The 56,453-nt window shown below is 42.0% G+C and overlaps 2 protein-coding genes across 2 annotated transcripts in view; both read right to left on the reverse strand.

Annotated features, from left to right (window-relative positions):
- Window positions 1-3,114, reverse strand: part of LOC101653138 (desmocollin-3) — a 41,792-nt gene extending 38,678 nt beyond the window's left edge. The window contains exon 1 of the mRNA XM_004702925.1: window positions 3,046-3,114. Coding sequence (XP_004702982.1) covers window positions 3,046-3,114 — 69 coding nt within the window. The remainder of the gene's footprint in view (window positions 1-3,045) is intronic.
- Window positions 3,115-21,586: 18,472 nt separating this feature from the next.
- LOC101660990 (desmocollin-2) lies at window positions 21,587-46,758 on the reverse strand. Its single transcript, XM_045296312.1, has 16 exons — window positions 46,564-46,758; window positions 45,689-45,773; window positions 44,820-45,016; window positions 43,793-43,912; window positions 42,307-42,462; window positions 40,794-40,938; window positions 39,178-39,344; window positions 37,715-37,849; window positions 37,014-37,199; window positions 34,612-34,868; window positions 34,342-34,484; window positions 32,591-32,818; window positions 30,880-31,116; window positions 28,723-28,847; window positions 25,033-25,323; window positions 21,587-24,367 (listed from the first exon to the last, which is right to left on the reverse strand). The coding sequence occupies exons 1-16, from the start codon at window positions 46,756-46,758 to the stop codon at window positions 24,170-24,172; spliced, it is 2,865 nt and encodes a 954-aa protein (XP_045152247.1). The 3' UTR covers window positions 21,587-24,169.
- Between the last annotated feature and the right edge of the window lie 9,695 nt (window positions 46,759-56,453).

Genomic DNA, 56,453 nt, shown 5'->3' on the forward strand with positions numbered 1-56,453 from the left:
GGTGGGGTGTCAAAAAGAGACTGTAACTCTTGGCTGAAGAAAGCCCTGCTTCACTGCCGCTGGGCTGCGGTGGATTCCAGCTGGGGATCACAGCCCAACTGGGAGCTGCGGAACAACGGGTGGTTTCGAACTGCTGACATTGCAGTTAGCAGCCCAACGGGGAACCCACGACGTCGCCAGGACCCCTGTTGAACACTGTGAAGCCACAGAGTGAAAAGGATCTCATCATTTGTAACAGGGCAGAAAGGACTGGACTGAGGCAAAAGAACGTTCACCATCTGGAGGTGGCTGCTCCGTTCCTTGTGACCCCTCGTGCGAAGAACGAACTGTCCCACCAGGCTTTCACGTCAACCTTTCGGAAGATGGTCAACACTGCCAATCCGGAGGCTGAGCGAGAGCTGGCTTAGCTATTTGCACCACCCGAGGGCTCCTGGGAACAGGGGAGGAATCATGTTCCAGCGGGAAAAGGGTGGAGTCCCTGGGCTCTGGGTGGAGCAAATTGTGAGGCCATTGCTGCTGCAAGTCCACCCAGAGGCTAGACGGCCCAGAGGCGCCTCTGTAAAAACGGCTTGGCTGCCTACACCCGAGAAATCAGCCATGGAAAGCTCTGGAACCCAGCGGCGCTGTGACACCTATGCGGTTTCCTTGAATGGGCCCTTGGCGACTGGGTCAGGAGAGGCAGAAAAGTACAAACTGGCAAGATTTCTCAACCTTTCAGGAGAGTGCCGTCAAAAGGCTGAGCTGTTTCAAACCTTCAATTTGTGTTGAAGCCTTGCTTTGAAGAACTCTCTTCTAAGAACAAGCCAGTGCTTTAGAGAGCTCCATTAAAGCCTCCATAAAATGAAGGTGTGGCTCTAAAAAGCTCTATCATTAATATTGTACTTAAAAAACGACAGTCACATGAATCAAAAGAAAATGCATGCATGGAAAAGTTTCAAAAAACAACAACAACAACAAAAAAACCACTGCCATTGAGTTGATTCCAGCTCCTCTGAGCGTCCCAGGAGCCAGAGAACTGTCCCCCTTTTAAAGGGTTTCAAATACTTTAAATCTGTGAGTAGAGAGCCTCATTTTAACCCACAGAGGACCTGGTTGTTCAAACCATTGACATTGGGGTTAGGAGCTCAGTAAGTGCAGTCGGATATACCACCAGAGCCCCTGGAAGGGTCAATTGAGTTATTAAATTTAGCCATCTGCTCAGAAAGTAAAAATATCTGTATACCGGGGATTGAAGGTGAAATTAAGATGTACATTTAAAAATACACTCCTGGGTATTCAGGGCTCCCTATATAATATACCATTTAATCTAAACTTTGGTAACTACTTTAAAAAAATAATCCTCAACTTGTATGGCATAAAATAGAGTTGAAGCTCTCTCTGTTGAGGTTTACATGCCCCTTTTTGCCAGGTCACACCTCAAGAGTGCACACACACACCCCTTTAAACTAGGGCACTCCCTGTCTTCCCAGCCCTGACCTGGAGCGAATACGGAAACTCTTGGGAATGAAGCACCTCCCGAATTGCTTCTTCTCATTCTCCCCAGGCCACATAGCAAACACAACAGAGCAAATCCATGCTATCAAACAGAAAAATGGCAGTCTTTAGTAAAAGATGAAGTTTTTCTAGAAGTTCCCATTTGTTAAGAGTTATTTCAGCAGGGTAGGTGAAAGGTGGGGTGAAGAGGGGGAGGTTGGGGGAACCAATGGAAATGATCGACACATAACCACACCCCACCATACCCCAGGGGGATGAACAGCAGAACCCATGGGGGAAGGGAGACAGCGGTTGTTGGTGTACGACATGAAAATATTAATTATTTATTATTTATTAAGGGGTCACGAGGGTGGAAGGGGGAGGGAGGGAAAAGAGAGGAGCTGATACTAAGCACTCAAATAGAAAGTAAATATTTTTAAAATAATGATGGTAACATATGTACAAATATGCTTGAAACAATTGATGTATGGATTGTTATAAAAGCTGTAAGAGCCCCCAATAAAATGATCTTTTCATTAAAAGGGGGGGCGGTAAGTCATCCGCTCAGATACTTTGTGCGAGAAGCGGCCTGGCAGGTCCATGTATTTATTTGTACAATTCCTTGTCAGTCCACAGTCCTTAGTTCTTAACTACAAATCCAACATTCAACCAGAATCCTCAGAGCCAGAGTCGACCCTCTTTAAGGCAGGCGTCCTCCGCTGTCCTCTAGGACATGGGGTCTGTGGATGTGCAGGGAAGGGAGGGTCCCTAGCTCCTTCCCACATAATCCTATCAGGTGTGAAACTCTGGTCCTTTCTGGGTTCCCAGTTTTCTGCTTCACCCATCTCCTGGATTCGGTTAAGGAAAACTGTCCCTAGCCTTCTCCTTGGAGGGTCCTTGCCTTCTGACCAAAGCTGGACTCTGGGTTCACACAGATCTCCCCTTCTCACCCCATACCCCACCACCCCACACTCTGACCCCAAACAAGACCTCAGCCCTCCAGCCTCCACCACCAACCCCAGCCCCTGCAGGCTGGCAGCATGAGTGGTTGGGACATCGGATAGTTAACTTTAAGGGGTGTCATAGCCAGTAAGTCTGTTGTCCCACATTGGGACCCAGTGTCCCCTCTGGGCCCCTTCAGCTCACTCAAGTTGCGGAGACTGAAATGGCACCCAGTACTACCCCTCTTTGGGTTCCTGAACCAAGCAAATACCATTTCTCCCTCTGCACTGAAACGCCCCACACCCCGCCCAGGCTGGGAGGACCTGGAGAAGCATGACCCCCAACACCAGCGACGGTGCCCGTGGACACCCAACCCAACAGGGGAGCGTTCAGTAACTCACACGACGGAACCCAGTGTTCCGAACGAAAAGCCTTAACCCAGTCAAGCCTCAACGGTTCATTTTCTCCCCTCACTCCTCCAGAAATAAAGCTGGGGTGCCAGCCCCGCAGGGTTGAGCTAAGCCATGGATGTCACCTCTCAGGGGCCCTTGCCTCCCCAAGTCCCCTGGTCCCCGCGCAGAGACAAGGGCTGGTCCGGCCTCCATCTCCACGTGGGCTCCCACTCACCGCGAAGATCAGCAGCAGCAGGGGCCACCCGAGGGCTCCACGCAGGGAGCCCGGCGGCCCGCAGGCGGCCATCGGAGCGCGGGCAGGGAGCAGACTGCGGGCTGCAGGGGCGCGGGGGTGGGTGCTCGCCTCTCTGCTGAGATCCTTTTAGTCGCCTTGGCCTCTTTGGGGCTTACCTGCCCCAACCGCGTTCGCTGCCTCGACGGGATTGGACCCAGAGGACGCCTAGCGGCCCCTCCTAGTTTAATCCTCAAGTTTTATCACCGCCAGAGTCGCAGGGGAGCTGCCTGAGCTTGCCCCCTGGGCCTCTGGGGAAAAGCAGGCCGGCTCACCCTCTGCCCACTCGCCCACGCCCCTCGTCCGCTCCGCCTCCCCCACCCCCCCAGATCCTCGGAGCGACCCCCCTGCCGACGCTGCACAGCGCGTTCCTGCTGCGGAACCCCAAAGCCGCCTCTGGGGAGCCCTGCCCCAACACCACCTTTCTGGGATGCCAGGAACACCCAGCGGCTCCGCCCGTCAGCCTGGCCAAATTCTGGGTCCTGTCTCCAGGTTAACAAAAAAAGATATATTTATTCTCCCCAAACTTCACGAACGAAGACACGCACCACCATGAGTGAGAACCGACTGGGCGGCATCGGGCGTTAACAAGTTAGCATTTCCTGTACTAGAAAATATGTAAAACCAAGCCAACAAAATTCTGACCGCTGACCATTTCAGGAACCAACAACCAGAGCTTGGTTGCTGTATTATCTATCTATCTTTCTATCTATCTATCTATCTATCTATCTATCTATCTATCTATCTATCTATCTATCTATCGTCTGTCTACCTACCTACCTACCTATCTACCTATCCATCCATCCATTCATTTATTTATTTTTGCCAGTTACCTTAGGAGCTCTGGTGGTGTTGTGGGGAAGGCCTGGGTCTGCTAGCTCAAGGTCAGCCATTGGAGACCACCAATTGCTCGGTGGAAGAAAGGTGGGGCAGGAACCGACAAGGGCAGTTCTATTCTGTCCTATAAAGTCAACTCGATGGCAGCGAGTTTTGTGGTTGTTCTTGTTTATTTGTTCGTTTATATGAGGCACTATGCAAGCATTTGTTGTCCTTATATTCTTGACTTTGTGTGTTGGTCTGGCAGGCGACCTACAAGTTCCCAGGCCTGGACCGTCAGGCAGTCTAGGACCCTAGGGCAGTTCAGATTAATCACAGAGGGACGTGGTGGCCATTCCCATTCCCACCCTCATCACCCTTCATAGACTTTTTGTCTAAGTGTATGTGTTCCCTTGAATTTGGGTCGCTTTAAATTTTCAAGACACTTTAAATTCAGTTCCCCCAACTTTGTCTCTCAGCCACCGGACATTAGGTTTCACCTCTGGGAGGTGGGGGGGGGCCGGTGTCTCTGCATGAAATAACCCTCTGAACCTTAGAGAAATCTCTACAAATGCCTCCCCACTCAGTCTCTTTTTGTAGCTCAACCCTAAACCCCCTTCCTCTCACCCTCATTCACAACTCCAAGGTTCCTCCAGTGCTAGCTAGCCTTGAAGAACATGTGAGTCACGATTTTCTGAAGATGGATGAGAAACGAAGCTGCATAACTCAGTCCTCACCCCTTCCACCTCACTCTCAGGGGAGTAGCAAGGGGTGAAGCATTAAGAAATTCAAGAATTCACCCCGCCAAAGACACTTTTCCAAAGGAAAGATTCATGGGTTAAGAAACAAGAGGTACAGCAACAGAAAAGTGGGTAAAGGGAGACATCGGACAGGGCAAAATATGAAAAAATAACAATTTATAAATTATCAAGGGCTCATGAGGGAGGGGGGAGGGGGGATAAAAATGAGAACCTGATGCCGGGGGCTTAAGTGGAGAGCAAATGTTTTGAGAATGACGAGGGCAATGAATGTACAAATGTGCTTTACACAATTGATGTATGTATGGATTGTGATAAGAGTCCTATGAGCCCCTAATAAAACGATTTTTAAAAAAACCAAGAGGGAAACAAGGAGGGTGGGAAAGGGTTCAGGGGGAAACAAGGAACTGGGGGGGGGCAGAGCTCATGCAAAGATTGTGGAGAGGCTTGTGAGAGCTTCCCAAGGAAACTGAAGAGCACTCCTTCATCACAGTACCTATTGAAGGAATCCAGGGGCTGGGAATTGGGTTTGAAAAACAGGCTGAAGAGTTGAGTTTTATACTGAAAGAGGTGGAGAATCTTCAACTCAGCCTATAAACAGAATTCATCTTGGGTGAATTCCTACCTTGTTAATGAGAGTCACGATTTTCTGAACGATGGATGAGAAACGAAGCTGCATAACTTTGGCTTTGGGCTTAATTTTCTTTTAAGAGTGAACAGTCTTTAAATTTTTTTCTTAAAGTATTTAGTGTTCCCCGATGTCCTACAATTACATAGATAGCTTCAAATCCTCAAGAGAAGTGGTTCTCAACCTTCCTAATGCTGCAACCCTTTAATACAGTTCTTCATGCTGTAGTGACCCCCCCAACCATAAGATTATTTTCGTTGTTACTTCATAACGGTCATTTTGCTACTGTGATGAATCAGGTGACCCCTATGAAAGGGTTGTTTGACCCCCCAAGGGGGCCACTACCCACAGGTTGAGAACCACTGTTCTAGAGTCCGATCTGATCTTGGCTATCGTCCAAATGACTAAAATTACCTCTGGTAGGATCAACAATGATGTGTGCTGGGGATGGGGAGTGGGGGACTTAATGTCTGAGTTGCTGAGTTTCCATTTTTACCTTCCACAGACTCCAAGTGTACAATCAGTAATAGACATATCGTAAAAAAGCACACTGGAGTTATTTTCAATAGCATCGCAAAATGCTAGGTGCAATATGAATTCTGAATACGAACTGAATGTGGTATTAGTAACTGTTTTGGAATTTCCTGCTTTGTTATAACATGTACTTGTCCATCATGTGTAGTATAATTCCTATTACAAAACAATACATTTTATTTATTAGGAAAAAAATTTACCTGTAGTGATGACTACTGTATAAAAATCACAGAGATAAGTTCAAGTTGCGTATATCCTTCCTAAATGAATTCTAATTTACAGTGAGTTTGCTGGAAATCTACTTCAAATATGAACTTCAGTTTGAATCTAACTAGCATTTGGTGTCTTCTGTTATAAAAGTGTAAATTATCATTAAAATGTTATAAAGCATAAAGAACTCCACTGGAGTACTTTTAATACGCTGTCCCCTTAAAAATATACATATATCTTTTCTGCAAAGTCAGTGGAAGTCATTTCTAGTAGGATAATGTGCCCCAATGCGAAAGGAACTTATTATTTTCAAAGTTTAAAGGGAAGAGCAGTTGGAATAAAAGCTCACAAAGAGAAAGGGGTTTTAGACTAAAGTGCAGGACTGCTGTAATCCAGTCATGTACAGTTTTAAGCAGAAAACAAACTTAAGATTCATAAGAGCTCCCCATTTGCAGATAGAAGGAGGCCTTGCTGTAGAGAGAGGAACTAACCTCAAAAGGTGAGCTGACTCTTGGCCCAATGGGACCGGCTACTTCCCCAGCTCAGCGCCCACAGGTGCTGGGCAGGACCACACCTGTGCAGTATGATGAGGCAAGAGCATCATACTGTCCTCGCACTGTCTGTCTCATGTTTGAAATACATGTGCTCATGAGAAAAGCTGAATTTCAGAGAGAGGTCTTCTCTCTTTCAAAAGAAGGAAGCGAATACATTACTGGGATTTTATTTCTAAAAATAAAATAAATTTATTTCTAAAAATGAAATCGATGAAAGCTTCTGACATGTGAGTATAGATTTGTATAGTATTTTTCATAGTTGCCGGAGCGAGTAATTTGTTCTGTCACTAGTTGTCATCCTTACGATAAATCCTAAATAATATTCCTAATGCATTTCTGAGAAAACATGACAGCATTCAGTTGGGTCACTATGGGTGGGAATCAACTTGATCGCAATGCATTTGTTCATGTTTACTTTTCTTCTCTCTTGGTGAAGAGTCCTGGGGGTGTAGTGGGTGAGCACTGGGCAGGTTGAAACCAACAGCCGCTCCTCGGGAGAGAGATGAAGATTTCTACTCCTTTAAAGGGTTACAGTCTTGGAAAACCCCAGGAGTAGTTCAACCCTCTGCTATAAGGTCACTACCATATAAGCTGAACTCGATCCGATGGCAGTCGAGTCTGGTTTCAGTGTCTCTCTTTGGGTTGGAAAAGGTTCATCCGTTTCTCTGCCCTCGACTGCCATCTTCCTCTCTGACAATTCCTCTGCTAGTCCCACTCTGGCCTCCGGAAAAGGATGCTGCTCATTTTTGTACCACCTTTCCCAAATAGTGACAGGAGGCCCGTCCCTAATTTCTCAGAACACCACTGAGAACAGCCTCACATGCTGGATCATTTTTGAAAGACCCCCCAAATTAGGGGGGAAATGGATGGAAAGTTCAAGTGAAGAGCCTGTCGAGATGGCCTGGTTCCCAGGAACCAACCAGAACACTTGTTGGCTTCATTCCTCTCTCTTTTTCCCCTGACCACGCTGTGGCAGGTCTCTATCTGTCTCTTTTCATAAATCAGTGATTCAGGAATGGTCACAATGCATTCAGCTCTACAGGGCATGCAGCCCTTCAGGCTCTCTTAAAGAAATAGTCCTTTAAAGGAGGGCGGAGTCGCCATCTAATCATTTGTCATCAGGCTGCAAAGAATGGTACCGTCTACACAGGAAACGAAACCTCACCGTGTGAGTGATATATTCTTTTAGTATTTATCACAAACGGTTTAACAATGCCTTGTTATGGTGTGAATGTTTAGTCTTCTTCATTTTTGAAATCAACCCACAATTCGGCACTTGGGTTTTCCTCAGACAAAAATATCATCTGTGGGCAAGACTACCTCTTCCCCTGGACAGTCTCATTCTCCCGGAGCTCACAGGTGCGTCTATCTGCTCAGAGGGCATTGCTCAAGCACCACAGCCTACAGGTGTCAGTGGGCTGGATTCCAGATCTCATGTGTCATTTATTCCATCATCATCCTCTGATTCACTGCCCCATCAGCCTTCTCTTTTCCCAGAAGTTTAGGAGCACCTTCCCCTTTCTCCACATCAGCTTAGGGGAGTTGTAAACTCCCCCCAAACTCAAATGTCAGTCACCTAGACCAGGAATAGAGAAAAAACTTTCAACTTCCTCCGTCCCCTGGGGACAGTAAATTATTTGATTCCACCTTCAGTAATGCATTAGTAATCACTTATTATTTTATACTTATGTATTAATTAATTTTGTTTTCCTTTGCAGCCTTTCCTGTTTCCCCACGCTTTCTGTCCCTACGTGATTAGCTTTCCTTTCCACCAAGTAACAATTTAGTGTTCACCTGACAGGCAAAATGCCACACTAATCCATTCTTTTCTTGCAGTGCTTTCAGATATCCCACTTGTGTTTTCTTTTCAGTGTTGCAATAGGCCACACCATTCACTAACAGAATCTTCCCATCCTCTCAATATACACACACCTCTATCGGGTTAGAGCCCATGGGCTGGGAGTGAAAGCAGTTCACACGATCAGCTGATAATTGAAAGGCAGGAGCTTCAAGCCCACTCAAGGTTGCCTCAGAAGAAGGGTCTGGTGATCTACTTCTGAATAAAAAAAAGAAAATCTGCTATTGAAAGCTCTTTGGAGTTGCCACGAGTCAGCCAGCTGAGTAGCAACTGCTTGGTTATGCAGGGTTCCAACAGATCCCTATTTCTCTAGACAACTCTATTACAGAGGTCAGGTGCAAAGATTAGATAAATCGAGGAGAGGTTAGTGGTATTTTCTGTCGGCATGTACACATGTACCACAGATAGCATGTCCTTGGCCCTTCTCCTAAGACTGCAGTGTGTTCAGTATGGCTAATAAAATTGGCTGTCTCTCTCCAAAATTTCAAGTCATGCTAGGATGGTGATCAGTAAAATTCTAGACTGTAATTCTTCACTTTAAACAAGAATTTCTAATGAATAGCTCTCAGCCAGGGCCCCAAAGTAATAAATAGGTTTTTCTTAAGGCTCAAAACAAACACTTCCAAGCTCAAAGACAGCCAGACACTTCATTTCCTCCTCACCTCACAAGATCGTAAGACCAGCTAGTAACAAAACCAGTTTCTTGACTTTCTGCTGCATTCTCTCCCTGCAGCTGCCTCGCTATTCCAAATGGCAAAGCGCTTTGGAGACAACGAGCTCCTGCGAGCTCCTCCCAGCCTGGGAAGGGGGGACAAAAAGAATCTGCAAATGGCTAAGCCATGAACATCCTCTGGATGCGTCTTTTTGTCCTTTGTGGTCATCTGCCTTTTGGTAACATTGCCAAAATAATGGACACTGGTTTTAACGGAGACTCAACTTGCCCTTTCTCACTGCCAGTCAAGTTCCTTCTGCTATCCAGAGATCTTAAAGATTAGTAAACATGCCAACGGTCTCATAACCATTTCCAAGGTCTAACATGCCAGAGTAAGTCACAAAGCATTGCTACAAACGTTCCAGTTCATACATGCACCGATTTATTCCAAACACATGTTTAAACCCGTGTCGGCAATCCGTGGGCGGCTCCCAATGAGTTTCTCCGCAGCATGTTACTCTTCGTCTCATTAGAGTGTCTTAAAAAGGAAAAAAGACAATCAAAACAGTGGCTTTGTGAGGAGAGCCGCTGGGCCAACGACATTCAAGGCACAGAGTCAACTCAGAAAGTGAGGACGCCGCATCTTTGGGTCTTCCCAAGGATGGATCCTGATCGGCTTTTCTCAAAGGGCACGGGACAATTAGAGACCAGATGATGAAGAAGTTTTACGAAAATTGAAAACTGCATTTGTGAGGAAGAGGCCAGGAAGTGGAGCGGAGCAATGTTTTCCCTTAATGATCATGTGCCAGATGGTTCTTCTGGGGTGGCCAGGCTGGCCTCCAGGAATTCCCTTGGGAAACGACTCTCTCCACCCTGCAGGCCTCGTCTTGCCCCTTCAGACTTCGTTTACTTCTTCAAACTCAAGAACATTTACACAGAACACAGTGTTTGTCCCTCGAGCAAGCCACAGTTGCTATGTTGACATGGTGTCCATCGAAGAGTGCAGGATTCTTTGGGGATGGGTTAGAGAGAGGGAATGTTTACAAACAATAGCTGCATGATTTTCATATTTTTATTTGATAAAGGTGTCTATTTTGTAGCAATGCCTTTTGCCTCCCCCTCATAGATTTGAGCACTACTGTCTGGGAGTAAAATTGATGGAGTCTCCCTCGACCCCGCTTTCCCACTGACCGCTTCCAAAGTCTGATCCGCAGACGAACAGAACACCGCACTGTCACAAATGGGCAGGAGCCTCTCTGGCTGCTTTGCCCGCTGTGATCCAAGGGCCTCCGGGCGAATCTTCCCCATTCTCCCATTTCTTTTAATTTTGAACAAATAGGGGCAATGATCTTTAATGCAAAAAACCCCAAATGTTTGCATTGGCCTATGAAAAAAAGAGAGGGGTTGTTTTGGCAGCAACGTGCTGTCAGTCACATGAGAAGACGGCTCCAGAAAGAACAAGGATCTTTGTCTGGGAGACCTGCACCCTCTGACTTGATCTTCTTCGATAGGAAGAATTAAAACTCTGGGTTTTTGGTGAGGAGGTCCATGTTAGTTACACATTCGTGAACTAAATTAGCCCTGAAGTAAAATCTACTCAAAACCTATCTTAAGAAAACTTAGGAATAAGCAAAAGAAAAAGAAGAAGCCTCAAAAGACCCAGGTTGGGGAAATGTGTGAGTACATTATCTTTTCAATCCATTTTCCATGAAATTTTTGAAGTCCTTCATATGTCTTCCAAGATAAAAGTGTCTCTAGACAGATACATACATCTATGAGTATATGTGTGAAGGAATGTATAGCCATCTACACAATAAACCACATAGGGGACACAGGTATGGATATTTGTTGTTGTTGTTGTTGTTAGGTGATGTCTTGTTGGATATAACTCCTAGAGACACAACAGAAACACTTCCCAGACCCTCACCATCCTCACAGCCATTGTGATACCTGAGCTTATTGTTACCGCCAATCAGTCAATTCATTTCATTGAGAGGCTTCCTAGGCAAACCCCTCAGGAGGTTGATTTTTGGAGTTTGAAGACTTAGGACCATACTCCCAAAGGTAAACTCAGTTAATTGGCATACTATAGTTTCTAATGTGTTCGTTCAATATTCCATCTTGGTGAAGTAGTATCCAGGGTCTTAAATACTTGCAAGCAGCCACTAAGATACAATGTTGATCTCCATTCATTGGGAGCAAAAGAGAACGAAGGAAACTAATGCTTCAGGGTAGAGAGCAGGACTAATCGCCCAAATCAACATGGCTTCGTCTAACTTGAAGCCAGAAGAACTAAATGGTGCCTGGCTAACCTCATCACTGGTCTGACCAAGGACCAACTCACTAGCTGGATCCTGATGGAGTGGGAGAGAGTAGGGGACTCACATTCGTAAAACTCAAATTCTGAAAAAGTGCAGACTTATTGGAAAGGTTGAGAGTAGTGGCTTTCCCAAGACCATCATCAAACCTTACTGAAATTATCCCTGGAGATACCTTTTAGTTTGGTAAAGATTGTAGATAAAATAAAGAGTGCCACCTGTAGGTGATGAGCTTCTTTTAAAAAATGAAATAAACCATAGGAGACCAAATCATGAAAATTTACTCTAAAGTGAAGATGAGGAAGTAAGTAGGCCAGGGACACTAGAGTATTAAAAGTGATACAACCAGAACAGAATAAAGGAGAATAATGACACCTGTTTAAAATGTAGCCGGTAAATCTTCCCATCCTATCACATGTAGTAAAGGTGTTTATTCTAAAAATAAATAAATATTGTTTAAAACTTGTTAGATAGAAACAATTTGCTGTGTAAAAGTCTGACCTTAAACACAATCATTTTTTCCCCAAAAGGATCCAACTAGACCATTGATTTACTTAGACTGCTCACTAGAAAAACACTCAACAATAAACAAAGCCAGCACTCAGTTATATTTTAAAACTCTGTTAATGTTCAATACACTGATGTTCAAAATCTTAACAGAAATCTCTTCGTATAGTTGCCTCTCCTGAATGAACGGGCCGATTTACAGTCCACCTGCCCTCCTCTTTCGAGAGGGATACACAAAGAACTTTGCCGTGGCCTACACTCTGAAAGTATCCGTACTTCTTTGGTTAAAGATGACGCCTCCTCTCTCACACTCACGTACACACGGTGTTTTTTAAACACTCCATTGCAAATGTCTTGTAGTGTTTACAAATAGTATGTCTTCGTGAAGGTTTTTGCTGTGGTTAGGTGCCATCAAGTCAGTTCTGACCCATTTGGACCCTACACCCAACAGACGGACACAGTGCCTGGTCCCAAGCCATTCTCACAATTGTTCCTGTGCTGGAGCCGCTGTTGCAGTCCCTCTGCCAATCCGTCCCCTTGAGGGCTTTCGCCTGGCACTGCCCCTCCTCCTTACCAAGCCTGAGGCCTTTGGCAATGGTTCCCCTCATGGCTAACCCAATGGGAAGCCGTTTTATTGACATACCATTCAATAACCATACAGTTCAATGGTTTAACTGTGTTCAAAAGAGTTGTGCAACCATCATCACAATTATTTGCATGAATTCATTTAATCCTCACATTTAATATTCCATCGAGTACATATTATCTCATTCTACAAATGATGGAACAGGAGACCCGAGAGGTACGGGTACACGTATGTTTTGTGGTAGAGTCTAGAGGTGACTCTTCCCGTGGGCTCCAGACGGTTCCCCCATTTCATTGCACTGAGCTCAGCGTCCTTGCTCGTATGTGGAACCTTGGCACCATTCCCTTCCCCTTTGGGATACATTCCTTTACCTGGTGGAACAGGCCATTTTCAGCAAAGCTCTGCTATTGACCCCTTCGTCCTTCGGGTTTAGGCTCTCTGGGATTCTCTATCGATGGGTTTGCCTCCTGTCCTTGGTTTCTGAAAACGTTTTAATTTGGTCTCGTTCCTGAGAGATCTCCTCAAGCCAACTCTTGTCTCTTCTCCCATCTTCATTCCTGTTTGAAAGGCTCCTCAGAGAGCATGACTTGACCGCTGATAGGACACAGCATCCCAGGACAGCCTTGTGGAGCCCAACAGCAGCCATCTTCTGGTTAGAGTCACTCATTGCAACTGGTCCTACTTTCTCCAGAAGCATTGAGAATCCTGATTCGTTATTTGAAACAAATGCAGCATAAATTACACGTATCTTGCTGGGTAGCAATGTTTATGTGTCAAAATTAATTTTCAAGTTATTTCCGTGTACTGGGCTCTGTGAAAAATGAATATATATATATCTATAAAACCTAACTTTATCCATTTTTGTTTTATTTTCTTTTTATTTCTGGGTTCCTTGAATTTCTTTTCAACTCCTCCCCACCAAAAAATATCATCATAAAAAGGTTTAGGCCACATCACCCTGAGACACAGAATTGTTTTGATTCATGCCTTAGCTTCTAAGAGACAAGAGTTACTCTTTTGTTAAAATCTTATCTGACTTATGCACGTAATCAGGTTTGAAGATATTCTTATTTCCATTTTACATGCAAGTATATATTGCAGTATATCTACTTCACTCGAAGAAGAGAAGTAACCTGAGCATCATTCTGTCATAACTGACAGAACTTCTGTGCTGACAGTAAAACCACAGATTCCTTACAGGCTGGGATTATGAGAAGCAGAATGCTTCCAGTTTATATTTTGCAAAAGTATTTGAATAATAACTATTATGAAGTTCTTGAAAGCTTACTTTCACTGTGCAGCGTTAATGTGTGTGTGTGGCACTGTGGTTCTCAGCTGCTGCTGGGCAGTGTGATTCCAAACCATCCCACGGACTGTGCCGTGTGCACCATCCGCACCATCATGCCCAGATTTGAGCCGGTGGTGCAGCCACTATGTCCCTCAGAGAGCCTTCCTCTTCTACTTAATCCTTTGCTCTCTACTTTGCTATGCATGACATCCTTCTCCAGAAAGAGCCCCCTCCGCCCAATGAGAAGTGGACCTGCTTGAAGAGATCCCTGACAATACGGGTCTGAGAGCAAAGTGTGGCAAGGACATTGATGGTGCTCAGCTATCCAAAGGACAGCATCCTCAAACAAGCAGTCATCTAAGTGAGGTGTCCACCAAGTCCACACGGAAGAAGCACACTACTTTGTGATCCAAGGATTGTAAATAATACAATCCAATTATAGAAAAGGGACTGGTAACAGAGCTTACGTTATGAAGACCTGGTTTGCAGAAGGCTATAGATGACAGCGGAAGCCCAAATTCCATTTGCAGGATCCAAACATAGATTATGTCTCTGGTGAATCCCCTCTGACAGTAGTTGAGGGATGTGAATAGACTTGTCATCACACAGAGAGCATTGTGAAGTTGATTACTGTGGATATAGTTAGGTTAAGAGGTACTACCTTATTATTTGATCTCTCTTCTGATCCATTTAAAAGTTGTTTCAGTTAAAAAAAAAAAAAACAGGGAAGGGGAAACACATGTGGATTAGGTCTCCGGTGAATCCCCCTGACCAGAGACCAGTGGTGTGAATAGGCTTGCTAGCATGCAGAGTCCATTGGAAAGTGGATCATTGCAGATGTAGTTTGACTAAAATGTAACCTCATCATTTGATCACTTTTGACCCATTTTAAGTTTGTCTTCCTTTTCAATATTTTTTACCTTCTTTTTGATTAAGGCTTTCTTCTGCTTTATTTGCTACTGTTAAACTTTTTTCCTTGGAATGTTTTCATGATAAGTAAATTTACTGAGACAGAAACTGGATTAATGGATTCTTGGAGGTAGGGGAGGGAAGGTTGGGAGGAAATGAGGACCTATAAATCATGAAGACAAGAAAGAAGACAATGTTCTAAAATGGATTGTGGTAATGATTATATAGCTCTTCTTGATATGACTGAATTACTGAATTGTATTATATGTGGATTATGTGCTAATAAAACTTTTTTTTAAGTACATGAGACAAAGTTTTGCAATCCTAACTTCTAATGAACGTTTTCACTATTATATTTCTTTCTTTCAAATCATTTCATTGGGGGCTCTCACAGCTTTCACTGTATTTCCTTCAACCAAGATGTGTTCATTCTTCTGCAAGTTGATGGTGTATTTGATCTACTTTGTCAACACCGTTATACAAAGGTATCCATTCTTCTCTTCTCTTTGTCCATTATCCAGCTTCCGCACGCAGAGGAGGTGATTGGAAATACCAGGGCCTGGCTCAGTCACATAACCTACCCATTACCGATGAGCTCCTTCCGACATGCACGGACCCTACAGGGCAGACTAGAGAAGCTCCCAGGGTTTCCAAGGCTGTCAATGTTGACAAGAGAACCAAGCCTCATCTTTCCCCAAAGAGTGAGTGGGGGCTCAAATTGTTGACCTTGAGGTGAGCAGTCCAATTCATGACCCACCGTGCCAGCTGGACTGCAATGATTAAGTAGATGTAGGCAACTTGTTATACAGTACTTTAAACTTCCGTTGTTAAGCCAGCCAAATGACTGAATTCAAATCAACAGTTTACTGGGCATCCCTCATAAACTTTAGGGCATTTTCATAAATCAGGCAAGAAAAGGATTTTACATGCAAATGTCTATATAGAGCAGATATCAAGGTGTTCTCAGGTCCACCACCACCACCACCACCACCACCACCACCACTACCATCATCATCATCATCATCATCATCATCATCTTCATCTTCATCAGAGCACTTCTTAAGGGTACCAGTTCTCTGGCCCTACATCCGATCTGCTGAATCAGAATCTCTGGAGTGAGCCAGGGCAATATTTTCATATGATGCGAACAAGCCTGCTGAGTGTTGTGGTTTGAGGCTCCAGTGTGAGAAACACTGGCATAAATAGCAAGGCTCTTACTGGGTCTTACAGTCTGGTGGGTAAAGCAAGTCATCACATAAAAGCCCTCCCCTGCCCTCCCCTCCTCCCACCCCGTGCCCCCGCAAAAGGCCGACTGACATTGGGCCTATTCCAATTCACAACAAGTCCATAGAGGGTTTTGAAGACCGAATCTTTCGGGAAGCAATCCGGTTCCAGCCGTACTGGATCCCGCTGAGCCACACGCTTAGTATAGCAGGTCAACAAAAAGGAGGAAGACCCTCAACCAGTTGGATTGACAGAATAGCTGCAAAAATGGGCTCAAACATAGCAAAAATTGTGTTGATGGCGCCATTTCATTCTAGTATCGATACAGTTGCCATGAGTTGAAGCCAAATCAATTTAACAGCACATTCATAGTTAACATTATGTGAATTTCAATATCTATTTTTTAATTTTTATTATGGAAAAAGTTTATTTATCCAGCACATTTTTCACCTCCTTCACCCTCATGACATAAATCAGAAGCCACATTAGAAAAAGAGAAAGGTAACTGTTCTTTGATATTGGCCTTAGCCTTGAATCCCCTGAATTTATTTGTATTTATTGTTGTGGGCCAACACGTTCATTCCAATTCATCGTGACCCAATCTAACAGAGTAGAGCTGCCCCATGGGGTTTTCATGGCTTCAATCTTTGCAAGATCAGACTGGCAGGTCCTTTCTCTCTTACAGGGGCTGATGGGTCCAGAACGTCACCTTTTGGTTTGCAGAAAAATGCTTAACCACTGTGAATGCAGGGCACTTTACACAATACTTACTGCTATTTACACTGCGATGTATTCTGCCCCCAGACCTTTGGCTTTGGCTGTAGTTGCCCATGCTCTCGTTCATTATTCTGTTTACTGCTTGGTATATTTTTTCTTTCCTTTCACCAACACTCACCTTCCCTGCAGGTTAATTTCATCAGATTGCCTTACCAGAGCGCCCTTTCAAGGTTCAAATCCTCTCCATCTTATGTGTAGGAATCCTAGAGAAACTTTACTAATCACTCCATTTCAACTTGCACGTTTCTATCATGTCACTTGTTTTACTGCATCTTATACGAAGCTACAAATGTATAATATTTAAATTTCATAACACCCTTTCCCAAAATTATCACTTAAGCTGTTACTAAATCCCTGTCAATGGTTCTCAAACTTTAGCCATGGCCATTAAGGCATTTCAAAGTCATATCAACCTTATACAGGGTTTCCAGGACAATATTTTTTTTACATCAACAGTGATATACTGTATACAGTATATCAATGTATATCAGAGCAGAGAGCCATCTCTTTCTCCTGTGGGGCAGCTGGTGATTTTGAACATCCAATGTGTTGGTTAGGTGATGTAACTAGGTCAGGGTTGTCAGCAATTTGACGGTGAAGGCCTATGATCTAACACAATGTAATCCACGCCAGCAGGGATCTAGCATAACGTAAAAACACTCCATGAGCAGCCAGCCGTTGCGGTAGAGCGTGATGCCATTGATCAGATCACAGGCTGATGCAATTGGAAGACGTATCAGGCGGGTGGCCTGTTCCTTTTAAGCAGATTCTGTGGGAAAGCTTGTCACTTCTGCTAGATCTGAAGGCTACATCTAGTTTGTCATCAGCAGACTGCTGACCTTGGAATAATTTGACTTTGCATCCATCAGCTATTGTCTTCCTGCTTCATCTTCCTGCTCCCTGGTTCCTCACCCCCATAGCTACCTGAGCCAGGAGAAATTTCCAGATTAACATGTGATCCACGGACTGGAATGGAACTGAACTCACCATCTGTTAGAACTTGGTGAGCCACTTTCTTGGTATACATTTCTTTATATATACATTCTGAGAGATAGATAAGATAGATAGAGAGAGAGAGGGATGGATAGATAGATAGATAGATAGATAGATAGATAGATAGATAGATAGATAGATAGATGAGCATCCCTGGGTTTGCTTCTCCAGGGAACCCAGCCCAGCACATTTGACCTTGTGGTTAGCAACCCAAGGCTTAGCTGACGGTGCTACTGAATTTCCTTTTGAGGGTGGAAAAACATGTGGAGGAAGCTTACTAGAAAGCGAAGACTTCTACCCCCTATCCTCCCTCCTCCACATTGCCCCATTACCTATATGATCCCCATTCAACGGTCCTGGGGTCTGTATTTTACAATGCACCACAGGTTATCCTGATGCAGGTGGTCTATGGACTACTTTTTATTTTAAAAAGTGCAAACACACATTTCAGCAAATTTAACCTAGTATTTGTCAGCTGCAAAAGAAATAATATTCTCAGTCTTCTTTCCTAAAGGAAGGGCAGGAAGGAGGGAGGGAGGGAGAAAGAGAAACACTATAATTCTAAACTTTCTATCTATGCCAAAATGTCCTGGAGGGCCATGAGGCTACAGTCTCGTGGGAGTTAGAGATGGCAGAGAACAATCCCTAATTTTCCCCTTGAGGCACTCTCAGTTAACACAGCTGTCTCACAGACATCAGCGAGATCTTCCTTTTGAGTGCCGCATCTATCTAGTGTTTTCAACATATCTGGTTCCCCTATAGTAAAGAATAACCAACTAACCAAACATATTTCTACAAAAGAAACTATTTTAATAAACTCAAAGTGCTCTGTGTTTCTTTCTACCATCTATATCAATGAAATAGTTCCTTTCCCTTTTAGTATCCTATTGTTTTATATTAACAATGTATGTGGGATGTCTTTAGTGAAAACACAGCGGAGTGATGCATTTACTTGTTTACTTATAGCACTATTAAGCTAGTGATTAAAGTGGTCTTTGGATATGGCGAGAGTAAGGGGCAGGCAGGGAGATTGGGGTTGGACAGAAGGACCCCAATTGACCTTTTGGGGATTTGGGTCTCCAGAACTACCACTAGAGACCTGGAAGAGATGCAAGAAGGAAAGAGAAAATACAAATATTCCACACGTCAAACCAGACGTGCAAAGGACTTGCTCACTATTCACTAGGCCATGCCTGCCATTAACTTGACAGATCTGTTCCTTAAAGGTCAGGCCGAGAGCAGCAGGGCAGGGCTTTCTGACATACTAACTTCCTTGTAATGTGTTCAGCCCATGGTTGCACGTTACTTTCCTGTCCTCTGGTCTTCATCTGAAGGTTTTCCCTTCTTTCAGTGACCAAGCAGCACCCTGGAGACTCACAGCTTACTGTGTGCCCACCCAGGCCACACAGAGGCAGAGCTCAGATCTGGGTCTCTTTCCTTGGCTTTTGTTTCACAAGATACTTTTCGGGCGACTTAACTTTAAACGGTTTGCAAATAACTTTGGTAAACTCATCAGCCTTATATGTGAGTCCCAAAAACTTCAGAGACCCTGAGGGGGCTAGTGAATAATCCAAAGCAAAAGTTTATGTATCACTCGTGTTAGAACATGGTGACCATGGGATGGCCGTCACAAATAATTTTCCCTTTGGAAAATGTTTCCCCTCAAGGAAAAAATTCTTCTTTAGAAAACCTAGTCTGATACTGAACACGTGTGAATTCATTCGCTCGTCTAACACACCATGACACGTCAACAGTTCTGTGGCGTGCGCAGCACGTGGTGAACTGCACAGACGAGGACGCCGGGCAGGCAGATTGCTGTGTGGCGCACCAGTCACAAGAGCCAAGTGAGGGCGGTTAGTGGTGGCAGGAGAGACCCAACGGCGACACCTGCCTCCATCAGGAGAAAAGCAGAAGGGACTCTGAAACCCGAAGGCCACACTTTCGTCAACTAAGCAGGGACCCCAAATGTTTCATGTTCTGTGAACTCATTTTCTCTAAAATGCAAAAGGAACCAATGCAAAATGCAGCATGCATTCTATATCAGTAATGAAAACTCAATGTCAAATGATAATAATATAGACCTACGCCACCCTTATGGACTATCTCAGGATCTGACATTTCATATTTACGGCCGTAACAACAAAATCTCTTAGTTTGTGCTTTAGCCACGGACACCGAGGAGTAGTGATCACTACATTGCAAGCTCACAGTAATGACAGCTATGATAGTTCTGGCTATATATCAACTAGGCCAGGCCATGACTCTCAGTAGCTTGGCAGACATGTAAGGATGCTATAGTATATAATTTGACATTTATATAATGACATAATTTGAAAGCTATGTAATGATAATGTTTGGCAATTATGTGATGATAAAATGGGGTAGTTATATAATGTGCGGGCATGTCAATTCTGTGATCTCATGTGACAACACTCCATTTCCAGATAATGCCAGTTTTGGCACAGCACCCTGGTCTTTGGAATGCTACCATGTTGAAAAATGAAGAGTGGATGTAGTGTCCAAGAAAACAAAAGACCTAATTTGGATATCTTTGTAATCTACATAATACAATTTGCTTCATCCAAAGGTATTGATGACCACAATTTCAGCAGCATACAAATGTGAACATTCTTCGTTCTCCACCGGCAAGAGAGGCACACACACCTCTAAGTGAAAACTTTGCAGTCATGTTTTCAAGATACACCATTATGTCCTGGTTAATGGGGTACTGCTTACTTATTAATGATTTTCTGGTAAATGAAGAATTAAGAAATGGAATTGTTTCTAAAATTCTTAGAAAGCTTGAGTGCCTTTGACAACAAGAGAGGCAATTGAAAGGAGAAAGAGGAACCCAGGACTCTGTCTTAAGCCTAAGTATCAATCAGGGGGACACCATTTATATAGAAAATCCAGGAAGACCTGATATGATGCGGAAATGATTACATAGAGGCCACACATATTAGCTGCCCTGAACTAACAGCAAATGCCTAGTACTTTCTTCCTGCTGAAGAAGCACTATGCATTTTTAGGAGAAATCCTTAAGAACATTTTCCTCCTTGAAGAAACAATGGTTGACTAGGAATTTTATTTGCCTGTTAAATTCACTCTAAAGATTTGTCCCACTGATTAATGGCTACGGCTTAAGTAAGACGTCGCTCTCTGAGTGCAAGAATCACAGAGCAGGTGACTACTATGGGCTATGACAATCTCAAAGACCATCACAGGAAAGGCCTCAGGTAAACATCCGGGAAGGATGAGAGGGCAGTTATTATAACATGTCAGTCGTAACGCTGAGCTGATGCTAAGGGCATGAATATTCTCAACTAAGGTGTTATCTTTCCATAAAATATTCATAACAACTAACATATATTAGGTGCTAACTCTGTCAAAACTTTTCATTAACTCTTTTAATACTGACAAACATTTTATATAGTATACTCCTTCTCGTCACCCAACCCCCAATGCAAGTCCTGTAAGTAACAAATTAGACACAAGGGTTGATTTCTCAAATTCCATAGGTTGTAAAACCAAACCAAACTCATTGCCACCGAGTGATTACTGACTCATATTGAGTCCCTGTGGGCTTCCGAGACTGTAACTGTTTAAGGGAGTAGAAAGCCCAGGCGTTCTCCAGCGGAGCTGCTGGTGGTTTCAAACTGCTGACCATGTGGCTCACAGGCCAACTCATAACCACTGTACCACCAGGACTCCGAAAGGTAGTAAGAATATAGCAAAGATTTACATGGAGTCATTCTTATTGTAGAGCCATTGCTCTTAGAGTTACCATGGTGATGTCCAAAGACCTCAATATTCCCAGACAATTGACCACTAATGTCTAAGAGAAAAGCTAGAGAGAAGGTGGCAGAGGCTTGATCTTACACATTTTTATAGACAGCTTTTTATTTGGAAATCCTATACAGATGATTCAGCGATGTTTGAAGTTTACAGTTTGAATGATTCATTATACAAGACTCAAACGTCAGCCAGGTGTTAGGAAGAGAAATATCCTCAACTGACCATCTAAAGTGATAATAAAAAACGATCGTCTTCTATATTCTTAATTGATTTTATTAACATGAAATGAATTATGAATTGTGATTTATTTGAAATCATTTAGTATCACTAGGTATATCTTTTTATGTGAACCACTCTATATGAAGCTCATGTTTAAAAGAGAATGTTTATTTAAATGTTTTACAACTACCCTAGAAAATCAGTCCTATTACTACCTCCCAAGATGAAAAAATATAGAGAAATTATGCAACTTAACCAGTATCCCATCACATTAATCTTTAGGATAATAAACTTATGCAAAGGCGGTATTAACAATGAACCAAAGGCCTCTCCAAATCAAGTTCTAAAGCCACACACGAAACACACACACACACACACACACCGCATATATCAGGAATTCTAAAGAAGGCATCCATTTTTCTAAGTAAGAAAAAATGCAATCTTTTAAACTGTATCAAAAATATAATTAACAAACTTACAATAACTTTTAAAACTATTTTATCAGAACTGGTAACATATAAGAATTTTGTATATAATTTATTAAAAATAACTTTGGCAAATCTCACTGTGCAATAAGGAAACTCTCACCAATATACACTAATTACTGAATATGTTATCCCTTACAAGTAATTCTTGTTTAGAAATTCAAGACAGACACATTATGAACCATGATATGCACTAAAAGTACACTTTAAATGTTAATATGGTCAATATACATGCAAAATACATTGGCTAAATTCTGATTTGGATTTTTTTAACTATTAGTTTTACTTGCATCTTATTTCAAAATTCAAATAGTTTGGCACACTTCTACATTTGCTAAAACCTTTCATTTTGAAATACTAAAAATGGCTTTACAAGTACGTAGCTATAACTAGCTTTCATCTGAAATGGTATAAAAGAGTCATCTCTAACTAGTTTTTAAGATGTTTAATTCTGAAGCTTATTTAAAAAACACTGTCACTGTTTTGCATTTATATTGCAATATATATCCTATACTAAATATATAAACTACAAATATGCTATTATATAGATGTATATATATTATATGTGTATATCTACCCATATACACACATCCAAATTTTAATTACACTCATCATTTTCTTAATACACCTATTCTTCACTTAATGTCAATCTTATGATCCAGTATTTTGTATTTATAACCTATTAAAAATCCACCGTCTATTTTGCACATTAATGTGCAAATATTTGGCAGCATCGAACACCAAGGTGCAAAGTAAGAGAAACGCTGGCTGTGATGACCAGGTTATGTGTCAACGTGACGGGGCCATGAATCTGAGTGGTTTGCCGTTTGGGAGTGAAGCAATTTGGTGGTTATGTAATGATGACATCACCCTCCATGTTGTCCCCTGATGTGGTCATTCTCCACATTCACATAATGCTGATCTTCCCTTAAGGACTGGAATTTCACCAGGTAGTGGATAAGTGAGGAGTAGTTGTGTATAATGTGACTTGTAACTAAAACATGAAATACAGTTTCAATGACCTAATTAAAGGTTCTTTGTTGAGAACATAAGAAGGAATCACCAAGATACCGGAACAAATAAGGTAACATGATACTGGTTTTAAGAATGCACATATGCTTACACAAAACAAAATCAAAGTAATTCATTTTGTAAATGAAGATAAGAAATATGACTTTTAAAAATATTTAGATGGTACATCTCAAGCAGCACATTTTAAAGATAAAGGCATGGAGAGACAGACAGACACCTCTTGACATTTCCAAGGCACCAAAGTAGCAAGAGTAAGGATATATTTTGAAAGCATTTTGAAGTTGGGAATAGTAACAGAAAATTTACATTCAGGGCAGGACTCTGAAGAGCACCAAACTTAGAAATTCAATTCAAGGAAAATGGAATTATAATATTTATAATAGGAAGTTTCCCTTTGCATTATGAAGGAAAGCCATGCTACAAGAATAAGACAACGTCAAGGATGGAATATTTACACTTTAGAATGTTTAGGAGAACAACATTTTTCAGCACCAAATAATTGGTTAACCGGAGATAATGTTAAAGCAAGTCCTCTCTAATCTTCCGTTAGACAATATCTTAAGCAGTCTATAATGTAGACTTGCGCTAATTAAATTGCATTGCACAATTGATCGGCTTTTGTCATCATTCCCAAATGTAAACAACAATGGAGATGCCCTTAGTTTCTTTTTATCTGTGGATTTCCTTGGGTGGAAGATAAATTAGCAAAATCTACGCAAAAATTGGAAAATATATGCACTTATTTCTAGGGTCTCTCCGTAACCAGGCACTTGGCCAATGAACTTCCACTAAAATACAGGGTAGAAGTCCCTGACATAGCATCTTCTATTTTTTGAAAGCCCTGGTTTGTATTTTTTTTAAAGAGAAAAGAAACAACAAGAAAATGGTAGCAAAGACACTTGCTTCAGTCAATTTCGTAAATCACGCTCATCTCTTTACGCATGTTTCGGCGAGTGTCCTAAACTTGGGCTCCAGATGATCCAAAAACGCAAGCCCATCTTCCTCTTGCTGTTCGCTGCAACAACCTACAGACCCAGCCACCGAGCCCTGGCCTTCGTAATTATATGTGAGGACGTAGTCTTGGGCAGGATTATCCTCAGCATTCTGAGAACACTGCTGCACCTTCTGCCACAAGGACAAACAAAACAGATTTTATTATTATTGTTATTTTAAACACCAAAACTTATTAACATGAAAATAATAGCTTGATTTACCTTTCATTGTTTAATTTTTAATCAGTGTGTCCTCTAATGGATTCCTACATATAGAAAATGCACATGATTGGTCTATATCATCAATCACACTATCAAGTCAATATATGTTATCTATAGCAGGGGTTGAGAAACCACACAAGCGGCAGCAAGCATTCGATGGTTCATGACAAGGAATCACTTTCTCTTCACAATTATTGCTGAAAGCAAAATGCATCCATTAGATGCAATCCAACTTGATGAGGGGGCTGGGGGGCACCACGGGCTCAGAATGTCAAGAAAGGCACAGTGCTTGTGCACGTCAATATTGCTGCCTGCCGTACTTGGCTTTCTAAGACATTTCTTGACAGGTTGAAAAGTTTAAGCACAAAATCATAAGAAAAGTAACTTAAATACCATTGCTCAGTAAGAGAATGAAAAAGAAAAAACCCTGTAAATATCTACTTACATCTGAACCTAACCACGTAAAACAAGGGAAGATAACTTTCCCGTGACTAAACTAACAATTACAATCAACTGTCATAATCTATAAGCCTAAAAGAACATCCAAGCCAGGCTGTAGAAAACAGTGAAACTCACTTCACCAAGGCGGTGCTGAGTGAAATTATGCCACTCTGAGTAGGTGTGTCTGCAATGGTCCACCTCCACATGGCCTCCCCGGCCAGCGTCCAGCGTGTGGTGTCCACTGCCCTTACACAAGTCCAAGGTCTGCTGATGCCCTGCCCCTTGGCAGGATTCCAAGGTGTGCTGGCCTCCTTTCGCCATTTCAATGGTTTCTTGGCCTCCAGTTTTGATTCCCGATCCCATGGTGCCACAAACTCCCTGAGCAGAACTGCCCACCACATGGGATGTAAAGCCATTTGTGACATACTGAAAGAAAAGTTTGCATGGGGGAAAGAGAGCGGTGAGAATCACTTATGGAAAAAAAACAAACAAAAGAGCAGCACCATTCATATAAGGCCACATTGATCTGTTGTGCTAGAAGCTAAGCGCTCTATGGGCAGGGACCAAGTCTATCTCGATAATTCTGCACACTTGTGGGAGCAGATTGTCTTGAGATGAACTCCGGGGAAAGAATAGGTGCTGAAGTCTCTGAACGCGGGGATATTGGTGAAAATTCTCTGAACACAGAAAACCTGGAGCAGAACGCGCTCCTGGGCATCTTTTCTGAGAAACAGAGTGCATTATTGGGACAGTTTGAACCTCATTTCCTTCCCCAAGTCAGACAACACCATCGCCGTTATTTCTGTTTCAGCAGGCCTGTGGGAAAGAGCTGGCAGCTCAGATGCAGGGAGCTGAGACGCTGCAAGTCTGACCTTCCACTACTTTCTCTCCTGCTCCTCGGGAGACTGCGGACACACAGCCTTCTGCAGGTGGTCAGTTATACTTCCCTCTAGACCAGAGAGGAAAGTGGCTGAAGCTATTATTGCTTCATTGTTGTTTACCTTCAAAGTATAGTGTTAACATCCTCTGTGTGGGAACCTCTCAAAATATATTGTCAACCAACCTTGTGGGTGCTGGATACGTGAAAAGAACTGTACATAAACTTGCCTCGACTAAAATGCTGGGCCCTGGAGTCCCTGTATGTACTCCAGGAGCTCCCTCTGCCCACCTGCGTCTTATCTCTTAATCTTTAATTTTCTCAATTCCGACCATGCCCCTTTTGATCCCTCATGCAGTTTGTGAGAGACCTGGTTCTCGTTAATCTCACACATACTAAGAGAGACTTCAGAGAAAGCCCTGGTGATCGACTCCTCCAAATCAACCAATGAAACTCCACTGATTACAATGATTTGATCCCCAGTCAGTCTTGAGCATGGCGTTGCCACACGTCGGGGACCTAATGGCTGTCAGCTAAAAACAGCTATTGTGAGGCTAGTCCAGTGCTGAATGTATGTCAGTGACAGCACAGCGAAGGAAGTGCAGATGTCAAGTGATCTGCCCTCTGGTGGATCAGGCAACGTGAGGTGGACTCCCCGGTTAAAACATCCTTAGAAGCACACCTACGGTCATTGCAGCAACAAGATAGAAATAACCTAACTTCCTACCAACAGATTAATGAATTACCAAATTCTGGAACAGACACACAATGGAATACTATGTCATAAATAATGATGAGTACTGTATCATGGATGAATCTTGAGGAACTCACAAAAGGCAGAATGGCTTGTTGAATAAATAATATCACCCATGAGCACTGAGCTCTAATCAATGAGAACCTAAGTGAGAAGCAGCAGCTCATGTTCACCCTAGACCAAAGGGGAACAAGGAGGCTAGATGAATGGAAACAGAACCACCAGAAGGAAAATGATGAGGATAATGGCACCTTGTTTAAAATGTTATCGATGTCACTAAGTAATATGTGAAGAAATTATTAAAGGAGATTCAAACTTGTTATATAAATTTTCTCTAAAAATTGCAATAAAATATGTATTTAAGAAAACTTCTTAGAATATTATACAATATCTTTATTAAGTACTTTCAGCATCTCACACCCCCAAAACAGGACTATTATAATTATACATATATATGTAATATACTGTATATATATAAAACAAAACACACTCACTGCTATTGAGCTGATAACTCACAGGGAACCGACAGGACAGGATAGAACTACCCCTGTGAGTTTCCAAGACTGTAACTCTTCACAGGAGTGTAACCCCCACCCTCTTTCTCTCATGAAGCAACATAGATGTACTTACATATATGATACATATGATACATGTTGTTTCCCTATGTAGCATACATATTTGTGGTTGCTGGGTTACATCAAGTTGGCTCTGAGTCACAGCGACGCCATGAACAACAGACCAAAGCACTGCTCGGTCCTGAACCATCTTCACAATTGCTGTTTGAGCCCATGGTGGCAACAACGGGCTCCAACCTGCCCTGTTTAATTTTACTCCCCTTCACAGCAGAAATAGTCACATTAGTTTTAATAGTACACTATTATCTGTATTCGGTGCCCAATCCATTTCCTTTCAGTTAAACCAAGAAAGATAGAATTGCTATACCCATCTTAGCTGCAAAACAAATCCTTGTGCTGTAATTAAAGTGAAGCAGGCAGGGAAAACAGCAAATCTTTGGCCACTGGTCTTCGGTGCTTTGTTTTTGTGGGAAACGCTTCATTCACTATGAGTTTCATTTTGTCAGTCTCTCCCTACATGCCATCATTTTTGTCTTCTAAAAACCTTTCCCTGCCATAGTCATCGATTATGCTTTTAACAAGGAATATAATTACTCCCCTGCACAAAAGGGGAGAGAAAACAAAGGTGGAGCGAACGAAATCATTTGCTAGCATTGGTGCTACATATATTTGACTCTGGGCTGCTTGCCGACTCACAAGAGCATAAGCAATCATTTAAGTTCATGCTCACAAACAAGGCAGCTGTCAGCGAAGTAGGTTGTTCTTATTGGAGCTTGGGGGGCTGTGGAAGTTACATAATCTGCTTTCAGTTTGAGGATTCAGAGTGGAGGGGTGGAGTCTAGCCTGTCAATCAGGTATTAGCTTGATGACCTCATTTGGAGGCGTTAAGGAGATAAGCAGCTCCCTGGAGGTGGGACACATGCTCACTGCCTGCGAGACAGCCCCAGGGCGAAGACACATGGAGAGAAACTATGTGCAGAAGCCACCCGGAGACCCCTGCCAGTGCTGAGATGCTTACAATGCCCCTGGATCCACAAGATCTCCTACCCACGGGCCTGTGATCTTCCTGCATTCAGCATCATTGAATGTGTTTCGTGAGTCTGAAGAGGACTTTATGGATTGGTATTGGACATATGGGCTCATATCGGATTTATGGACTTGATCTGGACTGGGCTGGGATGTTTTCTCAATCTTCAACTGCTCTTGAATATAAAGCTCCTTCTTATACACATATGAATGTCTCTGTGAATTTGTTTCTCTGGCCTACCCAGACTAACAGGGATTAAAGTAATTATGCTAGTGATCTGTGAATCATTAACTGGAACATTTTAATGTCACAAACAGCAGTTTAAAAATATACAAAAGACCAGGTCTAAAGTTAAAACCACAGAACATTTGAAGTGGAAAATAATAATGACAAGCTAAACTATTTACTATTAAATAACACTATGTGGCCAAATTGAAACACCTATATTTTTACTCCTGGGAAGTCATTTGATCTGTCCCTGGGCAGTGATGACACAAGCTATTTGAAAGGGGAACACTTCACTGAAATAAGTTCATCCGAGTGAATTAGGATCATTTATCCCTTTCGTTTCTTAAAATGACACATTACTTACCACTTTGTCATCTCCGGGAGCTTCAGTGTTGGACACAATTAGGTTCTGCTGAACTACATCATCCGGGAAACCTTTTTGTCGTTTGCCCATTGTGGTAGCCCCGCACACTAGTGTAAATAGAATACCTGTAGGAAAGGGGGTGGGGGGGATAACTCAAGTTTACCATCACAGGCGATACCCTTATGACTTCTATAATCATTGATACATACATGGAGTCATTTGGTGGTGCAAATGAGAAGTGTCCCTCTCTTAGCTGAAAGGCTAGTGTTTGAACCTACCAAGAGCTGCCTGCAAAGAAAGTCCTCACAATCTTCTTCTGAGAGGTCCCAGCCTTGAGAACCTTAAGGCCCAACTTACTCCTGCATTCGGGAGCCACCAGGACTTGGCATCGACTCAATGGCAATGGATTGGGTTTGGTTTTCAAACCACAGACCCATCGACAATGTACAAAGTGCTTATTAAAAGAAGATACGCTTCGAGAGCACCTAAGTATGAGTGCATCTCTCTCTGTAGTTTACAGAAGAGAAGTGTACACGACACAGATATGCCATGAACAAATATATGCTCCCTGATCTGTTTCTTCATTGAATTCTATGAAGGGATGTCCAAAGGTTCATGGAAAGAATGGGGTTTATGTAAAATAAAAAATATGTATATAAACTTCACTTTTGAGCCCGATCTCCTTTAAAACACTTTGTAAGTGATGAGACTCATCATTTAACCCTTCCCTAAAAGAAATGAAGGTCTTGGGAACTGAACCATGTCAATGAAGGTTTGTTTACATTATAAACTAAAGACAAATGGGTGCAATTTAAAGTCTTTTAAGATTAGGAGATAATAGTCATTCAGAAAGCACCAAATCAGGCCTGAGTGGTGGGTGCCTAATGAATTCGCATTGAAACTTGCAGACTGCCCCTTGCTTGATGGGCGGGGTGAGCAGGACCACTGTCTTGCTGAAAGAAGGGCACTCTCTAGTGAAGCTTTCCTGGGCATTTTTCTGCTAAAACGCAATAGAAACTCACTGCCACTGTCAAACTCATGTTGACTCTGACTCATAGTGGCCATAAGAGTAAAACTGTAAATCTTTATGGGAGTAGAAAGCCTCAACTTTCTCCTGTGGAGTGGCTGGTGGTTTTGAACTGCTGATCTCAATGTTAGCAGCATAACTCGTAGTCCCTTCTACCACCGAGACTCCTATAGACATATATTTTTTTTAACTAAAGCTTTCCCTAACTTTCTGCTTTTGCTTTGACTGGGCTACTCCATGTCCGGGGGCTATGAATCTGATTATGCTTCGTCTTCAGGGTCAGACTGGGAAAGCCATGCTTCATCTCCTGTTCTAATTCTTTGAAGAAATGCTCCCGTTTCTTCGTCTCACTGATGGAAAATTGCCACAGAAAGTTCTGCTCTTGTCTGTAGCTGATGTGGGTACAACAGCGTTGACACCTATCAAGCAGAGAGTTGCTTGACTTTAATTTTGCAGTAAGAGTTGCGTAAACTGAACCAATTGAGCTATCGATAGCTATCATTTCTGATGTTACTTATCAGACCTGGTCAATTAGGAAATGAGCTGGATTTTTTTTCCTTCAAAAATCAATGCAAATGTTCTGTCACCGTGGGTTTTAATTTCAACATGGTGTTAGACCTTCTCAAAATGAGTTATCTGTTTGTAAACTGTTTATTTCTGTAAGGCTTTGTCCATACGAACTTTCTGTATGGCACTAATGATTTCACCATTCTTCCACCCAACGTCACCCATACATTTGAGGTTTGCGTTTCAATTTTTGTAGAATTCTTGCTTCTCTGAGAGTGGTTCCTTTCTAACTGATGGCTTAGTATTCTGGGTACCTTAACTGAGATCCTACTGAGGCATTTTCTAACAAGTTACTATGAACTTATTTGGGGGCAAAATAAAAAAGGGGGTTGGGGAAATCCATGCATAGTTTTTACATATATACAGTTCATAACCTTTTTGAAGACCTTTCATATTTCAATTTTAACCAGAGAGATACTAGAACTAAAAACAAATGGAATCAAATATATAAATTAATGATATGTGTGTGTTGAATGCAAATACAGCTACATATAAATGAAACCGTTATAGTTAATAGCGTTGATTTTAAGACTATGTCTATTTGAATTTATGGAAGGACTTACAAAAGAGCAATGCTATGCCCAACAGTATTGCAAGGATGGCCCATTTTCCAAGTCTCATATTTGCATTGCCAGTTCTTGCACCGATCCGGAGTGTGCAGTCATTTTCAATAACGCAGTCACATAGCAAAACATTGACTATAGTAAGTTTAGACTGGCCCAATACATCAGTGACTCTGACAGGTACTTCATATGTTCCAAAAGGAGGATCAGTCTTATAGTGAAGACGTGCGGCGGTATCTGAAAGAAAAGAAAGCCAAACATACGTGATGTCAGTGAAATTCTCTCCTCAATATAAATAACTACATATGGAATCTTCATCATATGTCCCTCCAAATGGGTGTCCCTAATGGAATGACACAACTGCTCCAAGACTGAGTATGAGACGGACTGTGCCGATTTACCTTACGGCAAACACACTCCATATAAAAGCTGGTCTCCACTGTCTCGGAAAGGCCTTTTGGTTTCTGGAATCATGCATTTTAATCTTCCATCTGGCTCTTCCAACCATAATTATTGGACGAGGCAAGACATTCGTTTTATCATTTTATTTACAACACCAAATTAAACCATTCCATATATACTGCCTTTGGTCCCTGGGAGATCAGAAAGACTGCATTCTTACTGTTTAGTGACTTGTGGTAACCTAGTAATTCCCCGAATAGCCCCCTTAATTATGAGTAGTGTCTGTGAGTTCCGTGTGGCCATTACAATGAAAGATGGACGCCAGCATAAAAAACCTAGAGTGGTCTGGGATGAACGGTGGGTGTCACACTAGGGTCAGAATGCCTGGAGGCAGGTCTGACCCCTGCTTTGTGGCAAGAGGGAAGCCAGAGATCAGACAGAGATATCCCATAGCATTTACTGCCAGGGTCCAGGGACAGGGTGGGCAGGAGACCAACGACATGCAGCAGAGTTAGGAGCTAATGCATGGAGCGGTGCAATGGCCGCGTGAAAAGGGGTTCCCTGCACTTTTGTCCTTCTTATCACATTAGATCCATCCCTGAACTGAAATGACAAGGAGGGACTGGGGATGGGGTTGGAAGAACCCCAAGGAGCACAAAATAGAGAAGAAATGGTCACAAGTGAACCGAGAAGAGGGATGGCTGGCAGACGCGATGACGCATGCCGAGCGCCCCCTGCGATGAATAGCTTATTGTTCTAGGGGGGCTGTCTGTACCTTCTCTACAAAGGCCGCACTCCGCTGGGTGGCCCACAGTGACTGAGTGAGTGATGAGCAATCATATTGCATATCAAAGCTCTCTACGGGACCCCTGTGAAGGGCCACTATTGCCTCAGAGGCGACAGAGCATACCCCGGGGCTGTCACTTCACGCTGTTTCTGCCCAATCTTGCTTCTCCTTCTTCTTATGACTCCTGATCACTTCTTAACCAACAAACACCTTTTCTGATTAAACTCCACTGCATAGTCAACTTCATGGAGCGCCAAAACCAAGAAAAGAGGTTCTCTTCCTGGAGGTACACAAGTCAGGGCTGGGACGTTGGCAGTGGAAGTGAGAACTCATGTAATAGCTAAGCGAATTCCTGCACCGAGTTAGAGACGGACCCCAGGCCACCTCCGACCACACGGAAACGCATACACTTACTGTCCTTCATTGGTGGTTCCCACACAGTAGACTATCCTTCTAGTGGACCGAGAAAAAGAGTTTACACATCCTGATGTTGAGACCAAAGCTATATTTAGGAATGCATACCATTAAGTCTTGTCAGTTCCCACATGGCCTGCGCATCTGAACCCGGACCGCTCTCCACTGTGAACTGAAAGGGTGGCCCATGCTTCGGGTCATCAGGATCGACAGCGACAATCTCCGCAGAGGACATGGTGGGTTTACAGATGATCACTGTTGGTGTAGGGATGAATGGTCCATTGTCATTCACATCTTCAAGCATAAGTCCCAGTGTTCCAGTACATGTTCTTCCATCTAGAAAAACAAATAAGTTTTGAGTTTTCACCAGGATATTGTAAGTTGGGTATATTTAAAAATATTTAATAAGAATCTATATCATACGAACTATAATAACAAGCACCATAATAAATACTAAATACTAAAAAACAAAAGAAATACTAAAAAAAAACCTTGGTTGTTTTCAACTGGGTTTATACACAATAATTGTTATTTGGCTGTATTCTATCATTCACTAAAAAGCAGGGATAGACATAAGAATTTGTATAGAGGCCAGCATTGACTGATTTTCAGGGGGCAAAAGGAGAGCTCATGAACAAGGGCATGTCTGATATATTTGAAAGGATAAAAACATTAGGAGGTGCAATAGACTCATAGTGTGATCTGGGGGCAATGAAGGGAAAGAGAGCCTGGTGGGTGTTGAGACTAAAAGCCAGGCTCCTCCTAAAAAGCAAGCAAGCACAAATCACCCAGGAATGCTAGCATGCCAAAGACAGCAGACTTTAGGAGTTACCAAGTGGGGGAGTGCCGAGGGTGGGGGGAAGGTAAACAACAAGTTGGAGGGTGACAGGCATTATCTTGGGTAAAGGGTAAGATACTAACTCACAAGAGAAAAAAGATCTATCAAAGGTGTGGGGGAAAGGTAAGCTATTGGGAGAGCTGAAGCTGATCACCTGAAATGGAGATCCCCACTTTAAAAATTTTGTTTCAATGAAAATGTTGAAAAAAGTTTAAAACAAACAGCAAGAAAATTAAAACACAAACAAAAGTCTCCTTGACTGCCCGAGTCAGGAGCCTGGAATTAATAAATGATAAAAAGGATGTAAGGTTTAGAACAGAGAGACTGAATATTAGAAGAGACCCCTTTGGACAATTAGAACAAAAAAAATAGCACTTAAAGATGTGTGAAGAACTAAAGAATGGGAGAAGTGTTTGACAATTGAGATAATCACAATGGAGGGTAGTCTGAGGAACCATCTATCTACTTCGATAGCCCTTTCCTGAATAGCTACTCCAAGACGCTGCAATGCAAAGTCTGAGGGTTTAGAAAGGGAAGCAGGTGTGGATCGAGATTGTAAATTGGTAACAAAGTTATGAAGGCAAAGCTGAAAGCCAATCCGGGATCTCTGTTCCAACCTCTCTTCTCTAGGGAGGTCTGAGGAAGAGAGAAAACCCGTGTGCTATCACTTCTGGGGCTATGTTTTAGGCTGCGCTACCACCTCCAGAAGATGGAAAGAAAGTGCATCCAGCATTGACAGCTATGGCATCGGGATGGGGCGTGCTATCTTCAGGGTCGCCTGAGGACAGGAGCGCCACAGAGCGAGCCAAGAAGCGGTTTGGAACCATCACGACTGCACACGGTGTTCTCAGACTGCGAAGGAACTCTAAGGCATTGTCACACACGACTCACAGCAAGCCTGCAGAGTTGCTACCGAGGCTAAACTCTTCTTTTTAAATGTATTTATTAAAAAGAGGAAATGTTCCGCAGAGACACGTACTGTGATGTAGGAATACATCATGAATGTACATACAAGTCTTACCTTTGTCTGTGGCGAGGACTGTGATGTTGTAGATACCATTTCTGATTGCCTCGGCTTCTCGATCCAGGCTTCTAAAAGTGGTGATTGATCCTGTCTTCTCATCAATGGTGACCCACCCTCTCGGATCATTTATTTTCCTGTAACTGCTCATTTCGGTGAATTCAAACAACAAAAGTTACAGTGAGTTCAGTCATCCCATGGCGATTGAAATAAGTGATGTACTTAGAAACCACATTGCATTGCAGTTGCAGACAGGAGAATGATACATACCTGATGCCGCTGCTGCTTCTGCTCTCTGGGTCATACGCCTTATACCCATGGCTCCGTGATCCCACAGGGGCGTTTTCTCTAATCTGAACCGTCTGAAACGGAGGGCTACACTCTGGGCCCTCGTCCTGGTTTCTCACATCAACAGTAACGGTCGCAGTGCTCATGGCTGTGTTGGCCGTCAACTCTTTAGCATAGGGTGCTTCGTTGAGGGCCCCGATTTGCAGGACCACCTGCTGTCTTTCTTCATAGTTCAGAGGCTGCATTGACATAGGGGTTGAAAAGTAGCTCAGGTCCTTTGAAAGTTGCCAATGCTAACTAGAATGCACAACTAGTTAAAATTAAAAATCTGTAACTGCTGCCTTCGAAATAATCACGAGACTAGGAAGCATGCATCCAGACATTTGGCGATGGAGGAGGGAGGAAAGAATCAATCCTTTAGCTGATCCAATATTTGTGTGAAGCAACCCGATCAAAACAACAAAAAAATTTAGCCCGCTCCTCAACTGCAGAGTTAACACCAATAATTCACTGGTTCTGATCAAGATTTCAAAATGTAATACATGTGATGGGAGGTTAAGTCATTCAGACGCAACCAAAACTAATGTATTAATTACTCTATTAATATTCGAATAGCTTGTCCTCTCCTCACGTAAAAAGGGAAATTATAACCTGTGCCTGACATGTCATAGAAAAGTGAGTCAAGTTTTAGAAAATACCTTTAAAACCAAAGGGATATGAAAACAGAAGGTTTATGGAAATTATATTTCCCTTTCCTCACGGTTATCCCAGTTATAGTGTGCCCTGTTTGCACAGTCATTAAGCACTAAACTTAAAGAGGAGTGGTTCGAGCCCATCAGGAGACAGATGTAGCAAACCACTTCCAGTAAGGGTTAGCCTTGGAAACCCGAAGGGGAAGTTCTCTTCAGTCTTAGGGGGCTGCTAGGAGTTAGAATTGACTCCACGCGCTGGTCAGTTTCACATTCCAGTTACTTTACTTTTGCCTGATGTACAGCTGTAAAGAGAATGGGTGAAGGCACTTTTTGGAATTCCGATACGTCGTTAGGTCTCAGCCTTCACAAAGACAAATTCCCTTCTTAGAATATCACAGATCAGAGCAAAGATTGAGTGCTGGAAAGTGAAGGGGGGAGGGGGACACAAGAAAACACTCACTTCGAAACAGAAATTAATTCATATATTTCAACTAATCTTTATGATTGTAAAGACAATGCCCATTTATCAATTTTGATTTGTGCCCCTTGAGAATATGGATAAGGGAAACTCCATAGATCGATGCCGGAATCATAACTGGGCTGATGAGCAGGCGGAGCCAAGCACAAGCATTTTCCCAAGCAGATAGAGCTCAAAGAGTGTCAGGGACGCCCTGGGGCTTCGGAGTGAAAAGTGACTCCCTCCGAGGGGCTGTGGAAAGAACAGCAGTGGGAGGGGTTAAGAATGTTCACATACTGGAATGGCTGAGGTTGTAGATGCTAAGGATAGTAGATACAGAGGAGCCGAGCTACAAGTAGCCTCTATATGGGTCTGATAAGGCCTAACAGCACATCACTTGCACAATTCAATCATCAAGGATGAGCTCCGTGATGCTGCTACAGAAAGGATGGAAAGGAACACGTGACTGTGTGCCACCGGCATCAACACTGTGCGAGTTTTGGGATTGCCACGAGCGACGGAGTACCAAGTCGACACTGTATTCTATTAGTTGAAAACAAGAAGATGGAAACACCCTAGATGTCTAGCCGTGGAAGAATGAAGAGACAAGCTTTGGCACATCCACACAAGGGAACAGATGCCACGCAATGCTCAAGAATGAGGATGAGTCTGGGAAACACGCATGTCCCGGGGAGAATGGAAGCGCATGATGCTGAGTGAAATCAGCCCATCACGCAAGGACACATTTGGATGACACATTGCTATTACAAAATCAAGAACAGGTTTTCACATGAAAAGAAACAGATCCGAAGTGGGAAGGGAGAGAAAGGAAGGGGAAGTAAGAGGCTAGAGGTGTTAACTTCTGTTCTAACCTTGAGAACATTATCCAGCAGAAGGGTGATGGGGAAAAAAAGATGGAAACAGGGTAGGCAATTGATAAGTATGATAAGTTTGTTGAATGCAAACATGCTGATTTGACCTGTAAACTCTCATATAACTCACAATAAAAAAAGTTTTTAAAAGCTATCGATTACAAGGTGGATACTCCAGCAATTCAGTTGCAAACATATGCTGCTGCTGCCCATCATACCTGCCATTACATGTATTGTGAACATTTCATTCATACTGATAGTTATTTTGAGTCTACACTACGCAGAATTCCTTTCATTCAACGTTACCTGGTCAACCTTTGGCATTCTAAACTCCAAATAACTAGCTTCCTAGTTTCTTCTTACCTTCACCACCCACAGAATTCCTTCATTGGTCACGGGATCTGTCACAATTTTAAAATTTCCATTTTCATTCCCCTTTAAAATGGTATAATTAGCTCTCCAATTAGCAGTATTAACTAAATCTTTATCTTCAACAGCAACACGTAAGATTGCCACATCCACTGTATTTTCTTCCACTGATGTCACATACTGGAGGAAAAAAATGAACAAAAAAAGTTATTAGTAAATTTCACAAAAACAGAATATTATGCAAAACTAAGCTTCATTCTTCTAATTCCCAAAGCACCGTGTTTGGTGCCAGAAGTGCACAAGCTGGTTCCAACTCACAGCAGCTCGCTGGACAGCAGGACGAAGCCCTGTCTGGTCCTGCGCTACCCTCACTCTCATGCCCACCCTGGGACCCCACACTGCAGCCTCTTGTCGAAGCCACTGTGTCAATACAGTGGTTTGTCATCTTCCTGCTCACCCTCTACTTTACCAGCACCACGTCCTTCTCAAAGGACAGGTTTTTCCTGATAGGATCTCCAAAGTACACAAGACACAGCACGATAGTTAACTGACTTCAAGAACTAAGACCAAACTGCTGCCATGTCAGTGGGGCTACCACATTGGAAGAAATCATAGGAAACCTATGGAGAGAGTATTATTATTATTATTATCTCACTGTATTACAAATCTTCCTCCCGTCAATGTTATGTACTTACAGAAGTACGAGTGAAGGTCGGCAAGTGGTCGTTCACATCTTCTATATTAATAATACAAACTGCGGTTGTCTGCAATCCAAAATATTGGCCATCCATGTCTTGCACTTTTATTTTTAACCGGTACTTATTAACTGACTGAAAACAAGGAATTGTATGATTGGACAAAAGCAATACCATTATCAATGAAATCTTCATTTATATTCTGTAAGTTTCATCACATTAATAAATTGAGGTGTAATCTATTTCATATCCTTCTTGTACTGGCAGGAGACTAGTTTCCTCACACTAGTTATTTTCAAGTAGTGTATGAAAATACAGTAATTTATCAAATTTAAAGTGCTATCAACATTGTAGATTATAGTCAATATGTTCGGAGTTTGGGTCGGTGAGAGTGAAACAATGAAAACAGAAATAAGAATATTGAAATAAGATCAGAGGAATAACTTATAAATGAGCATTCTGTGATACTGGATGAATGAAAAAATGTCATGAAAATGGAAAAAAAAAGCAGGCAGGGGCCAAAAACTGCTTAGAAAAATTAGAGAAATGCTGCTCTAATCCATGCAAGATAAAAAGACAAGAATATGATAGGAAGTTTGAACAACCAAGAAACATCTAAAAATGATATTACTATATTCGTGAGATTAAAGGTTACCATTTTAACAAATAGGTCATTTAAACTGCCATAATTTATATGAATAAATGATTTTTGGTCAAGGTAATAGTTGAATAAATATCTAAATTATGAAGATTTCGGTAGAAATGAACTAAATCGAAGTGCAAAACAAAATGTGAAGTAAGATGAGCATGCTTTGAAAAGTTTGCTGACCTAAGCAGCAGGAGGAGGCATGTAATACAGTTTCCACAACAGGACTCCACGGGGACAGCAGAATAAAATTAGGTGAGGGGAAAACAAGGCATTCACACGACCTTCCATCAGAAACGTGGAAAGGGGAGCGCATTTAGAGGAAAGAAGAATTTAATCTTCGAGGTGTGTGCCTTGGGGACCCATGCCATGTCCAAATAAGAATGGCTAGCAATCAATTGAAAATGGGAAATCAGAGATTAGAGATACTGAGATTTTTGTTGTTGTTGTTGTCTACCCAAGGGGAAAAATTTAGATGACGTTATTGAGATGAGACAGAAAAAGAAAAGCACTTCTCACTCTGTAGATAGAAAATTTTCACCTACGGCCAAGATTCATTCTTCATAGTTGACATATTTTGTGTTTATAACAGATGTTAATATTAAGATTTTATAAAAGTCTGGAAAGAATGAAGTACCACTTCAAAGATAGTATACTGTAAGCTATTTAATAATCTCCACTAACATATTTTCAGTATGAATTTTTCTCAAATGTGATTCTCAACATACTTTTCAAAAACGCGGATTAAAGGAGATATAACAATAGTGTTAAGTAGTCGTAGTGTAGCTTTTCATTAATATTCATAACTATAAGTTACCTCTCTGTTCAGTTGAGGCGAAGACAAGGTTATGACCCCAGTCTTGGGATTCATGGAGAATAGGGTTGGCGATGCTGGCATCTGCTCAATGATGGAGTACTTCAGCCGGGTATGCATGGTGTCGGGCTCATCTTTGTCAGTTGCACACACCTGCCCCACCGTAGAACCTGTATATTGAAAACTACTCTGTGATGTGCAAACCTTTACAACATGTTCACCGCCTCTATTTCACTCCTCTCCACCTACCTCAAAATAGTGTTGGGCTACTTGATTATAGATCAGAATAATGGCTTCTTATATATAAGTCTAAGTTTCATTTGCTTTAACATGCATTAAAATTCTAACATTTTGCATTTAGTTTATAGTTTTACAAACGTTGATTATATTCTTCCATGGCCTTTGCCATTCTAGATTATAGAATTCTATTTAGTCCATTAAAATTAGTTAAATGGACCATTTGAGTCAGTTTGTTCTGACAATTCTTAGCTCAGTTACCTCTTTCTAGAGGATGACTTAGAAACTGCATTCTGAATTCTCACTTCCAGTTACAATGGCCTGTTTTATAAGTTGGATAAAATATTTGTAGCATTTTTGATGATTTTTAACATAAAGTCCATAATATTTTCAGTCATGTAATCACTATAAATATCAACTATAACAGTAAATATCCTCAAAGCTAGGTTTTAATTCTTTAAAAATTTACTCCTTTTATCTTAAAAGTAAATCTGTTTCAGCTCACATTGGAGAAGCAAAGTAACGCTTTTTTGAGTAACTTATTTTTCAGTAGTATACTTGGCAGTCCATGTCTATCATGCCTCATTTAATCTTCATAACAATCTTATCTATCAAAAATATCTTTGTACGGATAAGGAAACTAAGGTTTATTAGGAGTCAGAAATTTCCGCAGGATCACATAACTCATAAAAGGGCAAGTAAAATGACACCCAATGCAGCCTGGCTAGCAAGTCCCTTGTCTTGACAGCAGGACATGCTAGCTTCCATTGGCCACAGTGAAGTTTATCTCATGAACTGAACCACATGGAACGAGCCATATGTTGTGGGGCAAATGGTGAAGTGCTCACCTACTAGCCAAAATGCCAGCCATCTGAACCCACCAGAGGCACCTTGGAGGACAGATCTGGCATCTGCTTCTGAAAACTCACAGCCTTGTAAAGCCTATGAAGAAGTTTTACGATGCACACTTGGAGTTGCCATGAGTCAGAATCAACTAGAAGGTAACTAACAACAAAAATAAGAGAAATATTTTTAATGCTGACAGCAGGGTGGTTCAGTGGTAGGAATCTGCTCCTCCACGTAGGAGACCCAGGTTCAATTCCCAGTCAGTGCATTCCAGTGCTGCCACCACTCCTCCGTCAAGGGAGGACTGTATGTCTGCTCTGAGGCTGAACAGGAGTCAGCAGAGCTAGTAGATGGAAAAAACACAGGGAGCTTAAAAGCTTGGCGGTCTGTTTCTAAAAATCAACCTGTGAAAATCCCATGCCTTGTGACAGTTTGATCTCATGGTTCATGGACTTGCCATGAACGGAGCTAGGGGTGTGGCGGGAGCAACGGAGAGCAGTTGGTAACGAAACCAAAAATTTTAGGTGGGTACTCACCAACTCGGCAATTTTCAAAAATTGTAAAACTGTAAGTCTCCTCTGTGAAAACTGGGTAATTGTCGTTTTCATCTTCAATTTTGATAAGTAGGGTCAGTGGAAGCTCTGGAGTGTAACCATCTGGAGTTGTCGCAAAGGCGACCAGCTGTGAGGAAGAAAGAATGAAAATTAACTGTTCAAACAGATACAGTTCAATTTGGTTTGCGCTTGAATTTGGAGAGTGCTCAGCTTCATAGAATGAGTTTTGCTACTTGTTACTGTTTTAATGCCAAAATAGATGACAAAATTATTGATGTAGGATAGCATTTTATAGTAGAAGTTATTTAATTTAACAGCATAAACACATTTTAGGCTCTTTACCACTGCAGTATTACTGTCAGGAACTTAACAGTTTCATTATTTTCCTAAAATAGTCTTGAAGATTTTTGTTGTGTTTGAAAGCTTTTGATTTTAAATATTAGATTTTTCAATGCAACTTTCTAGTACTTTTTACACTTTGGATTTCTTTTACCCTGAGAAAATTGAGTCATTATTTTATTTTTTGTTAGGATTTTAAGCATTTTGCTAAGTTTATAAAGTTCTTTCATAAACATTTTTTGTTTCATTTGAAAAGCAAGAGTCAGAAATGAACAGCTGCAAACGGACTAAGGAACATACCTCCTTTTGATTTTATAACATGAGAATCAATTCCAACTTTTCTTGGAATCGCCATCATAAAAGGCACAGAGCATTACCGGTACCCGGAAGACTACATTGCAGTATTTCTAAATCTGAACATTGATTCTAAGTTTAAATATCTACTCAGTCAACTTGGTCTCTGGATAATAAATGCAAAATCATTCAAATGTAGTTGCTCACAATGACTCAGTTTCAGTGAGAAGTCCAAATTTGGTAAAATACCTATTTCCCATCATCCCACTGTGGGAAATTACCTAGGTGACTAAAGGGTTAAATAATCCCAGTGAACCACTATCCAAAATCCTTCCTTGCTCTTCACACGTGAGCTTTCTTCCATTACAAAGGTGATAAAGGCGATATATCTGGTGCTGAGGTGTGCTATCTGTCCCTCACTAACCTCTTGGGCATTTCTGCACCCTAAAGAGGTTCAATAATCTTTTCTGCCAACAGAATAGCGGCTTTTAAAATGGCCCTTTTGAATAAAAACAGCACATCAAGAACAATCTACAAAAGCATTCGATTGCTATTGATTTTTTCGATGAACAGTACCTGCTTCCTGTAAAGAGGGTGTTATTAACATAATCACAGTATCATCTGAGACACTCAGAAAAGCAGCCGGAGTAAATGAACTGAGGACACTCACTGCCATCAAGCCAATTCTGACGTACGGATGGAGTAGGAGTGCTCTGTGGGGTTTCCGGTACCGTTAATCTTTAGAGCAACAGAGTCTCATCTTTCAACTGGTGACATTGTGGGCAGCAACCCAAAACTTAACCCACTTCTAAGTGGCCAACCAAAACACTTACTGATACAATATATGAATATTAGACTTTACCTCAAAAGACTCATACTGTTCACGATCTACAGCACCAGTACAATACAGGTTTCCTGTGTCTCTCTCTACATAGAATAAATTTATCGGTTCTCGATCAACGCCAGGCCCTCTGATGGAATAGTACACAGTGTAGTTTTGTGCTGTATCGGACTGAATCTAGAAAGTAGACATATACAAAATAAACAAGTTTATGTTTCATCAAAACTTTCATTTATATGTTTATGCTGCTTATTATTCCAAAAAAAGAGTCCATGGAAAAAGACTTGCTCTATAATTTATTACTGCCTTGGATAAAAAGCAGCTATAGGACAATGAAGGCTACTAACTGAGTCATCTAAAAGACAAGCCTGAGGAAAATAACACAGTAGCATCTTAGTGTTCGAGAACAACTGAGGACTATTTGAAAGGCTAATGACACTTATAGAACCAAGCACTATCAAGTGAGGAGAAGTCCCTGTCTTAGAAAACAAAGAAAGTATTCTGAACATAAAAATATGTGGTGGTTGTTTTTTTTTAAGAAAAAACAACAACACACCGTCTTTTAAAGAGCTAAATGTTTCGTGAATGGGCCTTAATAGTACAGACATTAGGTTTCAGGTGTCCTGACTCCCGGGTATCATAACCTTGGAGAGTGTGTTCCTTAATTAGTTTCCATTATTTGTCAGCGGCTTCCTTACGATAGAGGCTGAGTGGGGAAAGCAACGGAGGAGGGAGAGTAAAAGTAAGAGAATATCCTGACAGGCGTGCAATTCCGGTCTTTCATTCCCAAAGTAATTTCCTTCCTAGCTGTTTCTATCCTCTCAGTAAAATCTTGACTATCTTTTGACCAGTATGGCCAGCACAATGGTTTTCTAAACTATTTTTTTCCCAAAGCTTTAATATACTCTCCTCTCATCTCATCTGTAGGTGGGCTATAGAGGAGGACTTTCTTTTCCTATTTAAAGGACAGGGGAAAAGTAACCCAAGCCATAAACTGAATGGTAGCTGGCACGAGCAGCAGAAGGAGGAAGGACTTCCTGGCATTTCTACGAACCAACCCTTCAGAGGGAGACAGCCGACCTGGATCCCGTGTGCAGTGGGAACCAACCCTTCAGAGGGAGACGGCCGACCTGGATCCCGTATGCAGTGGGATAAGCCACAGACAGCTGGTCGGGGCTTTCTCCTTTATGGCAGGTGGCTTTTGTCATCCTTTCTCAGGGAGTCTTTTTGGAGTTTCACAGCTACACTCAGGTTCTCTGATACCCTTTCTGATATGAAAATTCATTACGCAACAATATGTTAGACCCTGTAGAGAGTTTTCAGTTTCATATATGACATTTGCATGACTAAAGGATTGTAAAAGTGTAAGTAGATATAAAACCGTATATTTATACTCTATATGATTTATATATGCTCATGCACTCGTACGCTCATAAACAACTAATTTGTTAAGTTTTTTTAAAAAGAAAACCATAGATGGACAAAAGACAAGGAAAATAAAAGGTACCTGTTGAAGAAAAAGTGGGAAAGGCCCCAAGGAATTCTCTTGCATGGAACAAGGAATAGGGGCCCATCTTCTCTTGGCTCGTTGAAGAACTTTTTCTTTAGAATGCCTTTTCTTTAAAACCTCAATTTAGAAAAGAGAAAAAACAACAAGGACATTTATTATTTGTTTCATCCTCAATCATTAGCACCATGACGCATCTTTTTCTGTGCATGAGAAGAGGCTGGGGAAATGTAAGATAATGGTAGTACTTGGAAACCAAACTAAACATGAACACCGCACAAAAAGATAATGAGGAAGGATCGCTGTCCAGCAATCCTTCTGAGAAGAGAGTTTGGTGGCAATATGGAAGCGAAATGGCCGGGAACTTAGAAGACATTTAAAAAAACGAAATGAATCAATGAAGCACGGTTTCCATGCAATAACATGGGAGGAGGGAGATGTAATGGAAACAAGCAAAGTGTGCAGCCTGATGAATTTAGCACAGGCGTCTCCCACTCACCAGCAAAGAGCAGAGTCGGGAAGCTGACAGAGTGCTGTGTCCAAATGAGAAAAGAAACACGGGGACAATTTTCAGAAGGGCTGCAGTAGGAAGTGGCCAGTGGCTGAATAGAAGTCATTTTGATCTTGGGTTGTCATGATACACTATACGTGAGCGAGGGCTAAACTTCAAACAACATAGTCATCTAGTTTCTGATATTATCATTTGTGCTACAATGAATGAAACCTTCAGAGATAAAAAGTTTTAAAACTTGTTATTAAGCACCCATGTTATAGGATACATAGAGAAATGTTGCTTTGTGTCTTATCTCAAATATCATATTGTAGCTTAGGCCAGTTCCTCTTTTTTGTGAATTTAACAAAACGTATTAACAAGCCTTAATGATCTGTTTAAATACAGTTAAATTGCCTAGCAGTTTTAATCTCCTCCAAGCCAAATTATCCCACCCCCTTTCTGATTCTCCATCTTCCCTTGTAGTTCCACGTGAGGAAAGCACATCATGACCTTCACTTTGTCGTCTGGTTATACCTTCGTTGGATGCTCTAAAACCACAACTATTTTCTTCTCTTGGTTCTCAGCGTTGGAAAGTAAGATGGTAAAAGTCCTCTTCTCTGAGGACAACAGTATAGTATTTGTGGTATAAATCGAGCCATCTTCTAAAATTCGGAAATCAGGATCACTTGAGCGAATTAGATGTGCAGATTTAAGGCAATCCTTCAGGTTAACTGTAGACAATAGACATATCAATCATCATTTGGATGGTAAAAAGAAGAAGATAAAATTTTCCAATGATCTGTGCATTTGGGAGGATGCCAAAAACTTAAAAATTAAGTAGACTGAGTCTTGCAAATTGTGCATTTTTTGAAGAGATGCTCATATATATATAGCTATTTAAGTTGCACTTAAACACATACATAACTTCTAATACAACATACTTTCATTATTTCATTATTTTCTCATTGGTTCAATGTTCTCTCAAATAACAAAGTTACATAAACATGTGAATTTATAAACAATTTATTTAAAAGTCAGTCAAAATATCTTAAAATAAAACTTTAGAAATTGCACCTTTAAATCCAATAAATAGTTTCAAAGAAGCACTTCATAATACTTTTTATATACTTTGTTTAATATTAGTCTGTAATGATTAATATGTTATTAATCCTAGAGTAATTATCTTATTACTTAAGTTAAAGCTTTTTATCTACCTGACATAGAGATGTTTTCAATGGAGAACAATATTCCTTTCATTGTAATATGCCAAACGCAGTAAAATTATAATGTACCATACCAATCTTAACTTTTGGTCACACTACATTTATTTCCAAAACTTAGAGTAAATTTTAAAAAGCTAAAACAAAATGAAGACATATTGCCCAGTTTTTGAAGTTTCTTACCTCTACCAATAAATTTCTCAGCATTGAGCTTGGAAGGAACATGAAGTGCAACGTTTTTACAGGCATCACAGGCAAATATTAAAATCTAAAAAATAAAATTCATATATGAACATATTACCTTCATAATGTTTACCTGCCAGCTTATAGAATTGACAAATGAAAATGAACATATGCTGAAGTAAAATGCTAGAAAGCTTTTTGGAAGGAAAAATAAAACAATATACTCTCTCCTGGATCAATCCTCAAAGCGTGAGGAATCCCTTATGTCTTTGGCTGTGTCCTAGCCCGTAAAATGGGTTATTAAGAAGTTCACGGACTAAGTTACAAGGTATTAAAAAAAAAAAAAAAAAGGCGACTGTCAGTCAAGTCTGACTCAAAATGACCCCAATAGGACTGAGCAGAACTGCTACCGAGCGTTCTGATGACTGCATGCTTTTACTGGAACAAACAGCTTCTTCTTTCTCTCACTGACTGACTGGTGGGGTCAAAGAGCAAACCTTGCGGTGAGCAGCCCATGAGTAACCCAACCACTAACCCCAGGGACAGTCTGGATCAAATAGCAACCAACATGAAAGGGTGCTGGCAGCCACGAGGATGACCAGACAGGGGCGGAAATTGGAAAGGAAAACAAGTTTAAAGAGCTAGCGACACAATTTCAGTACATCTCCAATCGCTACAATAGCAATGAGCTAGGGTGTGCAATTATTAATATCCTAAAATAAAGGTAATGCTTTTCCAGGGAAGCATTATTTGACTACCATGGGGTAATGGGGAGAGCAGCTATAGATTGCCTCGTTCTACGAACTATTGAAAGTGCATCACGTCATATATGAACTCATCATTGTGAAAAAAAGAATGGATTTGTTTCAATGCACCTGCTTTAGTAAGTTATTCGAAGCTCTGGTGGCTGTGTGTTTAAAGCGCTCAGCTGCTAACAGAAGGGTCAGCACTTTGAAGCCCCCATTGGCTCCCTTTGGGGGCACGATGTGGCAGTCTCCTCGAGCAGGATTTACACCCCCGGAAACCCCGTGAGGCAGTCCTACTGTTTCACAGGACCCATGAATGACCATCGATTCAGAGGCACTGAGGTGATCAGTCATTAGGTGAACCAATCCCAGTGGAAAATACATTTGAACACATGACACTTGATGCTCCCGCAGGAGTCATCTTTTCTGCCATGTTGCAAAGGTTTGGGACCACAAGCATGAAGGCTAGCTAACATTTATATTATTTGTACATTGTCTATAAACGTGAATGACAGTAATAAAAATTTATATTTCAAGTAACAGTTAAAAACCTTCCATTGCTTCATTTAAATTACATATGAAGGATCAGGCAAGGAAAAGATCAGGTCTCATGAGGGAATTAGGGATGGGTACTCCAGTATGGCTGTATTTGAATTAGAAATTGAAAGATGATAATGCTTTTCACTGGCTTCTATTCCAGCGAAAATAAAGAGTAGAGGCATATGGTGGTAAGGATTCCAGTCGAAAGGTTACTTCCACTTAACCAACTCGAGAAATACTCAACTGTTGATTCAATGGCAGTGAATTTACTGAATGCGAAGAAAATGAAGCACTTGAAGTACTTGCTGATGAAGACCAAAGACGGCGGCCGTCGGTACGGATTGTAAAGTAATGTAAAAACAAACAACAAAACCTCACACTCTATCAGTCGGTGATACCGTGATAAACAGAGAAAAGACTGAAGCTGTCAAGGATTCCCATGAGCTTGGATCCACAATCAATGCTCACGGATGCAGCAGTCATGAGATCAAAGGACACATTGCACGGGGTAAATGTGCCATCCAAGGCCTCTTTAAAGTGTTGAAAAGCAAGGATGTTAGGTTGGGGACTAAGGTGTGCCTGTCCCAAGCTATTGTATTTTCAATTACTTCATATATATGGGAAAGTTGGACATTGAAAAAGGAATATCGAAAAAGAATTAGTGCATTGGGATTATGGTGCTGGTGGAGAATATTTAAAGTAGCATGGACTGTCAAAAGGACCAACAGATCTATGCTGGAAAAAGTACAGCCAGAATGCTCCTAACAAGCAAGGAATACAAGGCTCCACCTCATGTACTTTGGACATGTTATCTGGAAGAAACCGGTCCACGAAAGAGGGTGGAGGAGCCATAGAAAAGAGAAAGACCCTCGACAAGGTGGATTGCCCCAATGGCAGCAACAAGAGGCTCAGACACAAGAACGAGTGAGGAGGGAATGGGACGTGGCAATCTTGTCTTTTTATTGTACACAGTTTCACTCTCAGTAGGAAGCAACTTGCCAACAACATCAAGAAAATGTTTCAGGCTAAAACCCCAAACCAAATCCACTGCCATTGCCTCAATTCAAATTCATAGTGTCCCTACCCATAGAGGGTTTCCAAGGCTGTAAGTCTTTAAGGAAGCCGGCAGCCTCATCATTCTCCTGTGATTAGCAGTCCACTGCTTACCTGGCAGCATGGCCAGCACCCTTTGTTTGAGGCGATTGCAATGAATAAAGCAACTCGTTTTCCTTCACTGAGAATTCTTTAAAATGGGGGAGGAGAAATTAATCATCAAATGCACAAATGCCACAGACCCGAGGTAACTGTTATGAGAAAATTGAAGCAGGAAGAGAAGGTAACAAAGAGACCAGAGCTTGAATGAGGAAGGGAGCAAACCAATCCCTTCCATGGGCTGTAAACACCACAGCACAGCACCGCTCTAGGAGGGACCTTTGCCTGGTTGGTGTTGGAACAAGAGGACACAGTGAAGAAAGGAAGGGATAAGACATGGCATCAAAGGGACTGTCAGGCCATCATACAGTGTCTCAAAGGTCAAGGTAAGAAGTGTCTTTTATTCTGAGAACAAACCAAAGTAATAAAAGCTGGAGCTGCTGTGTCATAAACTGGTGAGCATTTACACTGCATCACAAGGGCAGCACCATGCTGAATAGACTATAATGGGACAAGAAGTAGCAGACAGTCAAGAGACAACTTGGAAGATGACTGAAGGATTGAGAAAGAAGATAATGATGGCTTAGACAAAGACCATGACTGTGGACAAGTAAGACATGTCTGGATTAAGAAAATGATTTGGGTATTAGTATGATGGACATCCATTCAGAGCCCTGGTGGCATACTGGATTACCCACTGGGCTGCTAACTGCAAGGTCAGCAGTTTGAAACCACCAGCCAGTCCTTAGAGAAAAGATGAGGCTTTCTACTCCCCCAACCCCAGCCCCAACTACGCGTGCCCACTGTGACAGTTCTACATTGTCACTAGGAGCGCTAATCAACTCAATAGCATTGAGTTTGAGTTTTAAGGACACGCAGTCCTTCATGCGTTCAACAAACATGCATTGAGTGTCTGCTACATAGCAGACAAAACAATAAGCAAAAAATTTACCTCTCATTCCAGGGGTAATGCATATTTATGATTTCAGTATAAAGGGGAAAGTACATGGTGTTTTGGGACAACAGAGCAGGTGGAGCTAACTAATCTAGAAGCCAGATGAGTCACTTGAAGAAAGGCTATAAATCAGCTAGGTAAGAAGAACTTAGGATCCCCGGTGGAGCAAAGGGATATGCACTGTGCTGCTAACTACTAGGTGAAGAGTTCGAAGCTACTAGCCATTTGTTGGAAGGAAGATGAGGCTTTCCACTCCCGTAAAGATTGACAGTCTCCAAAACCTAAATGGGGCAATTCTACTCTGTTCCATAAGGTCATTGCAAGTCAGAGTCAACTTGAGGGTAATGAGTTTGGCTTGAAGCAGAATCTTACAAATGTTCGGAACAACACACATTCTGGCCCAGAGACGACGCTCAGGCAAGTGAGGTGAAAATAGTGTGAAATGGATTCAGAGAGGTTAAGGTGAGGCATTTTCTGAACAGCAGTAGTAAAGACTAAAGAACAAAACCAAAAGATTGGTTCTGAGCAGATGAATTATATAAGCAGCATTGTACTTGAGCAATGTAACTCTAGTCAGTGCAGAAAAAGGATCAGATGAAAACAAACTTTTATTCCAATAATGGCGGATTAGGTCATTCAGAAACACCCCCATCCCAGCACTAATTCAAAATGCAGGACAGAATGTCTTTTACATCTATCCTAAAGCATCAAAGAGCTGACAAAATCGTAAAATTGCTACATAACAACTGTGGAGCCCTGCTGGAATAGATTGGTAAAGAAGGACCCAGAAATAGCTTCTAACCTGTCAGAAAGAGTGACAGGTTACTCAAATCAAACCTGGGAAGACCGTCCCTGCTTTAATCTGGGAGTCCAACTGCCACACCTCTGTTAAAAGTCTGAGTCAGAAGTGGTCCAAAAGCAACCCTTGCATCTGTAATCCCCTCTCACATCACCTGCTCACTTGGTCTAGAAACCTCAAGTCATTAATTAAAGAAGGCCCGACATGTACACATGCCCATAAATTAAATGCTTAAAAGCATACAAAGAAATTCAATTTATCCTTGGGGGCGGGTGGGAGGTTGAAAGGCAGCTTCCAAATGTAGGAATTGATGAGTACTTCCTTAATATGGTTTCCTATATTGTAATCACAACCCCAGTGACAAAGCTCTAGAGGTAGCCTCAGGAACTGAAAGCAGGTAGCCTGCTCTTACCACTCTTATCACCATGGAGTGGTTAGAGCACACCAGGAAGGGCTACTAGGCCAAAGGAAAATGTTAGATGGCACATGGTTTACAACGGGAAGTAAAATCATCACTTTTTGCATTTGATATTTTTGTAAACCTGAAATACCCAAACAAACCAGCTATCAAATTACTAAAACGCAGTCAGTCATTAAAGAAGCAGAAATAACTATTAAGATACAGAAATCCTTAGTCTTCAGAGTTAAACTAAACTAGCTGAATAATATAGTGGAAGAGTGCTGCTGTTGAAAGCATTCAGTGGTTGAAAGCATACAATGCCGATTTGACAAGGGAAACAGGCAGAGTTTATTTGAGTAAGGGCTAAAAATACAGCCAAGGGAACAAAAATAGATGTGAACAAAAAGAATGACATACTAGGATCTTCAATAGGAACAAAATTAGCAGCTTAAACATACTAAGTTAAATTATGTATTATAGGATCCCAATGCAAATTCCAACTGACTTTGGAACTTGACAAGCTGATTTAAAAGGTCATAAAGTAGTAGTTAACTTACCAAAAGAAACAGACTTTTGGATGGCTACCAAGGGTAAGCAGGAAAGGGAGGAACAGGGAAGTAATAGGTGGAGAGTAAATAGATACACGATACACGTTAACTTGATGGCAGGGAAGATAATAGCTGACAAAGGGGTGATGGGACAACGAGGGGACGGAGCAAGCAGTGGGAAGGGTTGATAAATTGTTAGAGGTATAGAACGCAAAACTGATGATCTGATACGTAAATCCCCACCTCCCTCAAAATAAAAAGTTTTGCTTTTGTTTTTTAAAAAGACTTTAAGGAAAAGCAATAAGAAATAAAATTAGAGAACATCAGAAGGATATTACCCCAAGCACATTTTAAAGTATGTCCTGTGAAAATAATCTTAACAGTGTAGTATTATGTTTTGAATAACCCATCCCCCACAAAAAAAATAAAGAATCACAAATCACAAAAACTTCATTCCCCTTACTCCTTAATGACCCTCTCAGGCAGCACTGAACTGCCCCAGAGGGTCCCCAAGGCTGTGAATCTTTATGGAATAATGACTAACCACATCTTCCTCCCAACCAGTCACTGGTGGCGGTCTGCCACAAACTTTAAGCGCACTGTACCACCAAGGCTTCTTTTATGATGAAAACTTCAAAATGTTCGTGGAAAAATGAAATTGAAAGATAATGGAATTTTTCCATGACATTTTAAAAATCTATCTATCTATCTATCTATCTATCTATCTATCTATCTATCTATCTATCTATCTATCTAATCTATCTCCTATAAAGATCCCTCGTGGTACGATGGGAACACACTAGTCCCTCTGCAGGAGAAAAAGCCTGTCAGTCAGCTTCTGTAAAGACACCACACAACCTAGAAAACAATTCTACTCCATCCTACAGGGTTGCTATGAGTCAGAATCATTTTAGCAGCGCACGGCTACCACATGAAACTATTCTACCACAAGTGGGACCTCACATCAGTGAGGATATGTATGGGATTGGGACAAGCTGAGTTAGTCAGTCATTTCATAAAATATAAAGGTGAATCCACAGATAAGGCAGAACCTTACCCACCCTCCCCCAAAAAAACCAAACAGGTCAAATACGTAAATTTTAAGCCCTGCTGTGGCTGCTGAGTATTGGAATGCTAAGCCTAAGGTTGGTAGTTCAAACCCACCAGCCACTCTTCAGGAGAAAGAAGGCTAATGCTCCTGTAAAGTTTCACAGTCTCAGAAACCGTATAATTAGATGACAGTGGGTGCTTTTTTGTTTTAAGCATATACATAACAGAAGAAAATAGGGTTAATTCCTATATAAATTTGGAGTCAAACAAGACTATGAGTCATATTTCAAAAGCCAACTAATTAATATTTAGAAAAACTCTTGTATTTTTAAAAATGAAAACTTCAAGGCAAAACAAGACAAAGCCAATCCACCAAAAAGTTAAAATATAATGGATAAACAGGAAAAAATTATTTGCAGCTAAAACCTAAAAGGTTAATTCCTACTATAGTAAGAGCTCTAATGAATCAGTAAGAAGATATTCAGCAAGCAACCCATTTGGCATAAACACTTTACATAAAAATAGCCTTTAAACGTATAAAAATTATGTCAATCTCATTCATAATACGAATACCAAATCCAAACACATTGCCATCAAGTCACTGCTGACTCATAGTGATCTTACAGGACAAAGTACAACCGCCCCATAGAGTTTCCAGGACTGAAATCTTTATGGGAGCAGACAGCCTCGTCTTTCTCCTGTGAAGAAGCAGGTAGCTTTGAATCATTAACCTTGAGGCTAGCCGTCCAACTCTTAACCCATTGTTCTACCAAGGAACGTATCTTTCTACACTTGATCTTAACCAAAAGGCCGAGAAGCAATCGCGTTTCTTTCTAATAAGAAAAAGTTGATTAAAACTATATTGAAATGCCATTTCTCACTGGCAAGCTTTCAAAAGTATAACAGCATGCTCTGTAGGCAAGAAAGGAAAAATATATTTTCATTAATTATTGGTGAGAATACAAAAAGTTACTATATTTCTGGAGATGCTGGCAATATAGACAAAAATTACAGCAATATTTATATTCTAAACCAGTCATCTCAATTCTGGAAATCTATCCTACAAATATACTACCTCATATATGAAGTGATATAGAAGCAGCAAATTATTATTCATTGCAACATTAGCTGTAATAAAAAAAATTGTTAGCAGAGAGGACGGGCAGACAAAAACAGATGTATGAGTTATTGTTGATGGTAAACTTAGTAAGACTTAATGATAGATTGGGAGCCCTGGTGGCGTACTGGATTATGTGTTGGGCTGCTAACCACAAGGTTAGCAGTTTGAAACCATCAAATGCTCCCAGAGGGAAAGATGAGGCTTTCTACTTCTGTAAAGATTGATAGTCTTAGAAACCACAGAAGCAATTCTACCCTGTTGCATAAGGTCACTATGAGACAGAATCAGTTGATTCAGTGAGTTTGGTTTGGGAAAGAGAGATGGATGGAATGGTAGCTTGAAGGAGCTCTGATAGTGGGTTGCATATGGAGCTGTTAAAAGCAACACGTAGCAGTTCGAAGCCACCAGTCACTCTGCGGGGGAAAGATGACGCTGTCGGCTCCCTTAAGGATTGAAAGTCTCAGACTCTCAAGGGCGGTTCTACGCCATCCCGTAGGGGTGCTATCAACTTTCAGGCAATCGGTCTGCTTACTGACTTGGAATGACCAGATAGATCAAGGGTGGGAAGGACAGTGAAGAAGGAAAGACAAACAGCCTCCAGGGCTTCCTACCTGAGGAGCAAGGTGAACAGGAGTGCCATTATTGAAATACAGGGCACTAAAAGCAACATTGTTTGGGAAAATAATAAACGTTGTGTGACACATTTAATAGGGAGATACAGAGGCCCATTGCTCCGTGTAGGCATTTGGATTAACAGCATACATTTAGGATATGCTGGCATATAAACGCCATTCGCAAAAGTTCATGGAATAGGGCCTAGAACCCCCAAGGAGCCAACATGTGAGAGTGTAGGAAAATAAGTTAGTTTGGGGTGAAATTCAGAGTGACTGGGAGGGTCAAATGCAGCAGTAACTCACTACCATCAAGTAAATGCCAACTGACAGCCGCCCTACAGGACAGAGTAGAACTGCCCCTGTGAGATTCTGAGTCTTTAACTCTTTACTGGCATAGGAATCCCACAGAATGACTGCTGGTTTCAAACTGCTGACCTTGCAGACTGCCGCCCAAGGCATAGTCACCAGGCCAGCAGGGGTTCTCTTACACTGAAAAGGGTGCCCTGATGATGCAGTGGGCTAAGTGTTAAATTGATAGCCAAAAGGTTGGTGATTCTAACCCACCAGCCACGCCAAGATAGAAACAGCAGGCTGTCTGTTCCTGTAGAGATTTACAATCTAGGAGAATCTAGGGAGCAGTTCTACTCTGTTTGATAAGGTCCCTATGAGTCTTCACACATTTATTACACCCAAAGCTCACAACACAGTAATCATCTGAGGCTGGCAAGGTTTGATACTGACAGATAGACGAGAACCAGAATAACATGCAGTCCTCATGCCAAGCCTTCCAGCTAGGAAATAGCAGAACCAGGGGAGAGCAGCCAGTGCCAGGGTTCCTGTTGTTGCTACCTCACTGTCCTATCAAACCACACAGCTAAGGAAGACCAAAGAATGTGGATTATTCTATTTCAGTTTACTCACTCATAGGAGTACTTGATCTTCTAGAAAGTATTGCCGATGACACATAGTATATTTTGTGTGTATGTTTTATGCAGCCTGGGTGCCCTGAGTGGTGCAAAGAGCTAATGAATTCAGCTGCTAACCCAAAGGCTGGATTTTTTTCCAGTCCACTCTGAGGCGCTCAGAAGAAAGGCCTGGTGATCTATTTCAGAAAAATCAGCAACTGAACTGCTCCCCCAACCCCCCACCCCAAGTGTGTCTCCTCTGACATAGAAGGGATTGCCAAGAGCCCGATGAACAGGGTCAGGTGGTTTGGGGTGCTATATGTAGCACCGGGGTATTTATTGTACATTCCAGTCCCTGATGACGGACATCATGCTTGGTAGAGGGGCAGCAAAAAAGAGGAAGACCCTGGCTGGACAAGATGGATTGACATGGTGGCTGCAAACATGGGCTCAAACCTAAGAACGAATGTGAGGAGGCCAGGACCTGGTAGTGTTTGCGTTCTGTTGTACATCGTTTCGTGGCGAGTCACAGCCCATGATGGCACCTACCCTTTTCCTCCAGAGAAAAATTAGGGCCAGTGGGTCTTCAAGAAGCAGTTGTTTACGAGCTGGCTAACTGCAGCTGCTTCCTTTGTCAGCCACACGTCAGAGCCTTTATCTCAGTGGTTCTCAACCTGCCTAATGCGGCCACCCTCTCATGTGGTGGTGACCCCCCCAACCATAAAATTATTTTAGTTGCTACTTTATAACTGTCACTTTGCTACTGTTATGAATCGGACGACCCTGTGGAAGGGTCCTTCGACCCCCAAAGGGGTTCCGACCCACAGGTTGAGAGCCCCTGCTTTATTTCATTGCTTGTTGCCCAATTGTAATCTATTAAGCCATGTACCTAGCACTTTCCGTGTTAATGGGGCTTTAGTTAACAGTTCTAAGTCTATTGGGTCTTTGGGAAAGATAAGCTATTAATACAGCCACAATTTTATTACAATACTTGAACATTTAAGGAATCTACCCTAAGACTAAAGTTTCTGAGAAAGGGCACATATTCTAATAGTCCACCTTCTCAAGTTCTCTCCACTCCACTCAGGGCTGTCAGAAGGCGGGCTTTATCTGCTCATTGTCCAGGTCTCTGGCCTCCTTTGGCTCAGTCCAAGCCCCCAGTCCCCACCGCACGCGCGCTGCTTGACCCCTGTATTCCCTAGGGATGTCAGGTCCCTGAGTCCCTCTCATCAGTCTTCAAGGTGGCTTTTGGCCTGAATGCTGAGGCTCAGTGTGGAAGGTCTCTATGGACTTGAGCACACTTTTGCAAGTGCTTGTTTTAATGTCACCCCACCCCCACCCCTCTCCCAACCTTCCAAGCCAGAAAAAACAAGAAATCTAATCTGGGTTCCATTGGTGCAAAACTCTCCAGTTGGGGTGGGGCGGCCTGTTCCCCACCTTTTCGTCCGCCCACCCCCCAGTAATCTATTCTGCCCCCAGTAATCTATCCTGCCTGGGAAAGGAACTGCCTGTTCCCCGCCCCCACCACCACCAAACAAGGCCACTCCATTTGGATCCCAGCTCCAGAAATGGGCCGGCCAGGTAGAGTCTTCGGTGACAAGAAGAGACGAAAGGGGGAGCGAAGAAGCCAATAGCCCCCAGGAGAAGAGATCAGGGCTAGATTGTACCCAAACATCTGGGAGACCTGACTGCAAAAGCAGTCACACAAAGATCACCTGGGGCTCCTTCGCCTACCGCTCCTGCGAGCAGAAACACTCTCCCTCCACCCTCTCTCCACCCAGGCCCAAGAACAGTCCAGGACCGTCCCTCTGTCCCCGTCTGTCCAGCCGCTCCCCCTGACTCGGCCCGAACCCGGAGCTGCGTCCAAGTCCGAGCGCCAACTCGCGGGGAAGGGGCGCGAGGCCCCAGGGAGCGAGGGAGGCGCGCAGCTCCGGGC

This window comes from Echinops telfairi, unplaced genomic scaffold (genome assembly GCF_000313985.2).
Source record: "Echinops telfairi isolate 266 unplaced genomic scaffold, ASM31398v2 ScPeMD7_7400;HRSCAF=8409, whole genome shotgun sequence".
In the NCBI taxonomy this organism is placed as follows: domain Eukaryota; kingdom Metazoa; phylum Chordata; class Mammalia; order Afrosoricida; family Tenrecidae; genus Echinops; species Echinops telfairi.

Excerpts from the sequence above, each read along its gene's own strand:
- LOC101660990 (XM_045296312.1), bottom strand. The coding sequence starts at position 46,758 with ATGGTCATTCATGGGTCCTGTGAAACAGTAGGACTGCCTCACGGGGTT. Across the intron at positions 42,463-43,792 it reads TCCCACTTTTTCTTCAACAG|ATTCAGTCCGATACAGCACA; the intron begins GTACCTTTTATT and ends TCTACTTTCTAG. Across the intron at positions 31,117-32,590 it reads GGAACTGACAAGACTTAATG|ATACCGCCGCACGTCTTCAC; the intron begins GTATGCATTCCT and ends CTTTTCTTTCAG.